At 43.8% G+C, this 58,130-nt stretch overlaps 1 protein-coding gene across 1 annotated transcript; it reads right to left on the bottom strand.

The window, feature by feature from the left end:
* Window positions 1-17,768: 17,768 nt before the first annotated feature.
* TMIGD1 (transmembrane and immunoglobulin domain containing 1) lies at window positions 17,769-28,355 on the bottom strand. The gene is made up of 5 exons (XM_087826554.1): window positions 28,274-28,355; window positions 26,007-26,285; window positions 22,552-22,830; window positions 18,824-18,927; window positions 17,769-17,813 (listed from the first exon to the last, which is right to left on the bottom strand). Exons 1-5 carry the CDS (start codon window positions 28,353-28,355, stop codon window positions 17,769-17,771), a joined length of 789 nt encoding a protein of 262 aa, XP_087682680.1.
* Between the last annotated feature and the right edge of the window lie 29,775 nt (window positions 28,356-58,130).

Below are 58,130 nucleotides of genomic sequence, written 5' to 3'. Positions count from 1 at the left end.
CGGCCCCGGGCGGCACCCGCGCCCCCGCCCCCCGCCCGCCGCGGTCCCGCCTCCCGGCCGCCCGGGCGCCCGGCTGGGAACTGGCGGCGCCGACGGGGAGCGCGAGGCTCGGCGGCGGCCGGGCGCGGGTCCGAGCGCTGGGGAGCGGGCTCCGCGGAGCCCCTGGAGGGGCCGAGGGCGGAGCTGGGGCGCAAGCTAAGCACCGGGCTTAGCGCCGGTTGACTCGCCGCAGAAAACGTACCCAAAGCATCTGATACATAAACACTGCATTTTTTTTTTTAATTTTATTTATGGATTTTAGAGACGGAGAGAGAGGAAAGGAGAGAGAGAGAAGCGTGGATTTGTTGTTCCACTTAGGTGTGCATTCGTTGGTTGCTTCTTGCACGTGCCCTGGCCCGACATCGAACCGCAACCTTGGCGTCTGCGGAGGATGCTCTGCCCAGCCGAGCTGCCCGGCCAGGGCCCCAGGCCCCTCCCGCAGAGACAGCCTCTGCTGCCCCCAGCGCATTGTCCGTGGCTACTTGCTGCTCGGGCTTCTAGTCAGAGCCCAGTTCTTGTATTTGAGGGGCGACTGGTACCAAGCTCTTCCCCACCCTCAGAAGCTGCTACCGCGGTTCTGCAAATATGTATCTGCTCATTTCAAAAAACAAACTATCCATTCCGGGCTTCATGGAGTTGGTGAGCGCCTTCTGCCCAGCCCAGCGAGCACTGTGGGGTTAAATAAAGGGAATGACAGGGGTCCTTTTAAGCATCTATGCTGTTTTGCCAGACGGTCCACAAAACCTGCAAATGAGCCTCCCCCCCCAAGATAACTCAGTTGTTTCCCAGGTTTCGAGATTGCCAAGTCCTGTTCTATTGTTTTTTGAGCTCTGAACTCTCAACCCTTAGTGAGGTGCTGGGATGGGACGCACAGGTGATAAAAGAAACACAGACACATCTTCCTCATCATTGAAGCCCCTGGCCCTGCTCCTCAGAACAGCGAAAGTCTTCCGGGGAACCTAGGATCTAGATCCTAGTGTGAAAAATCCTCACTGGTTCTTAGGAACTCTAATAGCTGGAAAAAATCCACACTCAGACACCAATCAGTCATTTGAGAAATCAGTCTTTATGTCCCTAGAGAGAGACCTAGCTAACGTTGGGGGATGTGACATAGCAAATATCGCCAGCGGAGCCCATTAGCTGCCCTATTCCGGGACTCTTCTGAGGTCTGAAGAAAAGGAACAGGCTGAAAATGATGCCGAACGAAATCGTTGGTCCTTTGACAAAATGGTGTTGGAGCATCCTGCCCAATTCAACTCATAAAATGTTACTCAATATCTGCCATCTACCAGACACTGGGCAAGCTGCTGATGATATGGGGACTCGCAAAGCTTAATCTTGCCTCGAAGAAGCTCACAGTGAAATGAGAAAGATGCAGAATAACTTTGGACAACCTGTACTGGCACACCAGCAGTGCTGTAGAAACAGTAAGGAGAGAGCTGTTCATTAGGGCCAGAGGTGCCCGAAAAACAAAGAGATGCCAAGTAAGCATAATCTTAAAAGACTGGATGGGCTTTTACAAGGAAAGAAAAAAAAAAAAACACACAACAGAAGAAAGGCTGCAAGACACCAGCAAAGGCACAGAGGAATTAAAGTACATGCAGAAATCATGCTCAAGAAACTGCATCATAGTTTGATGTGGTTAAGAGCAAAGAAGGTGTTGAGATCGGGGGGGGCAAGGCGTCGGACTGGAAAGGTAGGTTTGGGTCAGGAGATGAAGGGTTTTATACGCCGTGCCCGAGCACCTGGACTTTAGTCTGTGGTTAATTAGAAGCCAAAATAACTTTTTAAACACAGGGGAATGTGCTCAGTTCTATGAGAGACACCAACAGCAGTGGGAGGGTGATTTGGAGGGGGGGAGATTCTGGAGATAGGGAAACCAGGTAGGAGGCTATTCCAGTGGTCCCTTTGGGAGATGACAGAAGCCTTCAACTGTGGAAAGGGAAGAGGCCCCGATAATCTGGAAGTTTTCATTTGGATGAGAGGCTGGATGGTGGTGTCATCCACCAAGAGAGGGAATACAGAAGAATAAAGACGTTTGGGAGTATGTGAAGGAGCAGAAATGAATTCAGTTTGGCAAGTTTGGAGTTCTCACAGGACACCCAGGAAGAGACGTCCAGGAGGCCCATTAAAAGATGTCTGGAGATTAAGTAGTTAGACACAGAGGCTCTTGGAGCAATGAAAGCAACATATTTGCAGAGGGAAAGAGAGTCAAGCGAAAAAGAGATAAGGGCGGAGATTAGCACCCTGGGCCCAGCACGCAGTTGTACAGGGTGTTGATAGCACCAGGGTGCCAAGCTGAGTGGGCTGAATGGGGCCTGAAGTCCATCCAGTTCAAGCTCTGCTTGCCAAGCCACACCCGCTGGCCCAGGGCTGTGCCCAGTCAGTATGGCGCACCTTTTACTCTTCTTACAAAGATGCCACGTGGGCGTAGCATTAGCTGTGGAAACAGTAACATTTGAAGACCCGGTGGAGGCAAAGGAGCCAGAAGAAAAAGATACAGCAGCCAGAGAGGTAGGAGGAGGCCTGGAGAATCATGTCCTGGAATCTGGGGAAGGCAAGGAGAAGGTGGTGAATGGGCCGAAAGCTTCAGAAAGTAAGATTGAGTTTGGCACACTGGGTGAGAGGTGGCCTTAGAGGGGACAGCTTCAGGGAAAGGGCAGGGTGGGCAGAAGCCACACTGCGGTAAGTTGAGAGGGAAGGAAAAATCAGGAAAACTCTTTTGGAAGAAAAGGAAAACTTATGTTACCTAGAGGATGACTAGCAAAACCGGGTCAGGTGAGAGGGCTGGAATCGCCGGGAAAGGTGGAGGGGACCGGTTTTGCAGCTACTGCTGTCCTTTACATGCCAGCCATCACATCTGGTCACCCCATCAGCGGAGATGCCTATCATCGTCACCTTGCCAGCTCTGCTCTGCCCTCATGGCGGGGGTGGGACCCTGAGTACCAGCTTTCCACCCAGCAGCTCACACACAGGCACTCAGCCCCCGTGTGAGCACACAGAGGTGGAGGGGAAAACTGCCTTTCCAGTAGGTCCACCCCAAATGACCCACCCAGGCAGGCATTTCTCCAGGGACAGAATTCTTAGGATCGCTTCCTCTAGTTCAACGATTTTCAGGCGGTTTGAGCAAGAGGCACCCTGTGGTGCCGCAAGAATTTTTAAAACATGCAATACCTGACTATTGAGTCATGGACACTGACCTCTTTCCCTTAGATTGTCAGATAAAAAAAAGGACAGCAGTCAACAATAGCCGTTCAGTGTGAATGAATCAAAATTATACTTTTTTTTTTTTTTTTGGTCAGATCAGTAAAAAATATATTTTTGTGTGTACCGCAGAATTTTAGGAGTTAGTTTGCGTGCCATGAGATGAAAAAGGTGGAAAATCACTGCTCTAGCTCCATGCAGATGAGATGTTGTTGGGCCCCGTGACACCTCATGGAACAAAGCAAGCAGAAACAGAATTCTAGTGTGAAATCCAGAATAGAAAAGAAAGTCTTGGCCCTGGCCGGGTATCTCAATTGGTTAGAGCATTGTCCCAATACGCCAAGGTTGGGGGTTCGATCCCTAGGTCAGGGCACATACAAGAAGCAACTAATGAGCGCATATGTAAGTGGAACAACATGTCGATGTTTCTGTCTCTCTCTCTCTCTTCCTTTCTGTCTCTAAAATCAACAAATAAAAAATTTAAAAACGAAGAAAAGAAAATATTTATAAGTCCTAAGAAGTGGCCCCAGTTGCCATTGCAGATATGCCCTCTGCCTATTGCTTCCACGGGGCTGCCCCCTGTTGAAGCAAACAGGGCCAGTCTCAAGGCAGATTCTTCACCCTGTGACCCCTTTCTTTGCTGTCCGATCTTTGACACGTGTTGGCCAACTGCTTCCACTCTGACGGGAAAGACCAGATTTTTATGCACAAACATTCTGCAATTCTATGAGACTTATTCACACTTAAGTGTTGCCTCAATCACCTCTGAGATTTGCTTTGGTCAAAAAGTCCCCTGATTATTTACCAGACCTGAGAGTGCATTTCAGGTCACACATTAGTGTCCTGCTGGGCCAAATTCAGCACCTAGATGTATTGTTTGACCTGTGAGGTGTTTTACAACTTTTGAGTCAATATTTAGAATTGGGAAGTTTTATATACAAATCTGAGTGGCTGGCTTCTCTTGAAAATATTGTTGTTTCTCCATGATAGTCATTTCTCCATCAAAAGTAAAAACAAAAACAAAAAATCAGGTTAGGATCTGCTCAGGGTATCAGGTTGGCCTCGCAGTGGCTATTCCCTCCTTGAGGGGGCACAACAGGCCTGGGGGCAGGGATGGAACAGGTCAACGGGGCCCACAGAATTTTCTTTCTATCTAGCTTGCTAAACTCATTTACATTTGTCTGTGGATACTTGAGTTTCTCAGCCCCTGATATAGGGTGACTGAGGCGGAGCTTGGAAGGACTACCTCTCTCCTTCCATCTGCACCCCCACTTTTACCCCGTAATTCCTGTCTGCCTGGGATGAGCAAAGCCGGCAGGGGCTGACTCCACTAAGGCTTTCAGATGCTGAATCCCTGGACTTGCTGGGCCCAAGAAGCTTATAGCCCTTCACTCTAATTTTCCTCCTGAATGTGGCATACACCCACCCAGCTGAGTATTGGTAACTGGCAGCTTTAGGGCTCCTTCCACCTCCCCTGACATTCCTACGCTCCATGTGGGCTTAACCCAGTCCTTGTCTCCCTCTGCTCAGAGAGCCTCAGATTCAGATTTTAAGACTTTTGACTTCTTTGATATTCAGTGTAAATTATGTCTGGGGTTTAAAAAAAAAAATTTTTACAGTGTCCTAGAATGACATCGTTATATCAGCAATTTTTATTCTTACCTCCAGATATGACATTTTTGCCATTCGCTGTTCTAGGTGCTGGCAATTCACAGAGCATGCCACACAGAGGAGAGAGCACTTGCAGAGTCAAAGAGGCATGAATGGGCTTGAGCATGACTCAGAAACAATGGGAAAGTTGGGCCAAGTTTCGTGCTTATTTGAATTATGCAAACTTGATATCATTCAAGGTAAACTATTAATAACACCTTACTGTAGGCATGAAATTTGAAGCAATGCGAACTGAAGCCTTCACAATGCTTAACATTTGTCAGGAATTGTGTACTTTCAAAGCGGCTGGTAGCTCAGTGAATTGGAAATTGTTTTTGTTGTTGCCACATGGAGGAGCCATTTTAGCTGGGAAAATAGTATTTTCCCTTCAATAAATTCACATTTATCACTAAACAGTCTTGCTAGACACTGTTACTAAATAGTCTTGAATTACGGATGTTTTTAATTTTGTGTGAAGGTTTCAGGAATTCAACTGCACTAGAATTTGGTGTGGCAAGAGAATGTAGTAAAAATGATAGAAGACATATAGGGAAGAAGACATATAGAAAGCGAGAAATGAGTTTGAAAAGATGGTTTACAGGCAGATTGTGAAGCTCATTGAAGGGTATGCATTCTTTATTCAGGGGATATTACCATATCCACAAAATCTTGCCATGGCAGTGAGAAGAATGGGAGAGAATTTTCTTCAAGTGACATTGCTCATAAAGGCAATATTGCTCATATTGGCACTATATTTCCCCCAAATATTTTCTCTCTCTCTCATTCACTTATTCAACTTCTTATTGAGCACCTACTAATTGGCAGCAACTGTACTAGACTCTTGAAATATAAAAATGAATAAGACATTTGTCCCTGACCTTATAAAAAGAAAATCACTATTTTTTATTTAATGCAAAAAATATTCAGTGAGCACTTACTATGTGCCAGGTACTGTATTAGATACAGAAATACACGGGAAAGCCCAACAGACAAGGTTCCTGCCCTCCTGGTGGTTACTTTCTAGAGGGGGAGACAGATCACAAACAAATAAATGCAGATCTCAATAGTGGTATAAAGAAAATAAAACAGCATAATGCATTAGTGACTAGCCACGGATAGTGGTGATATGAAAAGCTCCTCTGAGGAGGCGACCTTTGGGGCTGAGACTGAAGATCCAGCCATGTGAGGCTCAGTGGGACAAAGTTGCAAGAAGAGGGGACAGCAAGTGCCAGGTCCTCGGGATGGGAACAGGCAACGCCCAGCAAGGTTATAAAGAACCCAGCTTCTGCACAGCACTGGGGGCTGGACTCCTTCTGCTCAGACTCCCTTCTTCAAGTCCAGTGGGGAAAAAGTCTGGCTTTTTCTTACCCCTCCTAAGAGTGAAGACCAGCTTTCTCAAAAGCTTTCAGTAAATTGCTCCCTGGATTTATTTTATTGTCCAAAATGAGGTCATGGCACCTTTTCCTAAACCAATCATTGGCTAGGGGGATGGGATTACCCCTATATCTATCAGTCCTATTCCTGCTGCAGTAACCAGTCCCCCAAACCGCATTGCTTCTTCTGAGGGTGGGGAGAGGGGTTGGGGGCTTGGGGAAGGCGAGTGGGATGGGTGTTGAGAGTCAACCATAATGTTCACTACACCATGGTAAGGAGTTTAGATTTTATTCCAAGTGCAATGGGAAGGAGTGAAGGGACGTGATCTGTTTTATGTTTTTAAGGATACAGTGTGGATATTTGTAAGACATTTAATTAGGAAAAAAACATTAAAAATATAAAGAACTCCTAAATATAAATAAGAAAAGAACAAACAACCCAATAGAGAAATTGGAAAAAAGACCTAAACAGACATTTCACAAAAACAGAAGTATGGCTGCAAATAAACAATAATGATGGAAATGCAAAATAAAATTGTAATAAGATGCCATTTTACATCTAGATAGGCAAACGTTTTAAAGGCAGACATTAAAAAGTACTATTAAGCCTTTGATGGGGTAACTCAGTCGATTGGAGCGCTGTCCCATACACCAAAAGGTTGTGGGTTCAATTCCCAGTCAGGGCACATTACCTAGGTTGTGGGTTCAGTCCCTGGCTGGGGTGCATGTGGGGGACAACTGATAGATATTTCTTTTTCTCTTCCTCTATTCCTTTCTTTCTCTCTAAAATCAATAAACATATCCTTGAGTGAGGAGTAAAAGAAAAGACCAAAACCAAAAAGTACTATTGAGAATTCTTACATACTCCTTGTGGGGGTATATTAATATTACACTTTGGCAAAAGTTTGTCAATATCTTGTAAAGTTGAAGATGTGTGTCCTCTGTAGCTGGCATCTTTATTCCTGGGTATAAAGCTAAAGCTACTCTGTCCAATATGGTAACTACTAGCCACTGTGGCTATTTACATTTACATTAATTAAAATTAAATAAAATTTTACTTTCTCAGTTGTAGTAGTCACATTCCAAGTGCTCAATAACTACACGTGGCTACTGTACTGGACAGCATAGATCTAGAACATTTTCATCATAACAGTGAGTTCTGTTAGACAGCCTTGCCCTAGGGGAATTTTTGTATATGTGCACTAGGAATCATAAACAAGACTGTTTACTTTAGCACTGTTGGCGATTGCATACATTCTGGAAAAAATCCAGTAGTTTACCAATAAGACTCTGCATGAATTGTGACATGTTCATATAATGGAATAGTACAGAGAGTGGAACTCAACATGGATGAAATTCAGAAACACAGTTGCCAAGAGCAAATTGCAAAGCAAATGGCATGCAGCCATCTTTCAAAGTTCAGAAGCAAGGGAAATTAGATAATGTCTTATTTAGTGATATATACACATATACTAAAAGAAATTTTTAAAAAACCACGAGCATATTAAACATCAAATTCAAGATAGTGTTTGTCTTTGGGAAAGAGACACAGTCCGCTTCCAAGGCAGTGGCAGTGTTTTATTTCTTAAACAGTGATGGATATATGGGTGCTTATTTTATTCCTTGTACTAATTTATACATTATCTATATTTTTGTATACATGAAATAGTTTTTCTTAAATAGGTCACTCTGGCTGCAGTGTAAATGAGGGACTGAAGGGAGACAGGAATGCAAGCAAGAGACTTGTTAGGAGTCTATACTTTATCCAGGCAAAAGGCAAATGGTGACCTGGATTGAGAAGGCAACAGTGGAGTTGAAAAGAAGTGGATGAATATAGTCATGTATTTGGGAGGTCAATCACCCTAACCCTAACCCTAACCCTAACCCTAACCCTAACCCTAACCCTAACCCTAACCCTAACCCTAACCGTTATGCTCTGGTGGAGGTTTGCACACTGTGATACGGAGCGTGGAAGAGGAATCTCTAAGTCAGACTGGGAGCTTTAGGGAAAACTTCTTGGGAGAGATGACAGATCATCTGAGTTGGGGACAATTGGGACTTTGTTAAGTGCCAATGACCAAGGAAAGGCATTCTAGCTGGAGGTAACAGTTTACGCAAAGGTCTTAAAGCAGCAAGTCTCTGTCTGGGAGCTGAAGAGTGCAAGGGTAGGGGCCAAGCAGGGGAAGCCAGCTGCCCCCGCTGAGGGGCTGGGCATTTATTCTGAAACACGCGGGGAAACGCCCTCGGTTTCTCTTTCCCTTTGCCAGGGAGGAAGGAACGTCCCTGCCAAGGAAACCAGGCGCTGCTCTGAGGCCCCGTAGGATGCCCGGTGCCCTGAGAGCCGGCTGCAAGGAGGCCCCGCGCGGCTGCTCTGAAAGCACTTCTCTTTCATCACCCAAACCTAAACTCTGTGGAATTAGAGAAAGATTGAAATAAAGATGAAAAGACAAGAAGAGCAAATGGAAGGGAAAATGATAGAGATGCAAAGGAGAAATTGGGCCTTTGAGAAAATAATCATTAAATGCCACTGGAGACCCCAGGCCCTGGGTTCCTTTTAGGGATGCTTTAGACTGGCTTTGCTTACAGCTGCAACAAACAAACCCATAGCTTTTTAAAATTCTTCTTTTGTTCATGAACTATGGTCTCTAGTATCTGAAGCACATATTTAAAAATAGTAAGTATGGCATTCTTGTCCCCTTTTCACAGATTTTTCTTGAGATGAAGCACAAAAACCTCAGGAATAAGGTTAAGATGCAGGAGCTGGTGACTCAAATCCACCTCTTGCAGCGTGTGCCCTTTGTTATATTTTCTTATCAGATTCTCAGTTTTGCTTTTCAACTTTTTTTTTTTTCCCCATTTAATTTTTTTCTTCCTTGTTCCGAGGAGAATGATTCATCACCTAGAATGAAAAATAAACACATTCTTCCTGGCTGGTGTCGCTCAGTAGGTTAAAGAGTTGCCCTGGACACCAAAAGGTCATGGGTTCAATTCCTGATCATGCGGGAGGCGACCGATTGATGTTTCTCTCTCACATAAATGTCCTGTTTTTTTCCCTCTCTCTCTCCCCCTCCCTCCGTCTCTAAAAACAAAAATCAATAAACATATCATCGGGGGAGGATTTAAAAAAACACAAACAAACAAAACTAAACACATTCACAGGGTAAATGAAAAACTGAGAGTGGATGAAAGCAATGGTCTCTCTTTTTAGGATGGGGGTGGGGGGAGATTTTGTTCCTTAACCGTCCCCAATTAGAAAACCTGACTTTGTATATTAAATAAGAAAGGGAGCATGTAGTTAAGAAAAGAGGCCAAGGTTTGAAGGCCATTAGACCTGGTTTTAAGTCCTAACTACTATTTATAGGCATACACAGTTATTTAATCTGAGCTTTAGTTTCCTCTTCTGAAAGGTAGAATTCTAGTTATAATAGCTAAAATTTATTGAGTGCTTACTATGCCACAGGTCTTGCAACGTACCCATGTTAGCTTATGTATAACTCACAATAACCCTAAATCAGGAGGTAGATTCTATTACTATCCCCATTTTACAGATGAGAAAATGCAGGAACAGAGGTTAGGAAACTTGCCCATCACCACACAGCTAATCAAGTGGTAGAGTTAGGGCAGATACTTAGGTACCTGATTCCAAAGACTAAGAATATGAGCTCTCTAAGCCCAAGGAGCAAAATATATCATGTAAAAAAAAAATAAAAAAGATATAATGTAAGTGAAAACATTTTGAAACTCAAGTACTTTAGACATGCCAGTCTAAACAGTAAACCTGCAGATTTATAAATTACTAAGTGTTGTTGTATGTTATTTTTCAACAAAGCAACCATTTGTAGATATTCCATTGGTGGGTGAATGGTTTAGGTTTTGGGGTGCTTTTACTCTAGGCTTTGACAAGTGGAACATAATCAGGAAGCTTTTCTTAGGCACGTACATGTGCATCTGCCAGGTTTTCACACTGGCCCATGTTAATTGTCTGACAGAAAGAAAACCATGGCCACTCAGTGTGACACGTAAGGGTCAACGTTAGAAGCCTTAATTGGATGATGAATGGCATTTTGGAATCATAAAATGCATTATGCCTACATTTAGAGTGATCAAAAGGGATTGTGTAGAAATCTTCAGCAGTATTAAGAACTTGTTAGTAAAACATTAAATATTTTCTTAAAAACAAATATACTCCGCATCTCAAATTGGAGCAAAGTCCTTTAGACTGGTCATTTCTAAGTGAGCCAAGTTTGTTATTAAACACTTTTATGAGTACTATAACTATAACTATAAAATTCAGGAATTCAAGGCTATGATTCTCTTGTGATAATAAAGTTTATATCCTTTTTGGTGGAGTGTTTTCAATGATGCCCTTGAGCTGCCTATGAAACCTACAAATGACAGCTGGAGTGAAACGTGAACCTGTTTGGGGCTGAGAATCTGTTGCAGAAGGAACCTCCAGTTTGCAAAATGACACACTAGGAGGTAGGAAGGCCCCCTAAGAGTTGTTTCATTGTCAGTAAATTTATTTTAATACCAATCATATAATAAGAGGGCTCACGGGGTCTTAGAGATTATCTTTTGACCTAGTACCTCAGTCTAGAGTCCCTGAAAGATTGTGTGATATCCTCGTGGTGAGCAGCTCATTAGTGGCCAGGCCAGGATGAGAGGCCCATTTTTCAAAGCAGCTCTTCGTACATCTGGTAGCTTCATAAACACCTACCTACCTGGTCGCTAAAACTTCATCATGAGCAGTGTTGACTCTACACAGCAGAGTAGCATTACAAACTCTGACTCCGACCACTCCCTTCGGCACCGATCATGTTCAATGATACAAGTGGGTCGTGGCTTACTCAAGGATTAAGTTCCAAAGTCAGGCAAAAATTGATTGTAGTCAAAACTATTCTTGGAAATCCCTTGGGAAAGTATCACTTCAAAGACCCAAACACTTCCTCTTACTAAGCACAGCAGGTCAGGTATTGATTCCATTTGAGAACCAAATGAAATGGCTTGTGTTTAGGGGCCATGTTGTACGAAAAGTGCAAATCCTTGAACACTAGACTCATCCTTGGCACATGAAATGCTCACACTTTAAGAGCCAGGAAGGAACTAGGACTGGCCAGGGGAGCCAATTCTCGCCCCCATCTCATGCTCACTTTAGGGCATATGTTTCTGAGTTGATTGGCAAGCCTCATGGCAGGCACTTTTTTTTTTCAATCATAGTCTACATTCAACACTATTCTGTATCAGCTTCAGATGTACAGCACAGTGACCGGAAAACCATGCACCCCACAGAGTGGTCTCCCCGATGCCCCAAGCACCCACCTGTCTCCACACACAGCTACCACGACATCACTGAACATATTTCCCACTCTGCAATCCACATCTCTGAGACTATTCTGTAACTGCCAATTTGTACTTCTTCTTTTTTTAAAAAAAATATATATATATTTTTATTGATTTCAGAGAGAGGAAAGGAGAGGGGAAGAGAGAGAGAAACATCAATGATGAGAGAGTCATTGATCGAGCCCGCAACCCGGGCATGTGCCCTGACCCAGAATCGAACCCCGATCGCCTGGATCCCAGGTCGATGCTCAACCGCTGAGCCACACCCGGCCAGGCCAATTTGTACTTCTTAATCCCTTAGCCTCTTTCACTAATCGGCAGGCACTTTTAAAGTTGTTCTTCTGGCCTCTCTCTCTCTCTCCCCCCATCTTCTTCCCCCTCCCTCCCACTTTTTAACCCATTCTCCCCTTCTTCCCTGTCTCTCTGGATCTACTTTCTATTTGAATTCAAATGTTAAATATGTCACTAATTAAGTGAGTTATGTATGTTTGTTCCTGCCATAGGGGTGTATTATATAAGTTAGTTATTAATGTAAGGGGCAATTTGCTTAGAGGTTAAAGACCCAGGAGCCACACTGCCTTGGTCTAAATCCTGGTTCAACCACTAACAAGCTGTGTGACTCAGGACACATGACTTAAATTCTCTGTGCTTCAGTTTTCCTCCCCTGTAAAATGGGTATAATAAAAATAGAACCCTTGTTTTGTGATTGTTATGAGGGCTGAGTTATAATATATCTCAAGCGTTTAGGACAGTACAAGGTAAGCGCTTACAGGAGTGTAACTATTGTTATGTGATGTCATTATACTTCGGGTAACTCAGAGAATTAAATTTTGACAATTCCTAACGGTTGTGTCCACTCTCCGCTCTTCCTGGCGCACAGCGATCACCCATAAGGCAAAAGTGCTGAACGATTGTGCTGCAGAAAACTGAGAGCAACTGTAGTACTTACTTAGAGCCAAAAGGCAGGGTGAGGGGAGAAGAGTGACCCTTCTTACCAGCTGTGTGATCTCGGACTCTGGTATCTCCAGCTGCAAATCCTAAATGACAGCACTACCAATCTCACAGAGTGTCTGCGAGGATCAAGCGAGACATGTGTACAAATGTTTTATAAACTATAAGGTAGCAAAAATGTAAGAGATTGTTGTTAACAACTATAATTTAAACAGAGGCTGCCACTGTTGTTGCTATCAAAGAAATAAAAACAAATAATTTATGGGTTTCCGTAGCAACACTTTACTGTAAGAACCTACACCAGATCTTCAATTATCTTCTTAATATATACACAATTCTCTGAGAACTCGCAGTTGTTCCCTCCAGGTTTTTCAGTACTATGGAAACGAAAACTACCCATGATGTAAGTTGTTTGCTTCATAACAACCTTGATATTACAGAGATAGGCTCTTGAGAAAAGATGAGCTGAGTGTTAACGAATCTGTGATTACCAAATAGGTTTTTGTTTTCTTAGTTACTGGCATGAGATTAAAGACAATTAAGTATAATTTTTTAATAAAATGAGACAAATTAATTTTTTCTGGCATGCACTACTGCGGCCGTATTTTTTTAAAGATACGTTGTCAATACATTTAAGTCTATTCAAAGGGAAAAACATTAATTTATTGCAGGTTATTCAGCATTTTATATGACTCAGGGTCCCTGATGGGAGGGCCAGGGGTTATTATGAATTTGCTCCTGAAATTAAGCAATCCTTCATGAAACTAGATGAAATTTTCTCCTGAATTCTTATTATCATGAAGACGCATGCATTAGTCAGGCTAGGCTAAGTTATTCTGCAGTAATAGGTTAACCCTAAAATCTAGTGGCTTACACAAGGGTCTATTTCTCACTTCCTCCCCAGTGTCTCTCCATAGTTGCCATGTCAGGGGAAGAAAGCACCTAAGGAACATGCACCCATCCCCCTTTGCTTTGCCCAGAAGTGACACCATTAGTTCTGTCCATAGCCCCTTGACCAGAATTCGTCACATGGACCGTAGGAGACAGGGAAATATGAAGAGCTCTAGGACATTCAGTGAACGATAAACATCTCTGCCACAACCCTGAAACCCCCCAAGGCGGTAAAAGGCTCTCCATCACATTCCAGTGCTCCTACCCCCACCCCCTCGGCCCAGGACTGTGCAGTGTAGAGGAGGGAGCAGGGACTGTAGGGTAAGGCCAACCTGGGTTTGAGTCCCAGTTGCACCTCATGCTAGTTGTGTGCGTTTGAGCAAGTTCTTTTGTTTCTGTAACCCTCCGTTTCATCATCTACAAAATGGGGATTCCAACACCTACCTTTTGAGGTTGTTGTAACAATAAGAAATTATCTATGCAATCCCTTTGGTGATTATTATCATCGGAAGGACAAGAAAATATTTAGGGCAGTAATTCTCAGCTCTAACTCTGCAACACTTCAGATATGTCAAATCATCTCAGGGAGTGTTGTAACATTTTCAAAACGCTCTTCAACTAGGATTATTTTAAATTTCCCTTTACTGACTAAAATAAATTATTTGCAGGCCACTAGAAGTAGGATTCATCCTGATATCACTCTTGGCAAATTGTAAGAGAGGTGGAATTTGTCTTTATTATTCAACCTTTACCCCTTCTGAGCTATTTTAGCACCTACTCCAGTCCCCAGGCTTTGGATTAGCCTGATATGAATCCCAGCTTAGTCTCTGTCTGTAAATTAGCTAAGCATTCTGAGCCCAAGTGTTCTCATCGTCAAAGTTGGGACAATCGTGACCTCTTCAGAGGGTGGCTTATAGGATCAAATTGCAGATAAAGTCCTCAGCATAGTATAACTGACTGTCTTCTTAGTTCCTTGCCATCCTGCCTGAGCTTTGGGGGAGAGGAAGCTGTAGTGAAAACTACTAGAGCTGTGTCACAAAAATCTCCATGAGACGATGAAAGCCCAAGTCAACACTGGGTTGTAACTTATCTAACAGAGAATGGTACATATTGGGGTGAGAGGATTTATCTACTCCTAGATATATAGGATTAAAAAAATTAATTAGGAGAATTACACATAAAAACCCAGATTTTTGACTTCTTTAAAAAATCAGATGATAAATGTTAGCCCCTCTTTTTGACACAAATGTGCTCTCTATTTGCTACAGTACTCACTACTCCCTTTTATCATAGGTAACCTGCTTTACTCACTGATTTGCTTGACCCCTGTAAGAATTTGACCCCTGGCTAATAGGTTCAGGTAAGTAATCATGATGATGGTGATGACAAGGGTGGAGCTGGTGAGGAAGGGAATTTGTAAGCTGTTTTCAATGACTCAAAAAGCCTAATGTTAATGATTATACTGTTAACCACTAAAAGCCTGCACAGGGTATAGTTTGTAATACAGGCTCAGCTTTTTCAAAACTGTAAGGCAAAATGCAATGCAATGACCATTTATGATATTGCTGTGCTCTGTTCAAACTAGTTAATGTTCCTTGTCTGTGCTAATGTACAAGGTCACTAATGTACAAGGGAGTAGATTTCTTTGCTTGTGGGTGGATTTACGTCAATTGGGTAATTGTGTTGTCATGAAAGAAATTCAGATTGGCAAGCAGAGATCGTTGATAAGTATTTTAAAAATTGGAGGGGGAAAAATTATTATTGAATAAGTAAAGTTTGCTTGATAGACCAGTTCTTTCAAAAAATGGGGCCCAGGAGGAGAAAAATAGTATGAAATGTGTTCATATTGGATAGAAAGGCTGGGAAGGGGCCAGGTGGCTTTGTCTGTACCTTCTCCGCTGGTGTTTGTCATCCTAAGGCTCAAAACCAGAGGAATGAATGTTGGAATTTCAGGTATCTCATAGTAGGGAGAGAAGAAATTTGGGGAAAGGTTATGGCAGCTTCTTTTGAGTTTCACGTCCAAGTCAGGCTCTAGTCTAACTGCTAGTTTTAAATGATGGGTATAGTTTTTAATACAGGCTCAGCTTTTTCAAAACTGTAAGGCAAAATGCAATGCAATGACCATTTATGATATTGCTGTGCTCTGTTCAAACTAGTTAATGTTCCTCGTCTGTGCCAATGTACAAGGTCGTTGTATTTTATAAAGGTGAGGCATCTTCTTACTGATGACCTGTCATTCTCAAGGATTGTTATATGTCCTAGAACAAAGCTGATTCATTATTCTACGAGGTGGGGCAAAGGTGCTATGTCTTCACTATTTCTTGCCAACTCCTTCCAGCATTTACCTAAAATATATCAGAGTCTTCAAGCTAACTTGAAAATGAATCCTAATCCTCCTCATAAGCCAATATTTTCATTTCCCAAAGGCCCAAGAGAGGAAAAGACTTGCTCAAGGTGACACAGCTAAGACTGGAAATCAGGCCTCCTCTTTCACTTTAAACTATCCCAACCCCCCGTTGCCTGAGAGCTGTTCTTTCTTTACCGTCTCTAGGCTTCTACTCGATTGTCTAAACATTCGGATTTTCACGAGCCTCCTACCTTTTTCCTTACAGCATTTTAACAGGGCTTCCAGGTTCTACTTGGAGAAATCCTGAATGAGAGGCAGGGCCTGAAGGCTTCCCCACTCTCCATTCCGTGCCGAAGCTTCCAAGGAGGCAAAGGGCAGCTTAGCAGGAGTAAATGTCTGCTCCTCTTAGAAACAAGTCCGTTGAGATTTCAGATATGCTGTCCATTCCTTCTTTTTTTGCACCTGCGTCAATCAGGGGCTTTTAACGCCTGTCCGACAGCAGATTCTTCACCACCACCCCCTTCTCTCTCTCTCTGACACACTTAGCTACTGCGCTATGAGACGAAAAATGTTTTTTCTAAGATACAGGGCAGGGAGTAAGGAGCAGAGCGAAGCGGAGGCTCTTATGGGGGAAAAAACAAAGACAGAAAGGAAGCAGAGATAAATGATAAAAGAGCTACAATTTAAAATTGAGGTGCATGGAAAGAGCACAGGCTGACTCGTCATGGATACGGCTAGATCTACGCAGATGCCTGCGGAAAAAAGCAGAGGATCCTCGTAAACAAACACGCTGGCCAGGCCCTGTCCCCTGCTGTTCCCGTCCTCACTTCTTAAAGTCCACAAAGTTCTCAGGTGTGTCAGTCGTGAGGAGAGAGGAAAATAAGAACGTATGCTGAGTTTTTCATAGCACTAAATTTCTTCCATTTTTACATTCTGAGATTATATCCTTCCCTTTTGAGTCCTCAAATATTTCTTTTATAAAACAAGGGTGAAAGTCAATGATAACTGGTATCTTTTTACAGGCTTCCTTGGCAACTTAAAAAATGGATCACTCTGAGTTGCCCCATAACTTTTTTGGGGTGGTGTTGCACTGATTCATGAAACCCAAAGCTCTGCTAATCTCCTACCCAGAAGAATATATTCTAAATGGTAAATGGTTTACCTACCTTTTCGGAACAAATTTCAATGAACATACCCTTCTTCGAGGGGAGGACATAAAGTCTTACTTTTCATTCTGAACAGTTTTTCTCCCTAAAAATGTTCCCCAAGAAGGATATCAAATTAGTCATAACAACTACTGTTTAGTGCTTAATGAAACACTTCTTCGTAACCTCTGACAATTTGACAGGAGTGGATTTAATAATAGCAATAAATACAGACGGGACTACATAAATCAAGGAGGTCCTGTTGCACCCTTCTCGCTGTATTAGCCGGCATCTCAGCCTCCTCATCTGAAATGAACCAAGACATGAATTATAACGACGGTCGTAACAATAAGAAAAACATTCAAAATTAAATTCATACTTTTGGAAAGAATGCCTTTGTTCTTTTTTGCCCACTGCCCGCTTTACACACGCTGGAGCCAAGAGAACAAAGGAGGCTCCCAAGAGGAGGCAGGACGTAGGATGAGGGCTCCGGCTTCTGACTTTGTCGGGAAGGAAAACACAGCAGCGGCCTCCCCTCGGGGAAGCCCCTCAGTCATTTACCCTCCGTGGGGCCATAAAATGCAGTTGCACAAGCATTAGCCCAACGTTGTTTAAAGAGAGAGTAGGCTTAAGACCAAAGATAGTCTCAGTTCTCGGCGACCTTCCAAACGGCCTCACCCGTCTGTCTTACTCTAAAGAGGAGGCAGATTCTCCCCCACCCTCTACCCGCTGAACCCCTTCCCATCCCAGCACCTCCCATTGCAGGGGGAGTTTGCCCGGGATGGGCTCTAGGATGCTGCTTACGGCAGGTCATCCGGCCCAGAGTACTTACAGAGCTGTTTCTCTCTGAGGATCTTCACCTTTTACGCACAGCTAAAGGCAAACATAACAAAGGCAATGAGTTTTCTGGCTTTTTAAAGGCCCGTTAATCAACATTTTAAATGCATCGAGGTGGCTCAAGGAACAGGAAACCCAAATGTCTGATCATCTCTGACCTACCAAACTACACACCAACACAGAGGTGGCTAGAATATATAGCCACCTCCGTACTGGCCCAGGCCTTAGTTCTTTGGCTACATTAATTATTTTTATTAAACGTAGAGAAGATGTAATTCTTAATTCAAAATGCTTCCAGGATTCATATGTAGTTGCATATTTCTTGCTTTGTTCTGTGGTGATTTAAAAAATATTTTTTTTGGAGAAAAAAATTTGCTTTGGATTGGAACAGGGGGTGGGTGAATTTCTTCTTGGGAGAGAGTGTTGCCCTAAATAATATCCAGTTACCATATGTTTCAGGAAGAACGGCTTTTGCTGGATAAGGACCTCAGCCTAGGCCACACTCACCTTTCTTGAGAGGCTTTCTGCCATATTTGCCTCCCTTTGGCGCTGGATTAACCCTGGAGTCAAATGCCTGGCACTAACCTATGCACCATGCTAACCAGCAAGATTACCCATTCAGCAATTCCAATTCCAGCCCACCATAGCCGGGGGCCACGGGGGTGCACTCAAAAGGTCAGCAGCAAGTGCCTTCCTTTCCATGCAGGTCCGTGAATCCAGAGCAGATGCTCCTCTATTTATTTATTGAACTGAAGGCACCACCACAACAATAAAGGGAAATTTAAAAGGAAGGAAAATCAGCCCCAAATCCCCTACCCCAAACACTATAGCAATTTTCATTCAGGTCTTGTCCATATGCCCCTCCATTCTTTGTAAATCTGTACTCACAATATACCATCGATTTTTATCCCCTTAAGCAACTTCCATTTTAGACCACATGGTAGAGATCGTCCAAGGATGGCTCCCAGCGCTAGTCACTCATGTAGCTGGTTCTTGGTCTTTATTTAGATGACTTTTTTACCTAATAGCTTAGAACACTTAGATACCTTCATTATTCTTTGTCTTCTGGCAACCAGTCCGAAGCACAGCGTCAGAAAGACCACAACGGCTGCAGCAATAATGGGCTCTATGGGCACAGTCGAACCTCTGTCTGTTGGAAACGCAAACACAGCACGAGAACTGACATTTACGTGCTTCTGATATGTCCCAGCCATGGTGCCTCGCACTTTAGCTATACCATCCTCTTAATTAAATCTTCCCAACGATCCCCAGAGGTAGGTATTACTGTCCCCACGTTACAAGCAAGGAAACAGGGCCCTGAGAGGTTAGTTTATGTGTCCAACGTCACAGAACTAGTAACGTGCAGAGACGGGTTGTGAATCCATTCCTCTGTGGAAGGGTAGATTTTGGTAATATGAATAACTCCCCCAAAGCAGGTAGTCGGGACATTCTGTGCTTTCGTCATCCATAATTTTTGCCGTGCAGAAAGCAGAAGTAGGCTGAAGTCCATGGTTTCTCCCGCCTTTTGAAAAGTCCAAAAGATATCAGGAGGTGCCCCAGAGAGGGAAAGGGAGGGAGGAAAGTGTTAAGGGCAAGAAGAGATAAGGTGAAGAGCTCACTGGACTCAGGGGCGAGAGGCCTGTGGGCCCCAGGAGCTACACTGTGATAGTGCCCCAAGCAGGTGACAAGACATCCTAGAAGGTGGCTGCATGGTGCCCCGAGGCAAGTAGGACTCTAAGCACCAGCCTTCCCAGCCTCGGCAAAGGTTTTCATTCCTTTCTAAATGACATGGAAGAACAGAGAGTCTGTTTCTAACTTGGACTAGGAAGGGGTCAGCAGCCACCGGGACAGCCTGGAACTGAACGCCCATTCCCTTGCTTTCTGAACATCAGATGGGCTCAGAGCTGTTCTGCGCATCAGGCGCCACGGGCACAGCTGGAGGAAAGGTGGAGCGCTCACTGCGATTGCAAGCTCTCTAAGAGCCTATGAAAATATATTAGAACTTAAAAAAGTTTTGGTTCTAAAATGTGAAGAGGTGGCAAAATTATTCAAAATTAATAAATGTTTAAACATCTATAAAATGTAACTTTGTGTCAACTGTAACCTATTAAATAATAATATTGTTTAAACCTTAAGAACCACATTAATGATTTATTTATGATAAAATTCAAAATGTACGAAAGTCATAAAAATTCTTTCAAAAGTATATGGAATGGGCTCCATATTACTATGTTTGCTATGCTATGGGATGAAACTTGCAAAACAAAGGTATTTCAAATAACCCCTGTCTAAGCCCCTAGAATCTGATGCCACCGTAGGAGGGGAAAGGCTCCAATCCTGGTTAAGATAACATTTTAGGACTTCAGAGTGTACTGTTTATTGTACAAGTGAGTTTGTGGAGAGATGTAGTCAATAAACATTTACTGAATGACCACTGTGTGTTAGGTGTTATGCTGGGCCTTGCAAAAGAAACAGGAGGGACATGGAAGGCTTCTCCCTTTTTGGAGCTCATGTTCTGGTGGGGAAGACAGACATTAAACAAACAAAAACTACAGATTGAGATAAGTCTTATAAAGGACTCAGGGTCGTGAGATAGTATAGGAGGGGAAGGAAGAGTCTCTAGATAAATCTAATTTCAAAGCCCAAGCCCTATGTGCCTCGAGACTATGAAATAGATTTTATTTCTCCATAGTTGTATGACACACTAACCAATTACCTTTTAATCATTTTCTTCTCCATTTCTGTCCAGTTCCTGCTCAGGATAAGTTTGGGAAGTAAATGGATTAAGAGTCCTTTACTCTTGCTCTTTGGCTGTTGCTTGAAATTATCCTCACGAGAGGGTGTGGGATGCACCAACCCTCTGGAGAAACTGCTCAGTGGGCCTTCTTATAAGCCCTGGCTCTGTAATTGCCAGCCCCGGGACGCACCAAAGGACCTCCACCTTTCTGGGGACCCCCTCTACTTGCAGTGCCAGGGACAGATGTCGAAATGGAGGGGAAGCAACAGCGGGACAATTAGGAAAAGAAATCAGAATCCAGGCACAGGTTGGAATACACTGAAGCCACGTGTAACAGCTTTCCCTCTGTGAACAAGCTGAAATAAACTGCCTGGCCCACTGGCTCGCTTTGGATTCCAATTTTCGGGTTACAGTGACTTTGGCAAGTGTAACTGCATCTCTCCCCTTGTCCTGTTTTGTTCTCTTATCTGTAACCAGACCTGGTGCTTTCCTCCCATGTTCCTATGGTAAAACAATCCCAACACGTGAGCCAAACGCTTGTGCCCGAGAAAAAAGATCCGTGATGTCCTCTGCAGGTTTGCATGGCCTCGCTGAAACTACCCCACCGAGCCGAGCTGCTGAGAGAGGCTCATGGCAAACTTGGCGTTTGGCCTGACCGCCAGCAGCAGAGCTCGGTGCTGCCAACAGCCAGCGACGAACGAGGCACGAAGAAATAAGAAAAACAAGCTGGTTTGGAAGCGCTCCACCCCAGGTGGCAGTCTGCCCACCTGAAAGCCAATTTGTCAAGCTGGCCTCCTGCTGGCCACACACGCTGTAGACGTTTTACGTGACATAGAGCAATTATAATTCCTTCTTAACCAAGAGGGATGACACCCCCCCCCCCAGTCCCTGCGTGTGGTCTTTACAGCCAGTTGGAATGGCACGGCCTGAGGCCCCTACCAACCGCGCTTTAGTGGTGCTGGGGGCAGACTATCACAGGCTACCGCTTAGTCTTAGCTTATTTGTGGGTTTGGTGTTTTTTAAAGCACGTCACCCCTGGGCATGTGTCCCTGTTCCGCAGGACAAATGACTGAACATGCCACGAATCACAGTGCTGGGCAGCCGCAGCTCTTCCTCCCCACCAGCCACGCTGTGGGTGTCCTGGACCCCCCGCAGGGAGGAAATGAGAAGCCCTATGGTCACGTCAGTCCAACACTTCTGGCAGCAGTGCCGCTGGCCTCCTGGGAACTGGCAGGGAAGGCAACGAGCGAGCAAATGACAAGATCTACGAGCCTGGCCGGCTTGTTGGGCTGCTCCCAGCTTATGGGCGGGCCCCAGACCATGAGCATTTTCTGCATCTGCTACACCGGGTATCTCACCTTTCTCTTTTTGTATGAACAAGAAATAGGGGGAGGGAAAAACACTTGGAGCTTCATTTATTCCTGTATTGCAGAGGTGATAAACCGGGGTAGATGAAGCATAAAGCCAGGAAAGAACTCACCCCCCCTCCAACTTCCCCCCAACTCCCTTTTCTGATTAATCTATACATCACAATTTCATAGTCAGGAGTGATCTTAGAGATCCGTTTTCGTATCGAGTCAACATCTTTCTTCACTGTGTGTTTCTGACTTCTGTTTGCCATTAGACTTAAAAGTCCAGTTCTTACAACCCTTGTTGCCCAGGAGAATGCATGGAAACAGTCCTCCCTAAAAGCTACCAGAATCGCCTTCTCCCGTATAGTTCCAGAAAAGGGCCTTTGCTCAAAAAGCAGTGTCCTTGAAGGAATGGGCATCATTCCCTTAAAAGGAAGGACAGGAATTCTTAGCGGAAAACTTCTTGAATGGGATAATCCTCCAAAGAAAAAAATCCTAGCTGCTCATCATAACTGTCTTCATCGTTTGCTGTCCCGAAAACTATTTACTGGGCGTGTATTCTGTGTTCCGCATCGTGCGGGATATTATTTTTAAAAGATTGGTTGGCATGCATTCTCAACAAATGCCTTATATGATTCAAAAAAATAAAAATAAAAATAAATAAAATAAATAAAAAGAGAGTTACCTTTGACAATGAGGTGAAAGTCCATCACCTTTGTTTGCAGAGGTGAGCGTGCAAAACAGCTGTAGGTTCCGTTGTCGGATTTCTTGACTTTGGCGATTGACAGTTGGAGAGACTCGCTTGTCTGTTGGACTTGGTGACGGTTTTTCTCTAAGTTCAGGACTCTACTGTCTCTGTACCACGTCATTTGAGCCTGGGGGTTGGATTGCACATTGCAAACCAGCTTCGCAGCACTGCCTTCCTCAACTGTCTGGAAGTCGTTTCCACTTAGGAGGGGAGGAACTGCAAGACTCAAGCATTTAGGTTCAATTAGCAGATGAGCAGTAGTTTAAGGTCAGTGTTCAAACTCTTCCTTCAGTCTAGCTCATGCAGTCGACCATTCATCTGACAAAAATTTATTGAGTGCCTACTGTGTGCCAAGCGCTGGGCTAGGAACCAGGGATACAATGGTAAATAACACACATCCCTTTCCAAACCTAATAGAACTTTTAATGTGGTGAAGAAGACAAACCATGAAGCAGATATATAATAATGAATCTGTACCAATTTATAAGGCTGCCCAAGAGTATAAGCCTTGAGTCTTGGCTCTCTGAAAATTAATATTATCAACCAATCCGTGCTAGTGTTGGATAAAACAGAATAACATTAAGAAAGGAGTCATCATAGTTGGTTCTAATTCCATGTACATCGCTTACCGTGACCTTGAGAAAATTACTTTACTGCTAAGTAACTACTCAGTTTCCTCATCTAAAAAATGGGCTCACAGCTACCTCATGAATTGCTGTGAAGATTAAATGAGATAATGCCTGGAAAGAATTTACCACGGTGCTAGTTAGCAATATTATTACTGTGGTGGTAGTGGTTTTAGCGCTCCTCGAAACCTCTATTTTCACATTTTATCTAACCACATTGGCCTTGGCCACATATTTACCATGCATAATTGCATTTCCTCAATAATCCTCTAGAAGGAATGCCCTCCTCCCAGTTCCAGTTGTGGCAACTCTGGCATCTATGGCAGGTGAGCGTGACTTTCTGAGTCCCTTGCATCTGTCTGTGTGAGCAGATCCTTACTTCCTTCATGATGAGGACAATTGTAGACCCATAGATAGTCGAACACATTTATCTGCACCAAATAATCCGGCCCGTATCCCCACCAGGCCTTTCCAACATCTACGAGGAGAAATGGCTGAGTTGACTCTCCCCTCTTCTCTACGCCCTTTGCATTTTCTGGCCAAGGTGCAAAAGAGTAAGAAAATGCTTGAAAAGTGAGCTGTAGGAAAGAGGTAAAGGCGGAGAAGGCGGGGAAAGGGAGCTTGTATAATCTGCACACTGAATAATTAGACCCTGAGTAGGCTGTGCTATTAATAACTCTCAGAAGAATGACATTTTGTTGCTCTTTGGAATGAGCTTGAATTCTGTAACCATATCCAACAAGGATGTTACATGTTATTCAGATATGTAGGAAGCTGCTAGAATATAGAACATAGTTGCCAAATATACCAGTTCCACCAGTTCCACAGGTCTTATTAGTTGTACCTTTTTATATAACTATTTAAAATTAATTTTAAGATTAACAACTACCCGTGAGTATTCTTTTTTTTAAAAAAAAAAAAAATTTTCAGGCCCTGGCCAAGTAGCTCAGTTGGTTAGAGGATCATCCTGATAAGCCAAGGTTGCGGGTTTGATCCCCAGTCAGAGCACACTCAAGAGTCAACTAATGAATGCATAAGTAAGTGAAACAACAAACAAAGAGATGCCTCTTTCTCTCTTTCTCTCTCTCTCCCCCTTCCTCTCTGTCTCTAAAATCAATACATAAAAAATAATAATGCATTTCAGACAAAGTTCAGGTCCTCCTTGACTCTACCCTCGTCATTTCCTGACTCCTGAGAGATACCCACTTTTATGCATTTGATATAAATCCTCGCATCTTTTTTTAAAAAGTAGTTTTTTTACATATAATGTGCCCATAGGAAATATATTGTATTGTTTTAGGAGGGTTTACATAAAGGACTTCATTCTCTCAGTAACTTGGATGTTTTTGAGATCTATCCACATTGAGTCACAGAGATCTAGCTCATTGCTTTTAAAATGCTATAGTATAATATCTGATTCTTCAATCATTTTATTTTGATGAGAATTAGGTTGTTTTCATTTTTAAAATGTTAACCAGTGCTTCAGTAAATACGCTTGTATTTGCCTCTACACACATGTGCATGTGTCTCTCCAAGGTTAACACCTAGAATAGAAATGCTGGGTTTCACAAGATAGGCATACTTTAAATTTTGATAGATATTGCAAAAGAGGGGGTCTCGATTTATACTTTCAGCAACAATGTATGAAAGAACCTGCTTCTGTCACGCTCTCCCAAATAGTGTATTATCAGCTGCTATTTATAATAATAATACTTTCTCAGGACCATGCATGCTATTCTTGTAATTCTGTGACCTCATTTTGATTTATTGATTGATGAGCTTGTATCAGCTTGTCACTATGAACCACTGACCAATTGTTGTTTTCATATGAGTTTAGCAACAACAACATTTAGGCAATTGCTATAAAGATGATTCTGAATGTGAATTCAGGCTGGAAAGCCAAAAATCATTTTTTAAAGCCACCAAATCGTATTGGCATGTCTGCCATGTCTCCCTTAAGAAGCTACAATGGGAAGAGCATTAGGTTAGGAGCCTGGGGATTTGTGTTCTGTTCTCAGCTCCAGCTGCGATCATTCTGGCCCTCAGTCTGAGCCTCGGTTTCCTCATCTGCCATGTCATAGGGATTACAAGACCTCCAAGGGCTCTTGAGAGCCTTAGATTCTATCAAAGTATGCAAGAGGAAGCTTGCTTTAAAAATCACATTTTATAAATTCATAGCAAATAAAAAAAACAAGACTCCTTTTTCCAGGAACGAGCAAATGATTCACTCTGGAAACTCAAGCTGCAGGTTGCCAGCATTTCCCAGAGCTGGATTCTTTGGCATTTTCTCCACCCTTTTATCTCAGGAGCGATGGCATCCGTTTTTCACAGAAAAGCTTGCTGAACTTGAGTCCAGAGCTCTTTCTACCAAATCAGACCATGCCATCGCCCTAACCCACATCACCCCTCACCCCACCACCTGCACCCCCCTCACGTAGAGTCAGCTTTCCACCCCAACCATGATCACCTACATAGAATCATCCGAAAGACCCCTAACACCATATACTTCCACCAGTGGGTTCCCCGTTCCTGCATCCCAGCCGCCAAAGAGCTTCATCTTTGGAGGTTTTAAACATGAAACGCCCTCATTCTTAATTTAGAAAATGAAAATAAAATTTCATATCAAGCTGGCAAATTTCAAACTCAGTGCTCACGAGGCCACATCAAGCAAATGTTAAAATGCACACACTCTCTAGACCCAGATTCCAGCTACCACTGAATGTGGCGCAGACGACACAGACGAGCCGTTTCTTTCCCCATACTCACACGTGACATTCAGCACCACTGAGACAGCCACCGACTGGTCCCTCTGCAGCTTGCAGGTAAAAGTGACTCCATTGTCACTTTCGCTGATGGAAGACACGCAGACGGCGCTGGAATTGACCGTGTTTTCAGACTTCAAATCCACTGCGCCCCCTTCCCGGTACCAGAGGAGTCCCTCGTCCCCAGTGTGGTTTTGAACAGCGCAGTTCAGAGATTCTTCGGAGCCAAGCTGAGTGTTCAGAATATAGTTCTCGCTTTTACCATTCACAGTTAACACAGAGCCTGGGAGTGCAGGAGAGACGCTGTTAGACAGTGACCAGCCCTGGCCAGTGTGGCGCAGCTGGTTGGGCTGCCGGTTGAACTCCTGGGCGGGGCGCATGTCCCAGGGTAGGGGCCCCGTCCCCCGTGGGGGGCATGCAGGAGGCAGCCGACCCACGTTTCGTTCTCACCTCAATGTTTCTCTCTCTCTCTCCCTCTTCCTTCCTCTCTCTCAAAAAATTGATAAAAAAATCTTTGAAAAAAAAGATAGAGTGAACCATCTAAATGACCATAAATGTTATAGCAGTATAAGGAAACACTTCGCAACAAATTAAAATATTCGTAGCAGCCTGTATGATCTTACAAGGAAAAGGGATTCATAATGCCTCATCAACTGAAAAAAGGAAATGCTTAAAACGATGGTCACCAAGTTTTGCTGCACGTTGGAATCACCTGGAGATCTTTAAAAAGGTTGCTTGTGCCTTGCTCCCAGCCCCAGACATTCTTATGAACGGATAGGAGTGCAACCTGGGCGTTGGGATTTTGAAGAGCCGCCAGATTACTCTAATGTGCAGTGAAGTTTGAGAACCCCTGGGTTAGAAAACAGTATGTACAGTCACTCCATTCACACACACACACACACACACACACACACACACACACACACATACAAAATTCTATCTGTATGGAGTAGCATTGATACAAATAGAGAAAAAAGTGGAGAAATACTTGCCAGATTGAACTTGTTTACTTCAAGGAGTTGAATGTAGCAAAGTAAGGGGGTGGGGGTGGGGAAATACAAAGGAAAAAAGACTATAGTAAAATGAAAAAAGTAGTTAAGACGTAGCGTGAGGCCAACAGGCAGAATGTAAATTGCATCTCTAATAATTACTATAAATATGTCAAAAATGCGTATGGCCAAAAGCTGACTTGAAAACATTCCTGATTAGAAGATGGAATTTGCTCTTCCATGTCTGATGTTTCCATATTGTGTTGGCAGTGCAGTGAAATACAACAATGTCGACACTGCTGTGATTCGCGGGATAGACAAGTTGTTGTGGGGCGGATGATCAGGATACATAGCACTTTGTTTTCGTCTCTCATTTTTAGAAATTCATCCATGTATAGGAACGTACCCAAATTTCGGTCCTTGTTTTCTGGGTTCAGAAGCAAGTAACAAAGGGTAAAAAAATGACTTTAGCCACCAGAAACTTGGCCCCTACGTAACAGTTGTGAATATAGCCTGTAAACACATGCCCTTTTTCTTTAAAAAAACATAAACTATTGGAAAAAATAATGAGATTGTTGCCTCGGTTTCATTTTTGTTTTGTTTTGCTTTTTAATCTGGAAGACTATACACCAAAATGTTGAATGGCTATGTTTGGGTGATGGGATTTGGAGAGATTTTTACCTTTATCCTTTTATATACTTCCCAATTTATTTTTTACAACAACTATGTGTTACTTTTCAAATTGAGGGGGAAAGCTACTTCCAGATCGGGGTGGGGAGCAAACCCAGGAAAGATTTTCGTGTGAGTGGTATGTTCAAATAAACACCGGAAGACTATTTTCGATACGATTAGTAATAACGCATTAAAATGTAGAAAAATTCTGGCTGTGGCTCTGGAGAGAATGAAACACTTCCCCCTGCTTATACTATGAGGACCTGCTATCTGCCACCTGCACTCTGAACCATACCAACCAGGTAGTCATTCCAATTTGGATTTTGGAGTTTTCCAATGCCCATCGATCATTTTTTTTTTTTTTTTAATATATCTTTCTTGATTTCAGAGAGAGGAAAGGAGAGGGAGAGAGAAATAGAAACATCAATGATGAGATACAGTCATCGATCGAGCTCACAACCCGGGCATGTGCCCTGACGGGGAATCGAACCCTGATCACCTGGATCCTAGGTCGACGCTCAACCGCTGAGCCACGCCCGGCCGGGCATCATGGATCATTTTTGATCAGAAAGTTTTCTTTATTTAAAGAGGCAAAAGAAGATAAACTTACTTGTCATTTCGTGTGGCAGAAATAAAACCACTGAGAGCAGAAGTCTGCACGTTTGCAGCAGGCCGCCGCCCCTCCGTGCCATCCTGAATGGGCCGGCGCCGGCTCTGCGGGGGGAAGAGTGCAGTTGTTCTGTACTTTGGGCCACACTGAGTTTATGAGCAATGCACTTACAGTAAAGTCCCAGGTGAGTCACCCCAGTTATAAGGCTACTATTTCTAGTTTTCAAACAATACCATTCTGGCTGCTAAGTTCAAAGTGCTTTCGGTTTTAAAACATTTTTAAAGCCCTGACCGGTGTGGTTCAGTGGTTAGAGCATCAGCCGTCCCACCCAAGGGTCTTCAGTTCAATCCCCCGTCAAGGGCACGTACCTGGGTTGCAGGTTCGAGCCCGGCCCCAGTCAGGGCACGTGTGGGAGGCAACCCATCAATGCGTCTCTCGCACATCGATGTTTCTCTTTCTCTCTCCCCTCCCTGCCTTCCACTCTCTCAAAAAATCAATGGAAAAAAATATCTTCCAGTAAGGATTAACAAAAAAAACCTCCACAAAAACATTTTTTAAAACAACAACAAAAAATCACAAGGAAACAGGCTGTAAGATTTCGGGCAGCTCTAGGGCATCCCTGGGGAAGGTAAAATCAGCCTTCCCTAGAGAAAGTGAACATGTGTCATTTTCACAGAAAGGGAAATGAAACTTGTTTCATTCTTAGACGGTCCCTACTTGAACAAAGTAAATCTTGTTTTGAAAGCCTCTCTTCGGTCATTATTGTAAAGTTGCTCTCTGCTAACAGAGAGTTTTTTGAAACTATTCCAAATTCGGTAGATTCAAACGGTTGGTACCTTAGGAAAGAGTCAATCGCAGCACCTCTGGCCTCTGGTCTGAAACCGTGTTAACCCCGGCTCCCCCCCGCTCTCCCCTCGTGATATTCCTTCCCCTTCGCCTAGTGTGGACTGAAAACAATGAATAATAAAGGCCGCCTTTTCTGTGCTTTGCTGTTGCCATCCCTCTCCCTAAAATATTTTCCATTTCCATCTAGGGAAAAACATGTATTTACGACTTCCTTGCCAGGGCACCACTGTGAACATAGTAGAAACACACATGAAATGCTGTCTATGGGACAGATCCTGTGCCAGACACTTTACACACATTATTTAAACCTCCGTTAAGTCCCTCAGGATGCTCATGAGGTCATTTCTAAAGGTTTGGAGAGATTATGTCATTTCTCTAAGATCCCAAGGGCAGTAAATGTCAGGGCCTGGATTTGAACCCAGGACTCCCGAGGCTATGCTCTTAACCACTCTGCTGCCTAGATTAATATTCTCTTTCTTTAAGAAGCTTCTGTGGCCCTGGCCGGGTAGCTTAGTTGGTTAGAACATTGTCCCGATAGGCCAGGGTTGGGGGTCCGATCCCTGGTCAGGGCACACACAAGGATCAACCAATGATGCATAAATAAGTGGAACAACAAATCGATGTTTCTCTCTCTCTCCCTAAAAAAAAACCACATAAAGAAGAAGCTGCTGTTAATCCCTCTAGTCCCTGACTACGCCACAGACCTTAGCAACTTGTCCCCATCCCAGGCCTGTCCTGACAGGAGCAAGTTTCGTTCCTGCCAGGCTCACCCCTTCTGGCTGATAAGCCTGCACCAATATTTCAATAAGATACACTTAGTACTAATATAGATTCTTTTGTAATTTTACAATGTTGCCAAGAAGATTTCTATGGCAGCGTTGTAAGAGCAATGATTTCAGAATTTGGTCACGAACGGAGAACGGAGTTTTCTCCAGCGCTGCTCACAGTAGGTGCTCGATAGAAACTGAAAGTTCCCTTCTTAAGGAGGAAGGTTGAGTTCTCCCCTTCCCTGCCACCCCGCCACGACGGCCACTTCTCAAAACGCATTTCCCTCGCTCCACACCTTTACCACTTACCTGCTGAGCTCTGGGAGGCTGGCTTCCTTGGCCAGTTGTTCCTGTGGCGGAGAACCCCGAATCCTTTCCCTGTTGCCATCTTTATAATACCTGAATTTGAACACTTTATGACAGTAGGTCAAGTAAATAATTAAATTGGGTTCAAAGTCTGTTTCTCTTTATGGATTCTTAGAGAAGACAGTAATTAGGAAAGACATCTTCTTAAGATCGAAGTGTTTATGTACATATACCTAAGTTACTAGGTGGGACCAGACATTACTAACAGGGATGTAACTGCTCCAAGAAAGCCCGAGCTCATCTCACTGAACACTGTCATGCTCAAGCTAGGTGACTGTGCTTTGATAATCTGACAGCCTGAGAGCTGTGATGGGGTAAGTGTAAAGAGAGGTTTGATTTTCACAGCGGACAAAACATTGGGAGATTTCACACAACCTAAATAATGCTGGGAACGTATTATTTCCCACCGGTAACCCAAAGCCAGTGTAAGCTGTACCAAGCCAGCCACGGCAGGGGCAAGTTCTAACCCTTCGGAAGCCTCACCTGATGGGGCAGACCTGGCATTACAATTTCAAGAATTAGGAACTGAGCATAACCATACTTTACCGGTTAAAAAGTACATATGTTTATGGTATTGTTTCAATGTGAATTTTATCTGGCTAGCGAGTACTATTGTCCCAATTATACAAGAATAGAATAAAAGACTATTTGCGTTTATTTGCCCATTTTAACACATTGATTAAGCACATCAGAGACCTGCTTCTGACTAGCTGTGTGACTCCAAAAGTTAGTTAACCTCTATGAGCCTCAGGTTCTTTGTCAATACAATGGGAATAACAATGCCCTCCCTACAAAGTCACTGTGAGGCCTGCATGAAATAGAGCATGTGAAGGGCCACACAGGAAATCCTTAATAAGCAGTAACTGTTGTTATGATTAATATGGGCTCGGCAGGGCATAATAAATCAACACCGCCTCTCTATAGCAGTGTTCCAGTGAGAATCACAGCTCAGAGCAGTTCCTGATGACTGGGCTGCAAGCACCATCCAAGCAGGCTTGAGTTCGCTTCTCTGCGGTGCTAAGGGCAGGTAGTTTAATATTATCATTTTTTTAAAAAAATATATCTTTATTGATTTCAGAGAGAGGAAAGGAGAGGGAGAGAGAGAGACAGAAACATCAATGATGAGAGAGTCATTGATCAGCTGCCCCACAACACGAGCATGTGCCCTGACCGGGAATCGAACCCCGATCGCCTGGATCCTAGGTTGACGCTCAACCGCTGAGCCATGCCCGGCCGGGCAATATTATCATTTTTAAATGAATGGATGTCTTGGTTTTGGGTCCCTCCAGAGTAGACCATAAGACCAAGCTTCGTCTGCAAATAGTTTCTTTAAAGCTGATCTCAGGAAGCACAGTGAGGAAGTGAGACAGGGAAGGGAGGAAAACCCATAAAGGGTGTGTTAATAAACAGGTTACTGCTGGGGGCAACTGTGTGTGAAACGCACCTCAGAATCAACTCATGAGGGCGAAGGAAGCGTGGGTGTTCACCCACCGAGGTCCCTCCATCACCAGCCCAGGGACGCTCTCCGAGCGTTGTGGGCTCCCCAGCCTGCCCTGTGAGGGCAGAGGGCACTCTGTCCGTCCACCAGTGAATGTGTAGGCGAAGACACTCAGGAAGTCACCTGATACATAGCAACTGCTTACGGATGACCTCTAGGCTGGCAACAAGCCGTGGCAGGGCAACAACATCTACTTCTACAATCGGATATTATATGGTTTTAGGAAATAATGGTTAATTATTCTTCCGTGTGGCAGGTAACAGTATTGCAGTTATATAGGAGAGCGTCCTTACTCTTTGGAGATGCTTGCTGAAATATTTATGGGTTAAATGTCATGATTGAAATGAACTTTCCAATGATTCAGCAGAAATAAATACACATGCACCAAGCAAATATAGCAAAATATTAACATGCCCAATCTAGAATCTAGATAAGGTTAAGTAAATATTCATTATACTATTTCAACTGTTGGGAGAAGGTATTTAGTGATTTTTATTGTGTATCCTTTATGTGGTGACTACTCAAAGCATTAGAGGTGCTATGTCATCTAAGCCAATACGGCGTCTTTATCATGAATTAATAGAAGACTTGGGTTCTCAAGTCACTCTACCGCCCTCTGCGGAAAACTGTTTTAATACCTTTACAAATCTATGGTGTTTACAAGATGAATGGTGCTCCCCGAATCCCACAACAGTATGTGGTGCCCTGGGAGGTACAAAAGTGAGTGAAACAAAGCTCCTGTTCTTCAAGCGCCTTCCATCCTAGAGAGGAAGATGGATGGTCGGGAGCCAGCTATAGTGCACTCTGCTGGGGAGGGATTTCAGGTTTTAAAAATGGTATCATGGCGCCCCTTCTGGAAAAGCGAAGAAGTGACCACATTTGTCCAAGGTCACAAATCATCCCTGGAACATTCTATTTTCCTAGAACTGACTGAGAGGAGAAACCACTTCTCCACAAGTAGTTAAGCCTAGGAGTTAACCATTAAGCCTAAGCTGGTTGGCTGGTTGGAGTATTAACAGATCCCAGTACCTCACGTCTTCCACAAGTAGTTCAGGACCAGAGAGGAGAGAGGCAGCCTCGAATCTGGAAACTCCTGGGGGTAGAGACCAATCTGTTCCACATCAGGCTCATGCACATCTGGACAGAGAAGGAGCTCCAACAACTGGCAGCCACGGTGTTCTGATTTAAGTGAACGTAAGCAGCTCTGGGGAGTCTCCAGGCACCTCTCCTTCATTAGTTCTGATGAGGCTCAGAAATCTCATCCTTAACAACCTACCAGGTGTGACTGACACAGTGGTCCAGGAATCTCATTTTAAGAACCACAGGGCTACAGGACTAAGCATTGGTGAGGGTCGTAAAGGTAGAAGCACCCGAGCTAAGGGGAAGCGCCTAGCACAATGCCTAGTGCGTGGTGGGCACTGAAGAAACATTAGTGGAAGGGAGGGAGGGAGGGAGGGAGGGAGGGAGGGAGGAAGGGAGGAAGGAAGGAAGGAAGGAAGGAAGGAAGGAAGGAAGGAAGGAAGGAAGGAAGGAAGGAAGGAAGGAAGGGAGGGAGGGAGGGAGGGAAGGGGAAAAGTCACAGCCTTCGCATCTGCTATCACAAACTGATGTAACGGAGGCAGCTGCTCAGCAAACAGTTGGAGGATCATAGGCCAGCAAGGTCATCTGGCCAAGTCACTGGAAATGCCATTAAGGGCTTTAAAGTGACAAAAAAGCTGGAACTCTGGCAGTCACAGCCTAGCAATGATAAATGGTTCTCGGAGCAATGCAGGAACACGGGGTGGTAACTTTTCTATCGAGAATCCAACAGTGTCCCCTAAAGTGCTTAAAACTGGTCATGGAACTTCAGAATTTCCAGCGTAAACAGTGCCTAGTGATTCTCTAACTTCCCATGCTCCATTAGGATTCATCCCTTCATTGCCAAAAACATGAGACGTTAAAGCAAGAACCTGAGAGGCCTCCTGTCTAGAGTTGCCAAGTTTAGCAAATAAAAATATAGGACATCCTGTTACATTTGAATTTCACGTAAACAACAAATATCCTTTCCGTACAAGTAACGTTCCATGCAGCAACTATTAATTCACAACAAAGCCAATGTTTGGTATATATCTATCATTTTAAAAATCATTTTTTAAAGTATAACTGAAATCCTCCAGACATAGGTAGGGGTTCTGTCTTTTGTCTGGCACTCCTGCACCAAATCCTCCCTCGTTTTAATAGGCGAGGAGATGAAGTTCAGAGGTAAAGGGACTTGTCCAAAGTGATGCCGGGGTTAGAATTCATTCAAGATTCCCGGCTGCCACACGGAGTCCTTTTCCAAGTGTCTTACTTCAGAGTTTCTTAACTTGGCTTCTTGATCCATCATGGATGGGTAAACATGTATGTGTGTGTGTGTGTGTGTGCATGCATGTGCGTGTGCATGTGCATGTGCGAGTATATGTGTACATGGGTATTTTTCTAGGGAGATGGTCTGATTCTTTTAATTAGCTTCTCAAGAGTCATAATTTTAAAAAAGATTAAAGTGTGCTCTTTTGCAGTACGAAGCTCTGCTTTCAAAATGCAGAACATTTATTACTCCGGGCTGAGGCCGCTTTTCTGTTTCCCCTATGTCCCTTCATTCCCTGGCACGGCACCGGGCCCAGTCCTGCTAGGAAATGGGTACCTACAAGCCTACAGAAAAATATTCACTACAACCTCTCCAGGCCACGCAGCACAAGCCAACCCGCCCTCCACAACCTGCCTATATCCAAGCCCCGAAGTCCTCTGATCCACGCTGTATTTTCCTTCCTCTACCCCTTAGAATTGACAACCGAGGGTTGACAGGCCAGAACACGTCTAAGAGGCTAGGTAGGCGGTAGCAGTGATGTGACCTTTGAGGTTGACCACTAGAGGTCCCTTCTCATCCACAGCGATTCTGAAGTTAGACTTGGCCAGGGGTGAAAGAAGATACTTCTGTGGACCCATGGGCCAGGTCTCGCCTGCTCCAGGCGTAACCGGTGTTTTCGGTACCAAGCAGTGGGATACAGCAGGAGTGATGCAGAATAAACGGCTTCCTCAGGAGAACCTGGGTAATGTCTCTTCCAGGATCGGTCTCGAAGGCAGAGTATTAAGGCAGGAGCAGGGAGCTGGACTTTCCTTGTTATCCGAAAGGAAAAACTCAGGACATTCCACCACTCACCATCCCCAGGCAAATGTCCAATTTCCTTTTGAGTATAGTCTGGCTCCAGGGCTGTATTTACTAGAAGCTAATGAAGCTTCCGCTGGAAGCCCTCATTTGCACAGGCCCCTTCTAAAGGCCCTGACCCTAGTAGCTCAATGTTTGTAATTTCGTACTCTTTTCCTTAAAGAAGGCCCCCCAGAGTATATAAACATCAGGCCCCAGAGGGCCTGGCTCTAACACTATCTGGCTCAGGATACAGGATTTCAGAGAGGAAAGAGGCGGAGGGAGTTTCAAAGGGAAGCCCCTCCCCTGCCCTCACTGGAGACTAATGAGAGAGGATTTCCTGTGGTCTGAGGAAGAGATTCGTAGATGTGCCAAAGAACCAGGCAGCCACTGAATTTCCAAAGAGCTGTAACTGCGGACAACAGAAGTGAAGGAGCCCCCTCTTGCCTGTTCAGAGCTTTCCTTGGTCAGCAGGAATTTGCCAAATCTTTAGGGGCAGGGTGGTTCACTGAAACGCCTCTAGCATCCTGATGGCTGCTTCCCGAATAAATAAATGGTCTTGCCAACCATTGTGCAGATTTTGAGGGGATAAACCACTCCAGTTCCAGAATTCCTATGGGAGGTGATGAGCTATGAACTTTATAAAAGAGTAAATAATCAATGAGGTTTGAATGGACAATTCTGTTTGGGAGGTATGGATAGATTTTGGAATGAAAGCTAAAGCAATATCCTCAGCTCTTTAAAAGCTGGGAGTTTTTTCTGTTTTTGAAAGCGTATGGTGCTAGAAACCTGCAAGCCAGCAGTGTGTGGAAGTGGCTCATAAAGCCTGGTGCGAGCCAACTCTGCATTCAGTGACTTCAACTTGGTAGCTTAAATCAGCCACAGTGGGAGTATTTACACCATCAAAATTGGCAGTCACTACAGATCAGGGCCTTCCTCTCCAAAACTAATTGTTAGACCTTTACAAGCACATCACGGCCTGTATTCCACTCCTAACATACTCCCCATCCCTCTCGCAGGCATGCTCACACATCACAGAGCCTGCAAGCACATCACCCTGTGTATTTGTGTATGTATAAACACACAGAGAATCACATATATACACTTTTCCTTTATAGCCAGCTTCATGTCAGCAATCCTCCTTGCTCTGCAGACATCGTCAGTGCTTTCCTAATTACATTCTGATCCCAGACAGTAATCTCTTTCTCTTCCTCCCTCTTTCACAGTTGTTCTCTCCCTGACTTCGTGAGGCCCTCAGTGTCTCATGGATTAAGTACAAGACTGTGAAAGTTTCTGAGGCAATGCCATAGTAAGGACAGCAGATCACCTTAGCTGTCCATATGTGAACAGTAAAGACTGTATCAGCAACTGGACAGTGTTTTCCAAAAGGAACATGTTGGCATTTGGTCAGTGTTCTTTCAAGATGCTGAGTTCTCACCAGCATCCATCATTCCCCTAGCACTCAGGGACATTTGAGATGAGCATCTGTGTGTCAGGTGGATGGAAGCAGGCAAAGAAAAGTCATGGGACTTGCTCAGGCCAGTCCCAAGAACAGATGTCACTTCTCAGCCTGAAAACCTTGAGCTGCAAAATATTACATGGGAGATATAAGGGAGGGAACTGACATTTTTGTGTCAACTTCATACCAAGTACTCCTGCAATAATAGTCTTGAGTGTAGCAGTAATATTTCCAGTTTCCAGACCAAAAAAACTGAGGCCCAGGGAATTTAAGTAATCTAGTCAAGGATACATAGCTAGTAGGTAGAAAGATGTTTTGTTAATAGCACAGCAGGGTTTGTTGGAAAAACAATCCCTTGGCCTATTTCTCTTCACCCTTCCACTCTCCTAAATCTGCTCCCCAGACAACTCTTTTTAGACTTTTTACTGTTTCTTTGAACTCTGTTTTTAACCAGTAGACTTATTAGTAGAACAATGGGTGCAGGGACTTTGTTTCATTTATTATGTCTGCATCTTTAATGCCTAGAACAGTGCTTAGCACATCATAAATATATGTTGAAAAAATATCGTCATTCCTCGATTTATCAACTGACCTCCTGCTATGAGAGATAAAGATCTAGGATACCAAGAACAGTTTCCTTTCACCTCTCCAACTGCTTCCCATTAAGGTTTTATCAATATTTGAGATCCTCAGCTGGTCACCTTTGTAACTCTGAGTAATGCACCTACTCTTTTATTTCTTATTACACAACTACAGATTATTATCTTTGGACTCCAGCGTGACAGTCTTGATTTCACTGTAGGTCTGCCTGACTTGAGGACCCACGTCCTTTCCATTCCACACTGAGCCTCCCACACTGACCAATAGGCTCTATCTTTGACTTCTGGACCAGCGAGTGTCCCTCTGCCTAATTTGGGGAAATGTGTTTTAATATAATAGGCGATGGGAAAGGATTTTGAACTAGAGGCATTTGTGGGCCAGCATTGATCAAGAGAGAATAGTCTCAAGATAATGGAATGAGTTTATCAGGTTAAAGTTTAATTCAGAAGCATTAAAAAAATATGCATAGTCGAGAATTTTGACGGCAGGTTGTAATTTACTGCAAATTTCCTTTTCTCTAAGGTGAATGCCTCTCCTTTCCACAAGGCAGGACTTTGTATTTTATAATAGGGCTACTTTGGGCCTAAGAAACTGATGGCAACCCTGGGCCCTCCACTGCTATCAACAGCACAAAATACCCCAGAAATGCTCCCATGTGTGCCCTGAGGCAAGCTATTTCCTTGGCATGCTGTGGAAAGGAAAGTGGGAGCTGAGGGTAGCCCTGGGTGTGGGTTTCACTAGAGAAAGTCATTGACACCGTGGAGCAGAGGCCGGGAAAGGAAAACAGACCCGGCCTTTGTTTCCCAGGGGCCACAATGCAAACACTGTCTGCGTCGGTGCTTGATATGGATTTTCTGTTTGCGTCTATTTCCTACCTACTTCCAGAAGACAGCGTCACTTGCTTTTTTTTAATTATTTTTTATTTTTGTCACTTGCCTTTTATCTACGCTTCCTCATTCCTGACTTTCACTCCTTGTTCTTAAAGGTACCTACTGGCTCTGCATAATCTGAGCCAGACAAGGCCTTGACCTACAGATCTGGAACCTGTCGGGCCTTTGGACTTAAACAACAAGCAAGATAGATGGCAGGAGAGCTCCGTTCAGGGCCCCCCATCTTCCTGCTGGTCCTGTTACCTGAACAGAACCTCAAGGACTAGCCCCTGCCCTGACCTACCCCATCCCTGCAGCTCAGCAAGAGCATCCAGCTCTCTGCAGATTGCCCCCTACTCTGAACACGACCCATCAGCACATCCCAGGTCCTCAACCATTTCCAACGGGAACCTGGCAGTGTTTGCTGCAACTTTTTGCCCTATATTTAGAGAAAGTACCTGCCCACTGGCAGAACACTGCAGGAAGCAGTGGGGCGGCTCGGGCCATGACAGGGCTCGATTTGAATTGCATACTTTTAGGATCCGGACCTGAACAAAGCCACATCACTCCTTAGGATTGGATTCAGTTAGGAGTCCCTGGAAAATCTAGAAATGACTTAAACAAAAGTGCAAATTTATTTCTCTCTTTCATATTTAAGAAGCCCAGAGATGGTCATCCCAGAATTAGTACGGCGTGCCATAGTGTCCTTCTTTCACGCTGCTTCATCCTGCATGGCATCTATTCTTCGTGAGTCCCAGTCATTGCATCTGTATTCCAGCAGCCCAAAGGAGGGTGGGCAAACCAGGGCATACTGATTTCCTTTAAGGCCAGGTCCTGGAAATTGTTCATACCAACTACTTATACTGCTTATCCCGTTGACCAGAAAATAGCCGCATGACCATATCTAACTGCGAGAAAACTGATCACTATTGTCTTTATTCCAGGCAGCCATTTGCCCAGCTAATAATTAGGGATTTAGTTCCTAAAAATAAAAGGGAAATGGACAGATTTGGAGGATTATCAGCAGTCTCTAATCCCTCCTGGAGCAGATCAATAAGAGACCCACGGCCCCAATTTGGGCCACTCTTGTTTGGGTTGAATGGCCTAAACAAACAATGTGTAAAATTTGAGAGCCAACTCCCAAGCCATAAATATGGAGCATTCTTTCAGGTCAAACCCACTTCACTGACCTCTCAGATCAGGTCAAACCAAATCCATTTCAGGAACAGAGGTGAATTAGTTTCTCAAGGTAGCCTGGCTACAGGAGCCTTCCAACTGAAGGCAACCTTTGTCCCTGCCATGGGAAAGAAGAACAACAGGCTTAGACCTGTTCCACCACATAGCCAGCCAGCTTAAGGGGGTGGTTGGGAAACCCACCAGCTCTATAATAGATATGTACCCAAGGGCATCGGACTTCTAAATTAGGATTTGATTTAGATCTTGCAACCATCTTCAACAGTGAACATGGCTGGTCAGGTTCTGCCTCCTGGATCACAGAACAGAGAATTTAGGCCATGCCAGATGGAGGAGTAGAGAGCCTCAGTGACCAAGGCCTGATGAATCATGTGGCACCTGGGTCCAGGGAAAGCCACACCCATGGAAATACATGGTAGGTAGCCTCTGAGAGGGCCCCAATGATCCTCACGTCCAGGTAGCCATACCTGAGTATTCTCTCCTCCCCTTGTGTGTGAACTGGACCTACTGACTCGTTTCTAAGAAATAGAATAGGGCAGAAGTGATGGGATGTCACCTCTGAGATTAGGTTACAAAAGACTGTGGCTTCTGTCTTGTTCGCCCTCTCTCACTTTCTCACTTACTTGCTCTGGCGGAAGCCAGCTGCCACGTACTGAGATGCCCTAGCGGAGGCCCAGGTGGCAAAGAATGGCCATCTTCAGTCAACAGCCAGAGCTAACTGAGGCCTGCCAACAGCCATCTGAGTGAGCTTGGAAATGACACCTTCTCCACTCAAGCCTTAAGGTGACTACAGCCCCAGCCAACAGCTTGACCACAACCTCATGAGGGACCCTGAGTCAGAGTCAACCAGCTAAGCTACACCCAGATTCTTGCCCCACGGGAGCTGTGAGATTATAAATGTTTGTTGTTTTAAGATGCTAAATGTTGAGGTAATTTGTTATGCAACAATAAATAACTAATATATGTTATTTATTCTGCTAGTGTATTCTCATTCTCAATTTTTCAAATTTGTTACTATATCAGTCTTAAAATGAACACAGAGCTGAGATAATCCCCTTGAAAATAGAGAACTATCTCTATAGGCATTATGAGTGTCAAGAAAAAATACTATAAATCACTTATTTTATTTAAAAAAAAAAATTGTAGGCATGCCTTTCCTTGGCAGACAACATTCCTGCACACAGAAAAGCAGTCTTGTTTCTTCTTACAACAGGCCGAAAAGACATTCACTCAATGGTTGTGACCGGATTATACTTGCAGCCTTCACTCTTTCCTTCATTCCTGATTCAAGGTCAGGGCATGCACGCTGTGTGCTAATCGTTCTCTGTGAATGAAACAGTGTGTGCATTGACATTTAAGTGCAACCTTTTATTTCTATAGTTAACACCCTTCTTTGCCAAACACATGGCCACGTTTCCAATAGTACCGGCTCCAACGTATTTTCTCACAAAATAATTATTATAGATGATAAACCTCTTTGCCCACAGCATGATCTGCCATGATAAATAGAATAAAATATCAGGGAGCATTTTCCCCTCATATACGTGGCACACATATGCCAAGGGCTGATTTGTGCATAGCACATCAGCTGTTTCCTTCCTATGGGAAGGAAAATATCTTCCAGAATGTATATATGATAGTACTCGCTCTTTCACACCGTGTGCTGTTGAATTTTTGCAACAACCTAGAATGTCACTAGGTAAAGGACTTTTGTTTGCTTTCTCTTCAAACCTAAAATGTGTCATTAGTTTTTAATTGATTTATACCTTTGTGGCAAGAGAGTGACGTATCGCCTTATTTTGCTGAAGAAATGTAGATTTTAATGATGCTGCTATAGTTTTGATATTTTCTGTGTCTGCCTTTAGGAACAAAATTCATCAATTTGTAAAGTATTGTTTTATTCTTATTCTAGAAAAATATCACTTCCTTACTAGAGAAGTGACTGTTTTGTTTGCCAATGACAATAAAAAATCATGGGCAGCTTCATGCTCGTATGTGAACATATGTTCATAATAAACAATACGCTGAAGAACAGAGATGGATAAGTTGCTAGCCCAATACAACCCAATTTTCAGATACCCATCATCTCTTTTACAATATATACTATTATTCTTTGACTACTTGTGCAAAATAATCATATTTTCAGGTGCCTATCCAATAACATAAAGAATCATACTCTATATTTTCACTACAGTTCTGTTCATTATTTAACTTTATAATGCTGTTCTGATTTACGGTATTCACATCAAAATATTCATTATTAAAAAAACTTTAATAACATGTTTACTAAGATATAATTCACATAAAATGTGCCCTCTTAAAGTGTGCAATTCAGTGGTTTTCAGAATATTCACAGAATTGTGCAACCATCACTGCTATCCAATTCTAGAACATTTTTACCATCCCTAAAAGCCCCCCTGTGCCCATTAGCAGTCACTCTCTATTTCTCCCTTCCCTCCAGCCCCTGGAGACCACTAATATATTTTCTGTCCCTATGGATTTGCTTATTCTGGACATTTTGTCTAAACAGTGTCACTCAACAGGTGGTCTTTTAGGTCTGATTTTTTTTACTTAGCATGGTGTTTTTAAGATTCAACTAGGTTGCAGCATGTATCATTACTTCATTCCTTTTTATAGTCAAATAGCATTCCATTGCACGGATATGCCACATTTTGCTTACTCATCGGCTCCTGGACATTTAAATTGTTTCGATTTTTTAGCTTTTATAAATAACGTTACTATAAACATTCCTGTACAAGTTTTTGTGTGGACCTATGCTTCCATTTTCTTGGGTGGACTCGCTGGGTCCTATGCTAACTTTATGTTTAACATTTTGAGGGACTGCCAAACTGCTTTTCAAAGTGGCTGTACCACTTTACAATCCCACAAGCAATGCATGAGGGCTGCGATTTTTCTACATGTTCGTCAACGCTTGTTATTGTCTGTCTTTTGTGTTTTGGCCATCCTGGTGGGTATAAAGCAGAATCTCATTATGGGTTTTTCAGGAACAGCTTTATTGAAATATAATTCACCCGCATACGATTCACCTGAATTAAGTGCACAGTTCAGTGGTTATTAGCACATCCGCAGTTGTGCAACCATCAGCACAATCAGTTTTAGAACATTTTCATCATCCCCAAAAGAAACTCCGTACCCTTTAGCAATCTCATTGTGGTTTTCATTTCCATTTCCTGAGTGAGAAGTAATGTTGAACATCTTTTCATGAGTTTATTGGCTATTTGTACATCCTCTCTGGATAATGTCTATTCAAATCTTTTGCCTATTTTTAATTGGGTTCGTTTTCTTTTCATTGTTGAGTTGTAAGATTCTTTATGTATTCTAAATACCAATCCTTTAGCAGATAGAGAATTTTCAAATATTTTCTCTCATTTTGTGGGTTGTCTTTTTGCTTTCTTGACAGTATTCTTTAAAGCACAAAAATTTTTTATTTTACAGAAGTCTAATTTACCTGTTTTTTTTCTTTTGTAACTTGTGCTTCTGGTGTCATATCAAAGATAATGTTGCTTAATCCAAGGACACAAAGATTTACTCCTATGTTTTCTTCTAAGAGTTTTTTAGTTCTAGCTCTTACATTTAGGTCTATGATCCATTTTGTGGTGTGGTGTGTTTTTTTAAATTTTCACCCAAGGATATTTTTTCCATTGCTTTTCAGAGAGAATGGGAAGAGGGGAGAGAGAGAGAGAGGGAGAGGGAGAGAGAGAGGAACATCAATGTGAGAGAGACACATAGATTGGTTGCTTCCTGCACAAGCCACAATCAAGGCTGGGGATGGAGCCTGCAACCGAGGTATGTGCCCTTGGCTGGAATCGAACCTGGGACCCTTCAGTCTGTGGGCCAATACTCTAACCACTGAGTCAAACTGGCTAGGGCCTATGTCCCACTTTGAGTTAATTTTTTTCTGCATATGGTGTGAGATATGAGTACAAATTCGTTCATCTGTATGTTACTATCCAGTTGTCCCCGCACCATTTGTTGAAAAGACTATTTTCTCTCATTGAATGGTCTCGTCACCCTTGCCAAAAATCAATTTACCAACAATGAAAAGGTTTATTTCTGAATGCTCAGGTCCATTCTGTTGATCTATATGTCTATCCTTATGCTATTACCACACTGTTTTGATTACTGTAGGTTTTTACTAGGTTTTGAAATCAGGAAGTATGAGTCCTTCAACTTTGTTCTTCTTTTTCAAGATTATTTTGGCTATTGTAAGATCCTTTCATTTCCATATGAATGTTAGGATCAACATCAATTTTTGCAAAAAAAAAAAAAAAAAAAAGGATGCTGGTATTTTGATAGGAATTGCATTGAATCTGTGTATCAGTTTGGAGTAGGGCCATCTTAACAATATCAAGTCTTCTGATCCGTGAGCATGGGATGGCTTTCCATTGCTTTCAGTCTTCTTTAATTTCCTTCAATGATGTTTTATAGTTTTCAGTGTACAAGTCCTTGTGTTAAATTGATTCCTATTCCTAACTATTTTAATTTTTGATGCCATTGTAAATGGAATTGTTTTCTTAATTTCATTTTCAGATTTTTCATTGCTAGTGTACAGAAATACAATTGATTTTTGCATGTTGATCTTGTATGCAACCTTGCTAGACTTGTTTATCAGTTTTAATATATTTTAGTGGATTTTTAGGACTTTCTACTTTCTTTCTTTCTTTCTTCCTTCTTTCCTTCCTCCCTCCCTCCCTCCCTCCCTCCCTCCCTCCCTCCCTCCCTCCCTCCCTCCCTCCCTCCCTCCCTCCCTCCCTCCCTTCCTTCCTTCCTTCCTTCCTTCCTTCCTTCCTTCCTTCCTTCCTTCCTTTCATTCTTCTTTCTTTCTTCTTTCCCCCTTCATACATACATAATTTTGAATGTATCATTAAGGAATTTTGTTATGCTGATAAAATACTTTAATGTTAAAAAATGTGAAGTGGGTAGACCACCTCACTTGGCAATGCCCATTCACCTGTTACCAAAGGAGGTACATGAAGCTTAGTACCAGCGTTCAGGCTCCCAGAATGTGCCAGGACTCCACTCACTGCGAATGTCAAACCTTGAAACCAACCCTGAGTTTCCTTGTGGTTTCACACTCGTTTCATTTTCTGCTCACCTTGCCACCACCCGCCCAAACTCAGCCTCTCGGGCTGTGTCGACTGTGAGTTTCAGCGCTTCCTGCGTGCAGGGGAGCAGCCGCAGACACGCGAGCTTTGGCCGCTAAGAAGGCAAATCGGGGCACGAGTGGGGGAGGGCCCGGTGCATTATCTGATGGTGTCAGGGGGAGAACACTGTTTTCCCAGCCCCCACGATCATCCTGTGGTCTTCAGCCTTTCAGCAGCTGTCTCTGGGACATTTTTGCCTGGGACCCTTCTGCATGTGAATGAAAGCATGCTTTCAGGACATGGGCAATGTGTTGGGTCAGAATACTGGTTCGGTGGGCTCAGGTTTTTTATCACTGGTGGTGCCATCGAACCCCACTTTGTAGTATCTACCGGTAGCAGTTCCAAACTCGGGTCTCCAAACTAGTTTTGAGATGGGAAAATTTCTATTATTATTAATCTGTAACGAAATAAAAAGTAAGAATAATGTGGAAGAACCTATCCGAATGTCGTATCTTGGAAAAGAACTGTTCTTTATCCTGAGACTGCCTTTCTTATGTTTTTATGTCCAGAAATAGCCCCTCTTTTATGAAATGCAGGTCACAGTAGATGGTGGGTTTTTTACTTGGCAACGTAAAAAGCAGACAACCACATCTCCGTCCCTGTGCAACTTGTTTTCAATTCTCTCTTTTTAAAAAAATTGCGGTAAGACACATATAACTTAAATGTTACCATTTTAATCATTTTTAAGCACCCCGCTCAGTGGCATTAAGTACATTCACATTGTTGCACAGCCTTCACCACCATCCATCTCCAGAACTCTTTTCATCTCGCAGATCTGAAACTTTGTACCCATTGAACAATAACTCCCCTGGAAATCACCGTTCTACTTTCTGTCTGAATTTCACTGCTCTATGTACTTCAACTGAGTGGAATCACACAGTATTTGTCTTTTCGTGACCGGATGCTTTCATTTAGCATCATGTCCACTAGATTCGTCCGTGTTGTAGCACATGCGAGAATCTCCTTCCTTTGCAGGAAGGAATAATATTCCATTGTGTGTAGACAGCACATTTTTTAAATCCATTCTTCTGTTAATGGATTCTTTTATTGCTTCCACCTTTTGGCTATCGTGAATAATACTGCTACGTACCTGGGTGTACAAAGATCCTGTTTTTATTTAGGTATAACATACATAAAATACAATACATAGATTTTAAGTGAACTTCGTGATGAGTTTTGCCAAATGTATTGATCAGTGTAACTGCCACTCTAATCGAAATATAGAACATTTCTATTACCTTAGAAAGTTCCCTCGTGCCTCCTTTCAGTCAATCTCTCCTGTCCAAACTCACTGTTCTGATTTTTATCCCCGTAGATTAGTTTTGCCTGTTCTAGAACTTAATATAAGTGGGATTATACAGTATGTACTCTTTCTGCCTGGCATCTTTGGCTCAACATACTGCTTTTGAGATTCAGCCTCATTGTTGTAATTCATTCCTCTTTATAGTTAAGTGTTACGCCATTGTATGAATATACAGTTCACTCTTGAAGAACATGTGTTGAACTGTGTGGATCCATTTATATGTGGATTTAAAAAATTCACACAGTACTATTCATGCATTTTCTCTTTTTTATAATTTTCTTAACATTTTCTTTTCTCTAGCTTGCTTTATTGTAAGAATACAGTATATGATACATATAACATACAAAATGTGTTAATTGACTATTTATGGTCAACAGTATTAGTACTTAAGTTTTGGGGGAGTCAAAAATTATACACAGATTTCTGGCTGTGGGGGTGGATGGTGTTGGTGTCCCTACCCCCCTCATTGTTCAAGGGTCAATTGTATACAATTTGTTTATCAGTCCTCATTTGGGTTGCCTCCAGGTTGGGTCTAATAAAGCTACTATGAACATTCGTGCACACCTTTTTTTCGACATATACTTTCATTTCTCTTGGGTAAAAGCCTAGAAATGGAATTGCTCTCATAGGAGAGGTATATGTGTAACTTCATTAGAAAATGCCAAACAGTTTTCTAAAGCATTTTATTTTATTTTTACCACTTTATGCCCTACCCCCAGCAAAATATGAGAGTCGCAGTTTTTCCACATTTTCACCATTTAAGATTGTCAGTTTAAATTTTTTTAGCCATTCTAGTTGGTGTGTGGCAGTGCCTGTGCAACTTTTAACAAATTCCCCCTGGCACTTAATTTCAGGGAGTATTGCCAGATGGCTTTGCTTGGACAGGATTCTTCAGATGAAAGTTAACAAAGTATAATTTACACCAGTTTAAGTGGAAAGCAGAATGTATGGCTTCCTGCAAACCAAACCACAGAGGGCAAGGGTGGAGCTGCCCTCAGGAGTAACTGAAATGACCTTCAGCTCACTCTCTGGTCTGTCTTGTACTCTTTACCTCCTTTTGCCTGTTGGCTACATTCTTGAAATGCAGTTGTCCCCACTAAATTGAAACTTTGTCTTCAAGCAGGTCTAGGCTTCCATCCACAAAGTCTTCCAACCTTACAGAGAAGAAAGTACCTTCCCATCAGTTCCAGTTAAGAGAACTCTGATTATCCTGGCCTGGTCTACATGCCATCCCTGAATCAGTCACCGTGTTTATGTTGAAGGCCAGCCTGGGTTGTGTGCCCGCCCTGTGGCTGAAGAATGGAGAAACTGTGATTGGGCAACCCCACCACAGAAATTCAGTGTCTTTCAGGCAGGTAAAACAATCAGCATCCATATAGTCTCCCTGAGTTCTAAGAAGAATTTATATTTCCATGAAATTCAAAAGTTTTAGAATCCTGGTTCTTTAATTCACTGACAACCACAAGTCAGTGATATAGCCCCAGAGATACGGCCCAGGCATGCCTAATCTCACTTAACTCATTGTACATCTCTCAGGTATGAGCCTACCTAACCCCCATGGGCAGATTCTATTTAGGTTTTGGCCTGTATGGCCTCTCAGACTAACCTAAGAACTGGGTGTGTGTGTGTGTGTGTGTGTGTGTGTGTGTGTGTGTGTGTGTGCGCGCGCGCCAATTCCTGTTGGGTCTAGTAGCCAAAATTCCATCTAAGCCTCCTAGCAGGCCCACCTCAGCTTGCTAACACGTTGACGCCCTCTTTTCTCATATTCTCCTTTGACTGTTTAATCTTGCCCTTAGGACTCAACTAAATTCTTCTCAGTCAATCATTGGCTTTTAACTCATCTCTGCCCAGCTTTTAACTCTGGAAACTTTGTTTTTTTCTGCAAGCCTAATTAGTTTGCTCCAAGCCTAGTATTTTGGCTATTAGAAGCCATCTTGGGACTCTCTTTTCCTGCCTGGCCTTGACCCATTCCAACACTGCTTTTCCCCAGACCTGCCATTCACCAAGGCCTGCCGGTTTAACATTACCCCCAGACTTCAGCTCCTGGACCTCACTGGTACCTGAGTTCAGTTATAAGCAGTGACATCTAATTCTATTGTTCATGGATATGATGGACAAGGTCACATTTGCTGAAGCCACATCTTTATGAGTTCTATATTTTTAGATAGTGCTAAAAGCATGAAATGACTTACAGCAAGAGGGAAGCCATTCCGTCCCTCTGATATCTTGGTGTTCTCAAGACCTTCTCCACATCTTGAATCACAGCTACCAAAATTCATTCAGCATCTTGATATGCGAGCCCAATGGTTGTGTGGTATTTTGTCAGCAAGTAGGCTGGCCCCTTTTTCCAGAATACCAATTCCTCCCGGTTGCCATCTCCTCCTCTTTCACTCATTAACAACCATGGTGGGTACCAGGAATTGAGAAAGAGAGGAGCAGTGACAAGAGAGGAGCAGAAAGGCAAAGTCATCTTCCCATTGGCTTTTTAAGGATATTGGGAAAGTGTCCATAGCTGGATCACCCCTTAAGGTACCAGCAAAGCAAGAACAACCAAAATTAGAACAAGAGAAACATTCATCTTTAATGAATAAATCTGAATTTTGTGATCCTCAAGTTTAGAAAGAAGCTATTTTAATTTAATTTTTTTAAATATGTCTATTGATTTCAGAGAGAGAAAGGAGAGGGAGAGAGAGAGAAACATCAATGATGAGAGAGTCATTGATCGGCTGCCTCCTGCACGCCCCCTACTGGGATTGAGCCCAAAACCCAGGCATGTGCCCTAACCTGGAATTGAACCTTAATCTCCTGGATGAGATAGATCGATGTTCAGCTGTTGAGCCATGCTGGCGGGGCGAAGCTATTTTAATGTTAGCATAAATATAAAGTTTGTGTCATTTTGGAATGTGAATGTGCTTTGTGTGCCAAGTCAGTCTCAGCAATAAAATTTTATTTTGAATTTTCTGTTGGGTGGGGGACACTATAATCTCTTTAGTCCTTAAGGCCTCTGAGCCTCTTCTTAATCCAGCCTTAATTGTTTCTTTCACTTCTGTATGTCCAGAGCCTTGTACTGGGTCTGGCACAGAGACTGTGCTTATCAAGTTCTCTTGGATGATTTAATAAGTGGATGGAAGACCTGTAGAGCAAAATGAAGTGATGGGAAGGGGGTAAAGATGGGAGTGGGTTCCAGGCACACAGGGCTTCCCAGGGAGCTTTGGTTCTTGTGTGGGCTTGCACCATTTCAGTAGCTTCTTTCTTGTTATAACTGCTATAATTCCTTTGCACCAGTCTCGCCCAGACCTATAACAGAGAGAAGACTGCAGATTGTTCCCATAAATAGCACCAATCTCTTCACCTTCTGGAGCTTCATCTTGTACTCGTGAGATGGAGTCCAGCTGGCTGGGTGTGAATTTGCTTTGCTTGTGCCAAGTCAGTCTCAGCAAGTATTTTCATCAAAATTAGAGGCTGAAATTGCTGGCTGCCAGAGCATCCCTGCTAACTGAATATTTTTCTGGTTAGGAAGTGTGAGTTGTGCTCTGGGGCCTTTATGCAAGAATGCAGAGACCCAATTTCTTGCTGTTTTTATTGGAAGATGTCTTTGGATCTGGACACACCTGACTACATCTGGGCAAGGGAGCACCTGACCCCATTTGAATTTAGTGCTAGAATCTAGGGCTAACCTTGGGCAAACCTATAAAATAGATATAAGGTACAACCCAAGTAAAACTAAGCTATACTTAGCCTTTCTCAGCACAGAATCACATCCAATAGAAATCCAAATCCACCTCCCATAAAAGCCTTGAAAAATGAAACATGGTAAGTCTTCACCGTGGTCAACCTATAGACACCTGGAAGAAAGTTATGGAGCCCATTTCAGAGCACGCCCTCTCTCTCCTAAAGTCTCACACTCAAGAGCTCCCTCCAACCTTCCTTTTCTCTCTAAAACTTCTCTACCCTCACGCATGCCTTTTATTACCCTCTCCCCTCTCAGGGAAGGCAGGGTGCTGGTATTTTTTATGTTTTTATTTCAGGTAAAACTCACATAACCTAAAATTAACCCTTTTAAAGTATACAGTTCAGTGGCATTTAGTACATTCACAGTGTTGTACAATCACCAGCTTTATCTAGTTTCCCACTATTTTCATCACCCCCAAAGAAACCCTGTACCCCTCAAGCAGGTATTCCCCCATTACCCCCTGCACTTGGGTTTTTTTTGTTAATCTTCACCAGAGAGTATTTTTTCCATTGATTTTTAGAGAGAGTGAAAGGGAAGGGGGGAAGAGAGAGAGAGAGGGAGGGAGAGAGGGAGAGAGGGAGAGAGAGAGACATCGATTGGGTGCCTCCCACACACGCCGAGGCCAGGGCCCGGGATCTAACCTGCAAGCCCAGGTATGTGCCCTCAACCGGGAATGGAACCTGTGACCCTTTGGTGTGTGGGCCGACCCCTCTGACTCATGAGCCACATCCATCAGGGCTGCATTTGTATTCCTCAAAAGCTCCCTAGGCGATTCTAAAGGGAGACCAGAGTTGAGAACCATCAATATCAAACAATCTAATCTTCCCTGTGGCTTCCCCTACTGACATCTCCACTCTTTACCCAGCCAGGGCAAACCTATAAAATAGATATAAGCAGCCAGGCTAAAGATTCTCTTTAGACGTGTGGGGGCAAGTTCTGTTTTTGCCCCAGTCTCATGGCAATCTTATCCCCCTGCACACACACACACACCCCTTTAGTATCTCTCTCCCTCTCCGGTCCTACCCCCCTGTGCATCTCACTCTCAAGGGCCTTTACTCTCTGGCAGCTGGTAAGTCCTGTCTGAGGTAAGGATCCCCACCTCTTCCACAACATCCCTGGGGCCAGCGGACAGAATCTCAGAATCCCTGGATTGTGAGCCTTTTAATTGAGTAAAAAACCTTCAGCCTCAGAGGAATCCCTCTCTAATGGTACCTTTTAGGCACTAGACAGATGAGAGGAAGGGACTGTTTTGGGAAAGAGGGAGGCTTCCTCGGTTTCTCCTTTACCTATGAACGGGGCATATACTGAAAAGAGTATGAGGTTTGGAGTTGGGAGATAGTGTGGCCTTAAGCAGCAGTTACTTAATCTCTCAGAGCCTGTGTTCTCACCTGGAAAATGAAGGTGATTATACTGACCTCAGGATGTTGTATTTCAACAAGTTGCAGCTTTAGGAACAGATTCCGATGGAAAATGAATTTATTGAAAGAATATAGGCTGGCTCACAGAACTGCTAGGAGGGCTGGAAAATCAGAGGCTATACACAGGTAGGAATGATGCTCCAAAGCAAGCGGCGGAGCTCAGGACACTGCTGCTGCTGTCGCCAAGTACCAGCGGCTGCAGCTTGTCCTGCCACAGCTTGTCGTTGCCGGGGGCTGGGTGTCCCGTTTACTCTGTGGCCCCAGAAGCTGTGCGTTGCTGCCACCTTCGCTCACAACAGCCAGAAAGAATTACCCACAGTCTCCGCTGTTTTGTGTCACCAGCTCCCAGTTCAGAGTCTGTTACGGGTCCACCTGCTTGGCCAAACTTACGCTATGTGCCCACGTCCCGGGAAAGCAAACGCCTGGCATGTCTTCAGCCTGGGTGGTGGGAGCAGGCCCTGCCTCTCACCAAGACCCCCAAGGCGGAGGGTTCCCCGAAGGAAGGGGAAGGGGTGCAGATGCTGGGCAGCCAAAAGCCAGGACAAAGGTTCCTTTTTAAATTGTGAGGATTAGTGAGACTAGCTGCGTATGATGAACTCTGGAGCCCCACAGGTATGAGTAATCAGCACTTCACTTTCTTCTCCCTCTCTCTTCTTTCACACCCCCCACCCCCTTCCCAGGACAGGGCACACAGGCCCTCAGACATGGGGGAGCAGACTGCTTTCCCCTGCGTGGTGAAACGGGGTGGTACTGACTGGCTGTCTTCCCACTCCCATTGCCCTCCTCCCCTTTACCATAGGGCCTGATTTCCACTTGGGGATGCGTGTAGTTCTTGGGAATCAGACCCCATCCCTGGCCCCAGCAATGGGGTTCATATCCTAAGCTAAGCCGACCAGCTTACACCGGCTCCCTGGCCATGGTGATTGGTTTAGGGGTACGCATGTGACCTAAGCTGATCCAATGTGAGTGAAACCCAGCAAAACTGACAAGACAAAAGCATCCTCTGTTTCTCGCTCAGTATGAATGAGAAAGCATGTGGCTTTGGGAGCTTCTGGCAGCCCTCTTGGGACCACAAGGGGAGTCAGGCTTAGAATAAATTCAACATTGTAGAAGGCAGGGCCAAGGGACAAAAAAGAAAGCAGGTGCTTGGTGACCATTCAGCCACAGGATAAAGCTGTGCTTGAATCCAGACTTCTCCTGTGAGCCAATAAATTCCATTTATTATTCAGACTGGAATGACTCAGGTTTTCTGATATGTACGACAGCAAATATTTGATACCTGCTCCCCTCCCACCCTGCCTCGTGAGAATAGAACTGCTGTCCACTTGGTGCCGGCTAATAGTCTTTTGGAAATACAGGCCAAAATCACCGTCATGGCCTCATGATTGGGCTGCAGCCTATCTGTGCCCTAGAAACAGGTTTAACTAAAATTTAAAACAGAATAGGCCCGCCTAACCAAGAACAAATTTTGAAAGAGATTTTGATAAACATCTTTAGTTTCTTTCTGGTCTGGAAAGATAAAGACTCCAAGGAAGTACGAGCAAACTCTGTAAAAACAATAAATAAAAAGCCCAACTAAACAACAACAAAAACATAAAGCAAAATGTATTCCACCTAAGCCATAGAGGGAAATACTATGGAGTTACATCGTACCGGGCTGTCTTAAGGCAGCTTCTCTAGAATCACAGTCTGAGAAAGGGACTCTTGTGTGAGTGATTTATTGAGGGAGTGCCCTTATGAGAAACCTAGAAGGGGGTAAGGGAAACAAGATAGGGGAAGAAGGTAAGCAAGGGTGAAAGGACTCTTACCTCGGTCTCATTCCACAGCAAGCTCTGACAGCATTAATTGCTCCAAAGTTTGTCCCATCCAGAAGCAAGGGACCCTGCATCTGTGGGACTGTAGGAGGACCCTGGTGATAACAGGGGGCAGAGGGGAGGGCAGAGTGCAAGCAGTGTGTGTGACCTTGCAGGAATTTCTGGCAAAGCAGCTCCTGCTCACTAAGGACAATCTTCCGAAGAATGGTACAGATGCAAGCAGCCCGCTGGAGGGGCAGGCTGGCCTGGTAAAGAGGATCTGGGCTGGGGAACCAAGAGCACCGGCAAGAAGCGATGTGGTCGAAGCTTCTCTTGAAAATTCCCTTAATTCGTCCGTTTTCAGACTTCATGCCATTGAAAACAAATTCCTTTTCAGAAATCAAATCATTCTTGTTTTTTGCTGCTTAGGACACATCAGCTAATTTTTGAAAATCCTAATTGGACGCTGCTTGGTGTTATCATCACCCTTGTCTCCTGTAGACAACTTTTTGTCAGTTCCTCTAATTCTTCTTTAAGTTACTGTGTCTCTTCGCCCTTGGTTAATTCTTCCGTTTCTTCCTCCACCGGCATTAACCATGTGTCTGGTCACCTGAATAATGCATTTCATTTCTTTGTTAATGATTAGTAGTAAACCCTTAAAATTATTCCTGCATTCTTTCCACAGTTTTCACTAACATATACTTCTGTTTTAGGTGTGGTCACTTATTTCTTTTTCTCACTTGCTCTCATTGTAAATTAGATGGGCACACCACGTGCATGTAGCTCAGGCTGAGTTAAGCGCAATGAACCCCGGCGTGTGATGACAGGAGCTCTGAAAAGATTTTGCAAATAAGGCTGCAGTTCCCAGCTCTGCTGTGTGTGTAGCTGGTTAGTGGCAGCTTAAAATTAGAACCTTTCTAGTCCTCAGAGCTGTTGTGAGCATTAAATAACAATACAGGAAATGCAGGTAAACGTATAAGGTGGTATTATTATATGCCCCAGACTGGGATTGACAAGATATTTATCTTTCACATCCCAATTTGAATTTCAGATGGTTGCTTTTAGGTTCTGAGGTGACTTAATCTCTTATTAGTGTTTCTTAGGCTGCAGGTTGCTAGGACTTGACTTTCTACTGCAGAGGCAATCCAGAGCCAGGGGCCACCGTCTAGGTGAGTTAACACTAGGGGGCCCTGAGCACGGAGCAAAACTGGAATGGAGGTTTTTAACTGTGATCCGGTCTTTCCTCTCCCTTGTCTATGTTCATCTTCTCAGGGACCTCCTAGCCCCACAGCTGGCTTTTCAGAACCCAATTATTTGGACTGCAACCACACTTTTCATGTTCCCAGACAGCCTCCTCAAAAACAAAACAAAACACCCACAAAAAAACAAACAAACCCTCTGTTCCATGTCCTATTAGCTCTCAGCTCTAGATAACATGTGAGAAAACTGCTTCTTGGTCCCTATTGTCAATAGCTGAAAATTATTATTGCTCTTCATTTCTCTCTTCCACTCTTTGAAGTGATTATTTCATAGTTTCTCCCTCTCCTCAAGCTTCCAACACCTACTCTAGGGCCCTTACTCTCAGCTGATGGCCTTACTTCCCATTTCATTAAGAAAATAAAGGCAATCAGCAAAGGACATCACCAACTCCCACACTTGCCTACCCACTTACTTGTACCTGCGCCCATCTATTCTGTCTTTCCACCTGTGCTCCTACCTAAGACCAGTCCTCCCACTAGTATATTAGATCCTTTCCCTTCTCAATGATTCATATTCAAAGGCATGGCTCCAGCAATTTTCCCCCCTCTCTAATGTATCATCAAATTTTCCCTCTACTAGATCATTCCCATCAGTATATAAACAACCCTTGATTTCTCCCCCCTCCCAGACCCAAACCCCGAAAAAACTCCCTGGGCCTTTCCATCCCCATAGAGCTTTCTCCCATTTTTTTTACTCCCCTTTATAGCAGGACGCCCAAAAGAATTCTTTCATCACCTCCACTTCATGACCTTCTTATCTCTCTTGAATCCACTCCATTCAGATTTTCCCTGGGCCATTCTACGACAACTGCTCTTGTAAAGGTCATCAGCAACCTCTGCATTGCGAACCCAGTGGCCAATTCAATCTAGTCCACATCTCTGCTTCAAGTGCTCTTTTCTCTACTTTTTTTCCTGTTTGAGAATTCTTATTTAAAAAAAAGATAAAATTAATGATTTCTGAAAGCTTGTCATATGCTAACAAGCATTCCGTTAAAGGTTATAGGCCTATTATCACATTTAATTCTCAGAAAAATGAAATAACTTTCCCAAGTTAAAGCAGCTAGGAAATGGTCGATCTAAGATTTGAGTTCTGATGCCAAAACTCATGATCTAATGGTATTGGCAAAGCTTCCTCTGGCTTATCATAATTAGTTGTTTTTTATCTCTGTGTTCCAGTAACATTTTTTTTTTTTAAATTTCGCTACATAGAACCAATTTTATTATAGAGATTAATCACACAGACTCTGAAGCCAGACCCCCCTGGGTTTGAGTCCTGGATCTGTGGCTTGCCCACTGTGAGACCTTGTGCCTCAGTCTCTTTATCTTTGAAATGAGAATAGGACCTACCTCAGGATTGTTGTGGGGATAAAATGTATCAACCAATGTAAAAGGTTTAGCACGGTGCCTGTCAAGTAGCACTGGCCCTGCAGACACATCCTGCCCTGTCTATGTTCTCTTTCCCCCTCTAGACTCTGGCCTCTTGGGACAGAATCCCTCATTCATTTTCCAATCCTCCTGCACACAGTCCAGCAGACCTTTCACTAGAGGGGGTGCCCCATAAACATTTGTCAAGTTGAATGTGTCAGTCTGTGGGTGTTTCTGCCAGACAATGTGACATTTACAAGTTCAATTACCTACGAGTCTTGAAGGAAGTGGTTACGGAAGTCATGCAGGCCATCCAACAGCTCTGCCCCGTTTTCAAAAATCCAAGTCATAACCTCTCTGCTTCTGTGAACAACTTTGCCCCAAGTTTCCTTGCGTGTGAAGCCAAGACTTTGCTTGACCGGGGGGAAGAAAGGGACACCTGTCACAAGGTTCAAGACTTTTCAGGGGCAGCTGGAGGTGTTTAGTTTGGGGTTTCCCCTCTAGTGAGCAGTGACCAGGTCAGGGGCTGTGGGTTTCACTTCTAACCACTGGTAGGGTGTAGCAAGGATGGAGGCCCCAGACCCCAAAGAGGCTGCAAACGGACCACCTGAGGCCTGAGGGTTCCTGGGAGGCTGCAGGCTCAAGTTACTTCATATTATTTCACTGCCTTCGTGCTTATTTACATTTCAAGCCTGTCTCACTAGGTGAGGCTGTAGGAGTGATGTGGCAGGAAGAGGTTTCAAAGGTGACTGAGAATGCCAGAAAAGGAAATATTTGATTAGAGGTTAACATGTCCCTGGGGGCTTCTTTGATTTGGATTATTGTCAAAATGCATAGCGTAATGATTAAGCACTCTCGGGGGAGAGTGGTCTCTGCACAGAGTTGGTTTTGTTGTTGTTGTTGAATTGCAGCTGCTGTGTACGATGCAGACTAAGCCAACGGGGCATGGGGAAGCAGCATTCATAGGCCAGAGTCACTGTGCTAAGCTCAACAGCTTCACCTAAGCCCGTGCTTTCTCCTGTCCTAAAAACCCTCAGTGAACACCTGCAAGTTGCTAAGGCTGTAACCTGGAGTCAGCCTACAATCCTCTCTGCCACCAGATCCTGTCCACTTTCCCTTGTAAATGTCTTTTCATTTTCACTTCCCTCTCTCCGCCTCCACTGACACTGCCCTCAGGGGTCCAGGGTCTCATAATGTCTCCTTGGATTATGTCATTCTTCCCACTTTCTCAGTCTTGAATCTTAGGCCTTCTACGCCCCGCCATTCTCCGTGTTACTGTCACAGTGATTTTTCTAAACTAGCCTAAAATCTACCAGTGGCTCTCCATGGTCTTCTGGATCAAGTGCTCCCCAGGCCCCGGCGTGTGAGTTTCTTTAGGTTCTGGTTCTGCTTTTTCTGCCTTGTGTCCTGCCAGGCCACTCGCACACCTATGAGCTCCTTCACGTCAGAAATCCAGACCTGTGCCCTGGCCGGCTCCATTGGTTGGAGCATCCTCCCACACACCAAAAGGTTTCAGGTTCGATCTCCGGTCCGGGAGCATACGGGAGGCAACCAATCCATGTTTCTCTCTCTCCCCAGCCCTCCTCTCTCTCTAAAAATCAATAAACATTTCCTCCGGTGAGAAGAAAGAAAGAAAAGAAAGGAAGGAAGGAAGGAAGGAAGGAAGGAAGGAAGGAAGGAAGGAAGGAAGAAAGAAAGAAAGAAAGAAAGAAAGAAAGAAAGAAAGAAAGAAAGAAAGAAAGAAAGAAAGAAAGAGAAAGAAGGAAGGGAGGGAGGAAGGGAAGAAGGGAGGGAGGGAGGAAGGAAGGAAGGAAGGAAGGAAGGAAGGAAGGAAGGAAGGAAGGAAAGAAAGAAAGAAAGAAAGAAAGAAAGAAAGAAAGAAAGAAAGAAAGAAAGAAAGAAAGAAAGAAAGATTCCTGATCTGCATGCAGCTGCCAGAACGTGCAGTATTTGCTCTCCAGCCTTGCAGCTGTTGGTCTGTGCTCCTCTTTCTGTCCAGAACTCCTCCCACCCCCACTTCCTCTCCTTCCTTCCTCCTCAGGTTGAAGGAGGTTTCGCTGACCTGGGGCCCCCATATCTCTAACTGTAGCACGCATCACAAACTGTATCCAACCTCCAACTGCGTACAATGAATTGCTTACCAGACCCTGACTCTGGCGCACAGTAGTTGCTCAATAAATATTTGATAAATGAACCAAAGAGCTCTTTATTAGTCATATTAGGGTTTAACCATAGTTCAAGGAAGGGGCAGTGAACCGCCTGGTTCTGAAAGAAGGAAATACAAATTATTGCAATTATGTCGTTAAATGGGTAGGATTTCACACTTGATAAGAGGATTGTGAGGGTTTTTTGGTGTGTCTTCAAGCTAAACTGGTCTAAAGACCAGTTTAAAGGCCTGTTCAGAATGTAAAACATTGTATTCGCCTGCTCTGACAGCACACTGAGGAGTTCAGGAATTATACTCACCAAGCAAGCGTGTCCTGAAAGGTCATACCTGCTGCTTTTTAAAATGTCATTCTTATGTTACACTTGGCTCGCTCAGGGGGGTTGTGAGAGGTGGCCGAGCGAGCTAGGACACGAAATCTGCCTGCAGAGGGCTGAGACCAAGCACACCCAGGGACGAGTGGCCGTGAAATAATCTGGGGTGACACCACAGAGCTATATAAATGAACACAAAGGGAGCCTACTCCACAGCAGACATCCGCTAAACATAAAAGGAGACACCTTCGTTCGACACGGCAACGAAAATTGGAACGGGCTGCTTTGTGAGGTAGTGAGCCTTCTGCCGCTCGGAGCGTCCCAGCCTCTTCCGCGGCTTGCAGGGCGCTGGGCTCACGCCGAGGCAGAAGGACTCGGCTGAAAGGCGAAGGGCGGAAAGGGCTACGGCTTCCTTAGGCTTTCCCGAGGCACATTCTTTCGAACCTTCTGATTATTTTGGATTCTCGGTTCTAAGCGTTCAAGCGCAGCCGGGGAAAAACTGTAACGAAGACGGTAAGGGAGCTAGTAAAAAGTACAGGGGAAGGGGTAAGCGGTAAGGAGCCTGAGCCAGGAGAGGAGGC

This window comes from Miniopterus natalensis, chromosome 17 (genome assembly GCF_054644295.1).
Source record: "Miniopterus natalensis isolate mMinNat1 chromosome 17, mMinNat1.hap1, whole genome shotgun sequence".
Lineage (NCBI taxonomy): Eukaryota > Metazoa > Chordata > Mammalia > Chiroptera > Miniopteridae > Miniopterus > Miniopterus natalensis.
The sequence above is the reverse complement of the archived record's forward strand: the minus strand, read 5'-3'. Positions and strand labels throughout refer to the sequence as shown.

Bases quoted from the DNA above. Each gene is read 5' to 3' on its own strand.
- TMIGD1 (XM_087826554.1), bottom strand. From the start codon at position 28,355: ATGGCACGGAGGGGCGGCGGCCTGCTGCAAACGTGCAGACTTCTGCTC. The intron at 26,286-28,273 runs GTAAGTTTATCT...CTGCACTCCCAG, and splicing joins TCTGCCACACGAAATGACAA to GCTCTGTGTTAACTGTGAAT. The intron at 17,814-18,823 runs GTATCTAAGTGT...GTTTGCCTTTAG, and splicing joins GAAGACAAAGAATAATGAAG to CTGTGCGTAAAAGGTGAAGA.